We start from the raw sequence: 72,089 nt of genomic DNA on the forward strand, positions 1-72,089 counted from the left end.
CTTTGATCCCTTAAGAGTGCCAAGAAACTTTTGTCACACTCTTAGTACCAAACCCGACAACGGTCTTCTCGGAATGTCAGTATTACTATTCTACCACTAATAGTAAATCAGTTCAAATTCATGTGAGCACGGTGGTGCCGTCTACGGTCTACCCATACACCTCACACATCACTTCAAGAGTTTGAGGTCAGTTAATATTCAAAACGATTAGAGACTTCCTACAAAAACAATAGTTTCCACGATAAAAGCATGTAGAAGCAGATCAATATTAATCATGCAACAAGAACAAATGCCTTAGGTAAAGACAAAGAGTTAATCGGCCTGGATCATAAAACAGATAAAGTAATAAGAAATCCAATGTCAAAGACAGACCTGGAACATATGATGCATTTCAAACGACAACCAATTCCTTGCCCCTTGAACTTTTTCTGGTAACTGATATTTTCAACTAAAAGAACCGTGCACTTGAAAAACCATTCATCGGCATTTTGTTTAAATTTTTCAGGGTTTTCAGGCGTGTCATTCAAAGGTTTAATCTTAAGTACTGTTCAGTCTGCATCAAGATCTTGTAAACGACGATCACTATCTTTCATACTTCCTGAGTCCTTAATGGCATGCTTCTGCTGCATATTTATGTTAGGCCCAAAATTCAAGACAACAAGATCCAGTGCAGTAGATGGGTAAGCAACTGGTTTATGCACCGACTTGAGCTTCTTTTTTAATTCAGTTCCTTTAGCATTGCCATAGGTTTCTACAGAAGACGGCGTATGGATAACATGAAGAGATGTTTTAGATCTCTTAGCCTTTTTTGGCCAAGGTAGTTGGGGAGTGCATGGACGAGAAACAGGTTGAGGAAACGTAAGTTAAATGCTTTGGTATGTTTGTAGAGAGGATGAAATTGTGGGTGAAAGGACAAGAGCAAGGCTGAGAAGCAGGAAGAAAACAAAGATAAATGCTTTGGTATGTGCCTCACATAAATTACAAATGTCTATGACTAAACTTCAAGCATCTTCGTCTGTCTATGACTGCTTCCGACATCAAAAGGGCTAGTTACAGTCGCCTTCAAAACCGGGATCTAAACATCAGTAGCAAGCGCATTAGTAGAAAGCTTGAACAATAGTAAAAAGCGACTGAAAACTAAAATGAAATTCCAAAATTTGAGACAGATGAATGTATTTATGAAGTTTATTGGAACTGAAAGGGGGAATGAGAGTGGGAAATGGAAATTGGTAAAGTTAAATGAGAGGGGGAGATCACTCCTCATACACTAAGAAAATGAAAAGATCAAAGAGCTATAACAAACCTGCAATGGAACATGGAGATCGCGCGACGGAGTATGTAAATGGTAACAACTAAAACAACACCTCCCAAAAAGAGAGTTATGAGCAGCGGTAAAATCAAACAGATCTTTACTAATTAAATAAAATCAATTTAAAATGAAAAATAAGCGTATAACCTCGTAGAGAAACATACAAGCAGAACAGACATTGAAACCCTCACCAATTAAATTTTAGGCAATTTAATTCCTACCCCAAGAAATAAAAAAAATAATAAACAATAAGAACAGACTGAAAGCTGCAATATAAGAACCAAATATAAGATCCTAAGATTGGTGTAAGCACGAAAAAAAACACGCAAAATGGTAGTGATTCTAAAAACCAACATAAGGGAAGACTAAAAGAAATACACTGATATCAAATAAACCCCTATAATTCAACAGGACACCCACCTAATGTATGAGCGAAAAGAAAACGATGATCAAATTGAAAGTGCGTAACAGAAGAACCCAGGAAACAAAGCCGACAATAATGAACAACAAGAAGCAGAAAGACGATGTAACCTTGAAGCATTGTCATCGGCAATCAGCAGGAGGTTGTCCTGCCGTTGTCTACTCACCAACAGCACGCCACCGTCTTTGTTGTGTGATATTGAAGGGGAAAGAGGGAAAATTTGTTACCTGATAAAGCAACGAAATCAAAACCCATAAAATTAAATAGACAAAACTCACATCTCCACCAACATATATGAGGAACTGATGAGAGAAAAGCAGAAAACTATTTTGCACTCACGAGCGAGTATCGACCGCCAACAATTAGTACACCCTAAGATCATTAAAATATCACCATTAAACATAGAAGAGAGCAAAATTGGCAAACTAATCACGACTTATATCAAAACCAACAAGGCATAACCCAATAACATGTATATAAAAATGATAAGTAAAAAGCATCCGATAATAACACTAAAACAACAAGAAAAATAATTCACCTGTAATAGGCAAATACCTGTAGCCAGAGACGACGATATATATATGAAAATCGGAGAGCACTCTTCCAAGAGACAGCATATCCACCGAGTAGTAGTACACAACCTGATAAAGCAACTAAACTAAAACCCAGTAAATTAAATAAAATAGTTAAAACACACATCTCTACCAACATACATGAGGAATTGAAAACTGAACCGACCAATTTATGACTGAATATACCAACACAGAAAACGAGAGGGGGGCTAAAGGGCGTACCTAAGTAACAAGCTTACAAATGACCGAACATCTACATCTTTAAGGAAAGCCAGCATTAGAAAGGCCAAACCAGAAACGAGAATCTGCAAATATCAGCAACAATAATAACCATATATAACACTAATTAAAACCATAATGAACAATAAAACAATGAGATATTCAGAAATACCAAAATTACAAAATCCACATTAACAAAAGCAATACATGGCTGCTAAATCGCTAACCTTTGAGGAGAATTTAACGAATCTCCAGCTCCAAGCTTGTGCCCACAACTCCAGCCCCACAATATAACCATCTCAGAAATCGAAGAACAAATTAATAAACAATAAGAAAAGGAAATTGATAATGAAAATAACGAAAAACCCAGAAAACAAAGAGTAAAATTATCAACCTCGAAACACGAAATCCCAACCCGCGAAATCTAGGGTTGAAGTTATATCAATCAAGGCCGGGAAATCTATGGGCGTATAAAAATATATTGAGTATTCTGAACAGAAGGTATGTGTCACACAGAACCAACAACATCATCTTAATACCTTAACAATAATAACAATGAAATCAAATTGAAACAAACAACAAAAATGAGATTAAGAGTAAATACCTTTGAGAAGATGTGAGATGTTAGGTTTTGTTGAGAGATTTGTGAGGAGTGAAAATGGAGAGACTGATGAGAATGTGTGGAGTGGAATGACTGAAAGAATAGGAGCTGTGACTAAAAGAAAAATGAAGGGACAAGATCTTATGGAGGAATCCAATGGTGTAGGAGGACATTGCTTAGTTACTATTCATTGCTACAGTCATTGAAGTTTTCTCTTTTTAAGAAGTAAGGATAAGTATGCGATATTATTACGATTAATATTTTCTCAAGTAGTGCAAGTAGTGTGCAACAACAAGCAGAATACTCTTACAGATCTAACTAATTAAGGTGTGTTGTTATTTACCGTACGTAAGATATTGTTCATATTCACTTCGACATTTATACTTGTAATTTGCATAACCATTTTAGTTCATTATTAATATTTATATGGAACTGTCTTACAACAAGCTTATTATAAGACCTCTAACATAATGAATAATTTTTTTTTTTTCATTTATGTTAATCTTTTTTGTTCTTGTTAGTTTTTTTTATATATATATATATTTTTTTTGTATTATAGTTTTGTTGACTATGTCTCATATGATCTTAATATCAGATGCCTTACTTAGTTACCTTTTGTTAGTTTCCTGATTTTACCTCCTTAGTCTCTTTTCTTTTAGGAGAAAGATCAATTTATTAGTTAAAGTGATACATCTACAAATAATGGAAAAATTAGTGAAATAAAATCTTGTAAAAATAAACAATTAATCACTCTTAAAATAAAGATCACTAATTTGAATATATAATAACGCTTGTGCATGCCCTCAATTATATTGTTCTTTCTCCACGTACATAGTGAGACTTTAGCGAGGAGGTCTATGGATTCAATATAGTTATGAGAAATATAAACTTTGTTTGACATTACCTATTGCTTAAGGCAATCTAACATCAAGTGTACCACCATTATAAAGAATCTAGAAAGTATCGATCTTCCACTTATTTATAATACCCCTAAAATTATGAACTCTTGTATTTAGAAATGAAACCCACGATACAAGGGGGCAAAACTCTCATATAAAGAGAGCACTATAAATTTAGGGTATTTGTCTTTCATATACACATTATTCTTTTTTATATTTGCAGTTTTCCATTTTTTTTTGGACGGGAAGAGTACAATATATTAAAACATTAGAGTTTACGAATACATGAAAGGGGGGAGGGGTCTAGAGAAAGAAGCATGATAGCCGACATAAAGTCCAAACTACAAGAATAAATTACAAAAGATGGGGCATAATCACAATCAAAACAACTATTACAAGAATTATTGTCTTTGTTGGAGAAAGAAGCAATCGCATCCGCCACACTATTGGCCGACCTCTTCTCAGCCACGATCTTTAAGAGGGGTGAGTCCTTCAATTGTTCCATACACTCAATTATAATATTAACATAAAGACCACAAGGGGATCATTACTCAAAATAGCATTTACAGCGTTAAGACAATCCGAGGCAATCAACAATTACTATGGACAAATTAGAAAGACGCAACCCTTCTCTAATAGTGAGCACCTCTCAAATGAATGGGTTATGGGTAACCAAGCGAGTAGACCACCCCCGAACCCAAGAGCCAAACCAATTCCTAACAACACACCCATCCCCCTAAAACTAAAAGAATAAGAAAACTCAATGTTTTTCCCGCCTAAATGCATTCTCCTATCAGTGGGCCTATTTTTTTTTTTTGTCATCTTAGTTCACTGCAATTCAATACATTAGTGGGCCAACGAAAAATTCAACGTGTAAGTATAATTTTTTCTGTAAAACAAGAAATTCGGTAGGCCCCAAACATTGATATTTTATATTAATACTACCTTATTTAATAATAATAGAATTTCCATAACTATAGGCGCAATCTTTGCCACAAATAAAATATTCAGTATCCTATATTTCTATACACGGAAAAGTTCTGGCTCCAAACATTATAGTGTTTGTATGAAGTATAATATAGATTATAGAGTATAAATAAAGAGTATAATTAATACAATTAAAATCTCCAAAATCTTATAGGATACCAATGCCATTTTAATTAACGTACAAAAATTAGCTATGATGTATAAATAAATTTTGACATTGAAACTGAGTTTGATTAAAGCTAAGTAAAAAAAACTAACTGATTATATAAATGAAACGTGTCAACTTCACCTTTTTAATCTTTCCATCTTATACAACTATACAAGCTAACATGTTTTAATGTCCAATATAAAAATGTGATATTATTATTGTTATTTTGTGCTTTTTTATATATTCTCTTCATAAAAAGATCTAGGAATAAGAATCAATAATTCTAATTTTTCCTATTAAAAATAAAAGAAAAAAGAATATAGGGGTAAATAGTATTTTTAATTGTTTGTAATCGTTCTCCTAGATGTGTCGTATACTGTTTATATATGTTTTCGGGTTATAAGGTCAATATGCGCTTTATAATAACATAATACTGACCATATATTAGATTATGTTATTCCATCATAGTCACCTATCATTATTTTTAATAAAAAAAATAGGTTCATACAAAAATAACTTAATCTAAAAGTCATTTGAATAATAAATTTTTTTATAATATTACTAACATTATACTCAGTACATTACAATATACTAGAGTATTATAACTACAACACATTTATTTAAAAATTAAAGCTCAATTAATTTAACCCTCACAAATGCCGTGCTTTAGCACGGGATCTCAACTAGTTACTAGAAAAAGGAGAAGAAGAGGAGAAAGCCGCTACAACATTGACCTTAAGCCAATTATGCGGGGAAGGCCCAGCTACTCGGGTAGCGCAAGGCGAAAGGGCTGGCAGAGAACAACGGGGATGGCTGTGAGGCACAAGAATTAACAGTGACCCCAGAGGAGTCATTGGTTGAAATGACATTGAACAAAGAAGAAGGGATGGGGGAAGAAGGAGAGAACATGACATCATACCTTCTCGTCCAAAACCGCCATATGAAAAATGTAAAAAGGGTAATCCACGAAAGGTCAGAGGAGGTGCAATTTTTGTGGATCCAAGGCTCTAAGTCAAGGGAATAAAAAGATTGGTCCACTTTTAAATGATACCACACCTCGGAAGCAAGACTACAATCCCCAAGGATATGAAGGGAAGATTCATGAAGAGAGGGCTCGAGCAAAGGGTACAAGAAGAAGCATGAATAATGGTTCATTTCAAAAGGATCAGATTATGAGGATGTTTATGTCACCAAGCTAACCATTTGAATACTTTAATTTTGGGAAGGGCAGGAAGATCCCATAAACAATCATGTCGATCGAGAAAGAGGCAACGCGATAAGAGGGATCAAGGAGAGAAGCATAGGCACAACCTAACGACATTTTATTCTTTGGGGGCAAGGCAGGTAGTTAGAATGTCAGGTCTACTAGAAGAGGGGAGGGGTATTGCAAGAATAGTATTGCGAATAGGACCAGGAAGGAAGAAGTCCAGGTTGTCAAGATTCCACTTCCCATTGGAAATAATAGAACTAAGTTTTGCATCGGCGGAAGAGGAGTTTAAAGGTCCGTATATGCTCTTCGTAAGGGTACCACAACTGGATCATGGGTTGCTCCAAAGGCAAATGGAGGATTCGTAATCAATGGACCAAATAAGATGCTTTCTCAAGATGGACCAACCGGTTCCAACATTATTCCTCCACGTGAGAAGCCAAGGAATTCTTATCAAGCATTAGCTTCCAGCTCAATTTTGCTGAGAATGCGTTATTAAGAGGCCAGGGAGATTTGATTCCAAGTCATTCAATATCGAGGGGTTAGGTAACCAAATCCCAATTAGTAAGATGAAGCTTCTTAGAAGAATGGTCAGACCAGAAGAAGGAACGAGTGAGCTTATCACTATCACTCAAGATAGAGGAAGAAAGACGAGTGCATTGCACAATGTGGGAAGTGATGACATTCAAAATAGATTTGATCAAACAAAGTCTACACTGGTTTTTCCAATTGGGAAGCTTAGATTGGATGTTGTCGATAATGAAGCGAAGATCAGATTTCCTGGGCTTATTCAAATTAAAAGAAAATCCCAAGTAAGTGCAAAGGTTCTTAGTCGATTTAATACCTAACGAGGCCTAGAACATGGAAATGTCCTCAAACGGGGGAAACTTAGAGGAGACAAGCTTGCTCTTAAGGTAATTAATCTTTTGACCAGAAGAAGGGCAAAAGGAGAGGAGAGTATCCTATAAAGCGCATAATTTTTTCTCAGAAAAACGACCAAACAAAAGGATGTCATCGGCAAAGAGGAGGTGGAGAAAATAGCCCCGCCTTTCCCGAGGGTGAAAGGAGTTCAATCATTGTCAGAGCTGATGATGAATGAGGGTAGAAAGGTCAAGGCTTCCATGCATATAATGAAGAGGTATGGGGAAAGGGGGTCATCTTGCTTAATTCCCTTGAATGGGTAATAGGCGGGCAACAAGGAGTCATTAAAAAACACATTGGTGGATGTATTAGAGATACAACTCATGATAAATGAGATGGTATCATGGCCAATCCTTGCCAAGGAGAGGCAAGAGTGGATGAAGTCCCATTTAAGACGGTCAAAAGCCTTTTCAAGATCAAGTTCAAGAGCAAACCTTCTGACCTTTCAGGGATTGAACTACCTTGATTTTGGGAGATGATGTTATACATAAAATGCTTGAGATGGTTAACAATGATCTTGTTCTATTTTACTCCTCTTATATTTTTATTCATCTTCTTTACTCTCCCATTTAATCCCCAAAAGAACGCCAACACTGACTCCACCAACCGCACCACCGACACCAGGCATGTGTGCATGACCACCTCCCTCTACCACAGTCGGCCTCGACGATCCCCTTCCCTCACCCATTAATCATTATTACCCGTCCATTATGCTTCATTACAGTTGCACAAAACCACCTCGACGTCCCTGCCACCCCTCTCCCACTAATCCCCTCCTATCGCCCCTATCATGTCCTCTGTAACCACTCACCACCACTCCTTTCCAAAACCTTTTTCGAAAAAATTAAAACCCTAATTGATGAAAATAACAATGAAATCAACCTTATTGAACAAAACTAATGTTATTCCTTTATAAAACGAAGTAATTAGTTGTCAAATATGGTCATTGAGATTAATAATCGAAAAAATTATGAGTAATTTGATTAGCTTTTTGGGAGGGAGATGAGACAAAATTTATTTGGTGTTTATTTTGTTAACAAGAGTGATATAGTAACAAAAAAAACACAAATCTTATCTTTATTAATTTAGAAGACAATACTCAATCTAGGACGTGCCACCTCATTAATTCAGCTTTTTTTTTTTGAAATTCATGTTATGGTGGGACCCGTTAGTGTGCAAAGGAGTATATTTTTTCAGAATTCCGCCAATACTAATATCCTACAAATTCCGTTGTAGAACAAATACAATGAATAATACTATGAAATAATTTTATACATTCCGAATAAATGAAATTAATGGCATATAAGCGGTATAAATTACAAATCGAAATAAATGAAAATAATACTATGAAATAATTTTATACATTCCGAATAATTTGATAAAACTATTTTTATACATATACAATAAATTTATTGACAACGAGTCCAAAGCGATAATAGCTTAAGCTAACACTTTGATTTTTTATTTGTATACGGATTATTAATTTTATTTTAACAATTCGAAATTTTTTGATAAATACGGCATCTTTGAATTTGTTAGTTAAAAATAAGAAATATTTAATTATCAAAACAAAATACGAAGTATTATTTATCAATCCATGTACTTTATTGTATATGGGCTTACTAGCACACACTAATTTCACCAATAAATCATATAAGCTTTGACATTCTGATGTTACACTAAGCTGTGTTAAAGTAGATTATTAAATTATATTTCTTTATTCGGGGTGTAAAGTTTTTATGTATGCAAATTTTATTTACAATAGTATATTACGTTATTTCCTCTTAAACCATTACATTTGAACACATATTTGAAATAAGTGTAAACATTAATTATGTAGATCGCTGATTTAGACCAATTAGATAATTACAATAGAAATGCAAAAAAAAAAAAAAAATTATCCAAAATCATTAATACCTGGTCAAATACATACCAGTGCAATTTTGCACGGGTTTAAAATTAGTTCTCATTTACAACAATTGTAAATGTAAATAATTTACAACAAATGTAAATAAGAATAACTTAAACGTGAATGTAAAACCATTCAAATTCACATTTTATTTGGGAGTGATGGTACATACTACCCCTTGTTGTAACATACAATATTTATAAGTAAGACTTACTCATGAAAAAATTACGAGAAAAGTACATGAAAAAGTAAATTGCGAAAAGAATGGAAAGGGTAGAGAGAGAAAGCTCCTCCCTCTCTCTACGTATCTAGGGTTCTTCTTCATCATGGCTAAGAAATCTCGATCAAAACCTACTCTTTCAAAGAAGCAAATCAAATCTAAAGCTAAAATAAGATTGTCCTTCAATAATCTAGAGAACTTAAATCTTGACGATTCCAGTATGCCGTCTGCTGATTCTACAATTCAGGAGGTGCCTCAAACTGCAAATTTGAAGGGCTCGAAGGCTATTAATGACTTGGTTGTTATTCCTCCATTGGACATGGATGTTGTTGTTGAACCTGACGACTTATCTGACTCAGCTGATGAAGATCCAGATCCACGGGGCAATTGGACTCATGTTATTGGTCGTAAACGTTCTCGTTCTCCTGTAAGTTCACCAAATTCTCCACCTTTACTTCAGTTTACTATGGAGGATGTACAACCCGAACTAGAATATTGGTCTACAGCTGTCATATGTTATGTATTGGGTGGTAATCCTCCATGGGAACTTTTGTCTGGCTTCGTGAGTCGTCTTTGGAGAAAGTATAAGTATGATAAGATATCTTTTCTTCCCAATGGTGCGTTTCTGGTTCGTTTTCCTACTATGGAGTGTAAGGAGTTGGTCCTCAAACAGGGATTTCCTATGTTTGATAACAAACCATTAGTGGTTAAACCTTGGACTGAGAATGCTTCCCTTGCGAAAGAAAAAGTAAAAGCTGTTCCTATATGGATTCGTCTGTGTGGGTTGGGCTTGAAATTCTGGGGTGAGTCCTGCTTAACTAAGCTAGGGTCTTTAATTGGTAAATTCATGCGTGCTGATGGTCCTACTATTGATAAGACTCGCTTAGGTTATGCTCGCTTAATGACTGAGGTAGAGATTGGACAAGACCTCCCATATCGTTTGTTTTTCAAGGATGAAAAAGGTGTAGAGAATTGTGTGGTTGTGGAGTATGAGTGGAGACCTGATGTCCGCTCCCACTGCAAAGGAATTGGGCATTCTAATGATAAATGTAGGAAACCTGTTTCTGGTCCAGGTCCTTAAAGATCTGCTCCTACTACGGGCCAGGCTCCTATTCCTGCTCCACCCAAACCTGTTCAAACTAAAGTCTGGAGACCTGTTATTAGGCAGAATGTGGTTAATAAGGGCAAAGTTCCCCTCTATGATGAGGGTACTTCAGTGAGTGCTGCACATCCCTATGGTGCCCCTATTATACACAATTCAAGTGTTATGGTTCCTGTGAGTCCTATCATACAGATGGTGAGACAAGAGCATAACCCTCATGTGTCACCTACAAAATCTTATGTGGAAGCAGTCCTGTCTGATACAGAGAGTCCAAAAAAGGAAGGGGGAGTGGGATCATCTGGTATTATTAATAATGGATAACATTGGTGCTTGGAATGTAAGGGGAATGAACAATCTTAATAAACAAGCTGAAATAAAATGGTTCTTGCACCTCAATAAAATAGGGCTTTTTGGTTTAGTTGAAACTAAGGTTAAGATTCAGCACTTTGATTCTATTCTAAATAATTTAGGTCAACATTGGCATGGTGTTAATAACAATATATATCATCCTGGTGGGAGAGTTTGGGTTATTTGGGCTCCTCATATGTTTAATGTGCAAATTATTGATTGTTCCGCTCAACAAATCACTTCTGAAATTACTGAGATTGCTACTGGAGATGTGTTTTATTTCACTTGGTTTCAATGAGGAGGCTGGAAGGAGGCATCTTTGGTATGCGTTACAACATATTAAGGATCAGATTTCTCTGCCTTGGTGTTTGTGTGGTGACTTTAATGCTGTCTTGAATTATTCTGAAAGGTTGGGTAGTCCTGTTAGTGGGGATGAAATTGCTGATTTTAGACTGTGTGTGGATTATTGTGATATTATGGACATCCAAGCTCAGGGCTCTTTTTTCACTTGGAACAACAAACAAGACCCTTCCACTAGAGTGTTTTCTCGACTTGATAGATGTTTAATTACTAATGATTGGATGCAATTATACCCTGATAGCTATGCATACTTCATGAATGAGGGCATGTTTGATCACTCTCCTATAGTCTGCTTTAGAAGGAAGGATGTTCAGTTTAGGAAAGCTTCCTTCAAATATTTTAACATGTGGGGCATGGATGCTGATTTTAAGACTATAGTTAAAAGAGAGTGGGATAAATATGTGCATGGGATCACTATGTATCAAGTCATTACAAAATTGAAAAACCTGAAGAAATCTCTTAGGCTTCTGAACAAGAATAGATATGCTGATATTAAGAGAGCTGCTGAGGTGGCTAGAGCTCAACTTGATTATTTACAACCTCAAATGCATAGACAGCCTGGTGATCCACTTATCATTCAGAGAGAAAACGATGATGTAGCTAGCTTCTATTCTCTTCAGAAAGCCAGGGCTTCTTTCCTTCAGCAGAAAGCTAAAACTGCTTGGCTTAGTGAGGGTGATGAAAACTCTGCATTTTTTCACAGGCAAATTAAGTCCAGGAATTTTCACAACAAAGTTCTCCAGATTAAAGATGTTCAAGGTACTAATCATAGAGAACCTGCAGCTATTGAAACAGCTTTCTTGGATTATTATAAAGAGCTCCTGGGTAGTTCTACTTCTGTTCATAAGGTTCATGTCCCTACTGTCAGGACCGGTAAGTTGATTACTTCCCAGCAAGCCACTGAGTTACTTAGACCTATTAGTATGGAGGAGGTTAAAAACTGTCTGTTCTTTATCCCTGTCTCCAAGTCCCAGGCCCTGATGGCTATACTAGCCAATTTTTCAGAGATTCCTGGGAGATTTTGGGGAAGGAATTATTTCATGCTATCAACAAATTTTTCAATACTGGCAAACTCTTAAAAAAGCTAAACAGCACAAATATTACTCTTGTCCCAAAAGTTCCAAACCCTAGTAGTGTCACTGATTTTAGGTCTATTGCTTGTTGCAATACTATTTATAAATGTATTGCTAAGCTTCTTTGTACTAGGTTGGGGAAGGTTTTATATTACCTGAGATTGTGGATTGTAGTCAAGGTGGGTTCATTAAAGGGAGGAATATTGTTGAGAATGTTCTCATTTGTCAAGGCTTAGTGAGACTCTATAGGAGAAAATCTGCTTCTCCTAGATTCTTGTTAAAATTGACCTTAGGAAAGCCTATGACTCTGTGGAGTGGGGTTTTTTTATATCAAATGCTCCTTGCCTTGAAGTTCCCTTAGAAGTTTATTGACCTGGTTATGGTGTATGTGACCACTACTTCCTATTCTTTATCTCTGAATGGAAGCTCTTTTGGCTTTTTTCATGGTAGTAGGGGATTGAGACAAGGTGATCCTCTCTCACCCCTTCTCTTTACTTTATGTATGGGGAATCTTTCTAGGATTTTAAGAGTGGTAGGACAACAATATGATTTCCATTTTCATCCCTTGTGTGGACCTATTCAGCTTAATCATCTGTTGTTTGCTGATGATTTGCATCTCTTCTCTAAAGGATATGAGCTTTCTATCATGTGGCTCTTGAGATCTTTTGCTACCTTTTCTATGGCTTCAGGTCTTTGTTTCAACAAAGACAAATCTGAAATCTATTTTAATGGGATGTCTCAGGGTGCTATGGACTCTATTCTGCAAGTATCTGGTTTTAAGAGGGGTGTGCTTCCTTTTAAATACTTGGGAGTGCCAATATCTTCTAGGAAGTTAACTAAGAATGATGGGATGAGGCTTATTGATAAAATTACTACTAGAATCAGATCATGGGGTGCTAAACACCTGTCTTATGCAGGAAGGTTAACCCTTGTGAATTCTGTTCTCTCTGGTTTACATTCCTGTTGGTCATCCATCTTTCTTATTCCAAATGGTATCCTCAATAAAATTGATGCTATTTGTAGGAACTACCTTTGGCGGGGTAAGGACACTTATATGAATGCTCCTAATGTTAACTGGGGTGGTTGGTGTACCCCTAAAGATGAGGGAGGACTAGGTATCAAGTCTACTAAACTTTGGAACAAGGCTTTGCTGGGCAAATATGTTTGGTGGTTGGCTACTAAAAAAGACCATCTTTGGGTAAAGTGGGTTAATCATGTTTATTTGAAGGGTTGTGATTGGACTAGCTATGAGCCACCTATTTACTGTAGTTGGTCCTGGCGCAAGATTGCTCAACTCCTTAAAACTTTTGCTCCTACTTACTCTTCTGGAAAATGGCTTGGGGAGGACATTCCTTATAAGGTGATGGATGGATATAATTGGATCAGGTTTGCCCAGCCTAAAATCAGTTGGCACCGTGCTTGCTGGAACTCTCTTAATATTCCTAAGACATCTTTCATTTATTGCGCAGCAATGAAAGGCAGACTTATGACTAAGGATAGATTGATCAGAATGGGAAGTAGTGTGGATCCTGCTTGTTATCTCTATGGCAGCAGTTTATAGACACATCAACATCTATTTTTTGACTGCTATTTCAGTGGTCGTTGCATTAGTACCCTTCAGCATTATTTGCACAAGGCTTTTCCTGCTACTGAATTGTCCGACTGGTTTACTAGACATCATGGTGGGACTAAATTGCAGAAAAGAGTTATTTGTGCTGCTCATGTAGCAGTCCTTTATGCTATTTGGAGAGCTAGGAACAAGGCAAGAGTGGATCAGATGGTGATAAATCCTGGGACTCCGGTCAGGCAGGTTCTCAACGACGTGATTGCAAGATTATGGGCGAAGAATTCAGGGGTTGTTTCAAATAGAGAAGGGGCTTCGCTGGCTTCTATTTCTCCTTAATACTCTTGTTTGCTCAGTCTGTTGTTGATTGAGATGGTTATTTTCATAGTTTGCACAGTTTTGAAATTGTGTTGGACATTATTCTTTGATTTATATATACTAACCTTTCACCAAAAAAAAAAGTAAAATGCGTGGACAAATTCACTACTCCTGCTATTAATATTTTAATCTATTAATGAAACAATAGTAATAACATTTCACTACTTGCCGGTAATCATTGTTACTTTCATTACTTCCGCCGTAATTATTGTTACTGTCACTACTGTCGGCTTAGCTTTGCCGCATTAATATTGATAATTTCACTACTCCCGTTGTAATTATTGTTACTTTCACTATTGTCACATTAATATTGATTATTTCACTACTCCCGTTGTTGTTTCTACCACTCTCACTAATCTCGTTGATAACACCAAAAAAAAAACTAATCTCGTTGATAATATTGTTACTTTTACTATTCAAATGAGTGATTACTATCATATAACTATATCTAATGTTACTAGAATTCTTTTCTTTACTGACGAAATTACTTTTATTACTTAGGCATGCAATTTTAAGAGGATTATATATTTATATAAATATAATACATAAATGCATTAAATCAAATTGAAAGAATTATGCAATATTATATATTATGGATTCTAACTTGAATTATTTATAACCTACTTATTATATTTTTGTATGTTAAATAATTAACATCTCTATACATCTAATAAACTATAAAGTTTAATAAAATTGTATAGATTTTAATTTAGTATAAAATTTTATGATGATAATAATTAATACCATAAGTGTGCATGTTTATACTAATTAATTATTTTATTTTAAGAAAATTGACCATATTCAAGTCTTCTATAAATATCTAGGAAAATTACTGACATCTTCTTTCTTTTAGTTTCCTTGAAATTGATCATCTTAATTAATTATTTTATTTTAAGGAAATTGACAATCTTAATTAATTATTTAATTTTAAAGAAATTGACAATCTTAATTAATTATTTTATTTTAAGAAAATTGACCATGTTTAGGAAAATGACCAAGCTTCTATATAATTTAATTTTGACCCAAACTATGTAATATTTGCATTGAGATCCCTTAATCGGGTCATCACACGGTGTTATTGATTTAAAATTATATAGCAGAATTAATTTGTATAAATTTTTTTAATTACATTGAAATCTCTTAGGGAGTGTTTGGTTGGGGGGTGTTGGAATGAAATGGAATGAATTTGAGTGATTCTAGTGTTTGGTTGGGCATTTTGGAATGTAGTTAGAATCCTGATGGATTCTAATTCCACCCCAACCCCTTGGAATCCTATATCCACCTTCCGACTCAGGTTTCTAACTCCATGATAGAATAATAGTAATTATGTAAATAATTGCTCATTATTTGTTACCTATTTTAGTGTAATATTTGTTGTAATCCTTTCCCTTTTATTAGCTGATTAGTTCCTAGATTATAGCAAGTTACATTGTATATATACTCTGTGATTAATCAATAACAAGCATCGATTAATATCTTTTATGGTATCATTAGGGTTCAATTTTTCTTAATCGCTTCTGCTCACCCTATTCTTCTTCTTCTTCTTCTCTCTCTCAAATCTCGACCTCACGTCACACACCATGACTATCGACGCATCAGGGAAATAGACATTTCATCTTGCTCTTGCCGTCAATAGCATCCGGAACCACATCACCGTCATTCTGGGTATGTACAACGACCAATACCCATTATGGGTCGCCCTCTTCAAGAATCACGCAAAATCAAACCGCGTGCTTCATCACATCATCAAACCAAGGGGTCCACTGCCTAAGCCCCCTTCCACAGATGATGAAAAGGAGATGTGGGAGACTCTCGACGCTATGGTTCTCCAGTGGATCTACTCCACCGTCAGTAATGACCTCTTGGAAACGATCGTTGAAGCCGATACAACCGCCATGGCAACATGGGATCGTTTGGCTAACATTTTCCAAGACAATCAGAATTCTCGAGCGGTTACACTCGAACAAGAATTCTCACATGTCGCCATGGCTGATTTTCGTTCTACCTCTGCTTATTGCCAACGACTAAAGTCATTGGCAGATCAATTGAAAAATGTCGGCTCACCGGTATTTAACAGCCGATTGGTTCTTCAAATGGTCTCCGGTCTCACGGAAGCATATCACGGCATTGGGACTATCATTTGCCAGGCGAATCCCCTTCCTGCATTTTATCAAGCGTGGTCAATGCTCACATTGTAGGAGGCAAGTTTAGCAAAGCAAAATTCGACCTCTGCTATGTATGTTAAAGGTGCCTCAGATGGTGATGACGGCAGGTCCACTTTGAAATCTGGCGCTTCCTCGGCTGGTAAAGGTGGAAGACAAAACGGAGGCGGTAGCAAAAAGAAAGGTAAGGGAGGCAAGGGCAAAAATGGCGACCATAAAGCTGCTGCGTCATCTGGTTCCCCTACTCCGCAACCTACTGCTCCTGCTGTTTCACTTCCATGGCCTGCAGGGTATGGATCTTGGCAGTGGCCTTCCTCTCCTTGGGGCTATCCTCCTTGTCCATATTGTAACACCCCGATTTATGAAGGAGCCTTTAGCCAGACATTCCCTAATAAACCGGACTGTTACCATCTCGGTTTCCCGAGGTAGTGAATAACAAATTAAACTCCAAGGCAAACTATATAATTACTTTAACTTAATTATTACAAAACCTCTTTTACATCAAATTACAAAGAACTAACATAATTAAAAGCGAAAGTCTTCTAAATGATGATCTAGCTACTAAGTCTTCTGATCCAGTGTCTCACGCCCATCAAGCTCCCATCCTATCTCATAACCTGTCAAATCTGATCCCCAATATTTGGATCATCACAGGTGTTCACGAATACACAGGGTCAACCACGAGGTTGAGTAGGGAATACAATGAAACAACAAAATATGATATGCATGCTCCTCCGTCACCTCCATCTCCATCTCAACTCATATCTCATAACCCGGAACACCCAGCCATACCGATCCCCGGTAGACTATATATCGACCGTAGCCGATCTGCGAGGACACCAGGGCAAGTCCTGCAGAACCCGCCTGGGCCTTATCACAACATCATCTTCACCACACCACATCACCACAACATCCTCCATCTCCAATGCATATGAATGCTCAAAAGAAATTAATGCAACACAATATATATATCATTGAACTGATCAATCATAAAATCAGGCCAGTTACCAAATGTTGTGATAACATACTCAATACGATCAATTCAGTCAATCACCTTCCAGTATATGAATCATAACATAAATCAACAACCACGAATCAAGTCAACGTTCACAGTTTGGTCATATGAAACACAAACAAGTCAACACAATTCAACATCAACGATAAATAAGTCAAGTGTATTTCCCTACCTCAGTACTGCAGTCAAATGGACAGATGCTCAATAATATTCCACAGCAAATTCGCCCTCTGAAAGATAAATAAATGATAAGGGATTACTTAACTATTCCCGTTCCCAAAATAGAAGGTTACTAAAATAGAAACTTCCTAAAAATGGAAAGTTTCCTTAAATGGAAACTTCCCCGATATAGCAGTTTTCCATTTTAACCAACCCGACTCAAAACCCGTCTCTAATTATTTAAAAGACTCGGGAACTAAATTAAATAACTAATACGATAAATAAAAGATTAAACGAATCATACGATTAAGAAAAACGAATCAAACATTGAACAACCTAACAACCCGACTCCCACAACCCGTGCCTTCACACTCGTCCAAACCCCTCACGCGCCGCCTGAACCACCACGACAACCACCAGGCCCGTTCCCCAGTTCGACCCAATAATTAACATATGCCCAACTCAACTCACTATTCCGTCTAACTCATTACTCCGTCTCATAATATAATACTCCATAGTAACCAGATATCGTATTCTCATCGTCGACCCTAAGACCAGTGACAAGGGGTGAGTGAACTGGCGGATAAAATCACGAAACAATATTTCCATCTCAATATCGATCTCAAACTCAAATAACTCAGTAACCATGGTCACACTGGACCATTAACATAACTCAGCTCAAAGACCCCATAACTCATAACTCATAACTCAATACCAGTAACCAATTTCCATCTCAATTTCAATATCGATATTGTCAAATGTTCCTTTTAAGGAACTGCTCAACACTCGAAGTAATACTCCGAGCTACTCACCCACGAGTCAGGCCAAAGAGACAAAAATTCAAATACAAAACCAAAAGCTCATTCCTTGATATCGTGAATACGCCAAACCAGTATTAAATCTTATGATAAGAACTCGATATACACTCTACGTCCCAAAATAATCAATTTACTCAAATAAAAGTGACATACTGGCTACTCCACATGAGTTGATCATAGTCGTACAAAGCAAAATCCAAACTATACAATAAATTACTCCACCCATAAAGTAACTAATCCAAAAGTTACATAATCAAACACAATTATTTTTCTGTTCATCCCGTACCTTGCATCCTTACTCTTAATCCCTTCTTAAGAAATAAATTCAACATAAAAGTAAAAAAAATATATAACTATTATTATAGATAATAATCTCAGTAACAATCACAATTAAAATATCACCATTTAACATACAAAATCCATATAGTAGCACATATTCACACAACCTCGAATAATAATAATAATATTAGGATCGGTAGAATCGTGTTACCTTATCTATAACAAATAGAAAAGACGATGAGCGAACTAGCAGAGCACACCAACAACCGTAGAAAAAGGGCGATGAAAAGGAACAATTTATTCCGTAGTAATGTCACACTTGGCAAAGGGAAGAGAATAAATAGTTTTTTTTTACAGTTGACAGGAGTGTAATTTGATGATGTTTGTAGAAGCTTAAGTCGAATGGCAATTGAATGTTGTATAGTCAGCCGCACAATATTAGACGGCGAGACGATGAATAATATTGTAAGGCTTGTATGACTATTAGGTTTTATGTTTAGTGATAATGATAATTATAATATTGGGTAAAAGATAGGATGGGCTTAACAGTGGAACGAAATATAGGGTTCAAAGTAAAAGAGTAGTGAGAATATTTACCAAATAATACAAGGAAAATAATTAAGTATTTAAAGAAATTAAAAAAAATAGTAGAAGGACATATATTAAAAATATTTAGGGTATTACATTCTTTCCTCCTTAAAAAGAACTTCGTCCTCGAAGTTCGGATATAGAAAATAAAGACACAATAAAATTTGAGTGGTATTACACTCCATCCTCCTTAAAATAAAGTTACGTCCCGGAACTTACCTCATGTAAACAGGTGTGGATAGCTCTAAAACACATTTTAAAACGCGAAGTGTTATATTCTATCCCCCTTAAGAAACTTTGTCCCCAAAGTTGAACATACGACAGAAGTATGTGGCACTTAAAGAACCACAACATTGACCGAATAATAACAAATTAAAACAGCAGACTCCATGCATGGTCAATTCTCAGTCAGCCAATCATAACATACCACTTAGCCAGGTCGTAAACCATCAAGATTTTACAATCCTATCCTCTTTAAAACATGGTTACGTCCCCGTAACCCCATTATAAAATTCCACATCCAATGTTCAAGAAGATTACTGAAACAATAGACACAATTCATCGATAAGCTAATTACTCTATCGGCAACTAGCATCCGACTTTTCAAGCAACAAAACACACTTGTCAATTTCATGCTACGCATTACACAAAATCAAGGTAACAAATACTTGGATGCTTTGACACCAAATTAACACATTTACATCAATGTAGACAATCAACTAACTCATAGTTCATACTTGACGAATTAAAATATTTCATATCGGTAATCATATCATAGAAGTAAAATCCATTTTCGCAAATCAGGTTTAGAGAAAGACACTAGGCAAAATTCAAGCAATGTAATAGCGTTTGTATAATTGAGACTACTTTACATAAAACTCACCGAAACAAATAAGATTATATTATCATATAACAAGGTTCATACTCATATCATATGCCTACCGTTCATGCTACAGAATTCATATCAGAGTATTACATGGTTACATCACATAATTCATATTTGATTAAACTTTATATGAAACTCACATAACTTACAATTTCAACAATCAAACATCATGCAACAACTTTCAAAATTCATAATTAAATAACCGCTTAGCTACTTCGCGAGCTATTATCGTTTTTAGGAAATATAATGAATTAACTAATCATAGGAAAGAGAATCAATTGCAAAGCTTAAGGAATTTATTTATAACAAATTTTACAACTCAGTTGGTCGGAACAAAAACTTTACAGCAATTAGACAGAAAATTGGGCAACTTGCAAAAATCACTATTAAATAACGACTCGTTAAGATTTTACGTGGCTTATCATTTTGAAAACGTGAATGAATATTCTAAACAGTAGAGTTGGAATTATGCATAAACAATAAACACGTTTTAAATGGTTTCTTTTTCAAAAACATGGGTCGAAACAGAACTGTGCAGTAACAATCTGACCACTGTCAACTAAAATATTTATTTCTCTCAAAATATAATTCATATTAGCATGAAACTAAAAGCATTGAAAAGCTAAATCAGAATGTTATCACACATAAAATTTTCACCATCATATAGAGAACACATTTTAAATGGCAGCCTGTACAAACAAGGTAACATTCTGGAATTTATTAAAATTTTTGGTTCCTTTAAATTACTTCACATTATCACACAACCATTCTTCCTCCAACACATGTTACATATCATTTGAGGCATAGGAATCACGTTGCACCATATACATGTAATTGCCATCTAGAAAACGGTAAAGATTGCGAAACCGAAAATAAAATCAACTAAATAACTCAATAATCATGTATGTATAGACAATGCATTAGTTTCTCATCGTAACAATCACAACTTATATAAATACGAAAATATATCCCACAAATCACTAAGGTGTCACTTATTGAATACTAACCTTATAACTAAATTAAATGTATATAATTAGACGTAAAAATTGGCATGAAATTTTCAACACACAACTATATAACATTCATGGCTTAGGGCAACACATTCCACATACCACTAGACATGGATTGCTAAGGCAATTAGTAAAATAATAACAATCATAAATCTCAAAATTCGATCACATTTGCCTAGTAAGAAAAACAGTAAACTCTTGCAAAGAATAAGACATTCAACAAGAAGTATATACACACTTAGAATAACAGCAAAACAATTATCAACGGACACGACACCCGTTTCGGTCTACTAGCTTTACACATAGGACTTAACTTGATTCTTCATCCTGTAACAACATAGCCTGGTTGGCTCTACTAACCATTCCAGTCAATCATGGTCATATCCCTCCTACATCTAACCTCTTAGGTAGCTATAGCTTGTGGTGCCTCTATGATCAACTCATTAAACATATCATTATATTATATCTCTACCTAAGGGTTCAGGGATCAGAAAGCCGCATGCATATCATCATATAATTCATAATTCACAACTCATGTCATCCATACACTAAAATTTCACTCAATTATTCAAATAAGTCAGCATGCCAATATCAACCATATTCTTTCATTGCTCATCTTTAACCATGTATCACATCATTACTTACCTCATTCCGCTCCTGCAAAACTGTTAGTATAATATAGGCAAGGTCTAATCCTTTATTTTGTTACTACCCACTCTCTGCATCACTCAAGGGTTACCAGGTTAGCCTGAAAGGGCCAGTGGCTTGGTTTGAGGGGGCCCCTAACTCATTCCAATCCTGGGGGCTCCTAACAGTTACTAGCCTGGGTTCATTTTATTTGACTCTTCCTATGTTCATTATTTTTGTTCATTTGTTTTTAGGCCTGAGGATCGTTCGCTCTGATACCACTTTGTAACACCCCGATTTATGAAGGAGCCTTTAGCCAGACATTCCCTAATAAACCGGACTGTTACCATCTCGGTTTCCCGAGGTAGTGAATAACAAATTAAACTCCAAGGCAAACTATATAATTACTTTAACTTAATTATTACAAAACCTCTTTTACATCAAATTACAAAGAACTAACATAATTAAAAGCGAAAGTCTTCTAAATGATGATCTAGCTACTAAGTCTTCTGATCCAGTGTCTCACGCCCATCAAGCTCCCATCCTATCTCATAACCTGTCAAATCTGCTCCCCAATATTTGGATCATCACAGGTGTTCACGAATACACAGGGTCAACCACGAGGTTGAGTAGGGAATACAATGAAACAACAAAATATGATATGCATGCTCCTCCGTCACCTCCATCTCCATCTCAACTCATATCTCATAACCGGAACACCCAGACCATACCGATCCCGGTAGACTATATATCGACCGTAGCCGATCTGCCCACTCCTTGTTGAGGACACCAGGGCAAGTCTGCGAGAACCCGCTTTGGGCCTTATCACAACATCATCTTCACCACACCACATCACCACAACATCCTCCATCTCCAATGCATATGAATGCTCAAAAGAAATTAATGCAACACAATATATATATCATTGAACAGATCAATCATAAAATCGGGCCGTTACCAAATGTTGTGATAACATACTCAATACGATCAATTGATCAATCACCTTCCAAAGTATATGAATCATAACATAAATCAACAACCACGAATCAATTCAACGTTCACAGTTTGGTCATATGAAACACAAACAAGTCAACACAATTCAACATCAACGATAAATAAGTCAAGTGTATTTCCTACCTCGATCTTTTGAGTCAAATGGACGGATGCTCAATAATATTCCACAAACAAATTCGCCCTCTGAAAGATAAATAAATGATAAGGGATTACTTAACTATTCCCGTTCCCAAAATAGAAGGTTACTAAAATAGAAACTTCCTAAAAATGGAAAGTTTCCTTAAATGGAAACTTCCCCGATATAGCAGTTTTCCATTTTAACCAACCCGACTCAAAACCCGTCTCTAATTATTTAAAAGACTCGGGAACTAAATTAAATAACTAATACGATAAATAAAAGATTAAACGAATCATACGATTAAGAAAAACGAATCAAACATTGAACAACCTAACAACCCGACTCCCACAACCCGTGCCTTCACACTCGTCCAAACCCCTCACGCGCCGCCTGAACCACCACGACAACCACCAGGCCCGTTCCCCAGTTCGACCCAATAATTAACATATGCTCAACTCAACTCACTATTCCGTCTAACTCATTACTCCGTCTCATAATATAATACTCCATAGTAACCAGATATCGTATTCTCATCGTCGACCCTAAGACCAGTGACAAGGGTGAGTGGCGGCGGATAAAATCACGAAACAATATTTCCATCTCAATATCGATCTCAAACTCAAATAACTCAGTAACCATGGTCACACTGGACCATTAACATAACTCAGCTCAAAGGCCCCATAACTCATAACTCATAACTCAATACCAGTAACCAATTTCCATCTCAATTTCAATATCGATATTGTCAAATGTTCCTTTTAAGGAACTGCTCAACACTCGAAGTAATACTCCTAGCTACTCACCCACGAGTCAGGCCAAAGAGACAAAAATTCAAATACAAAACCAAAAGCTCATTCCTTGATATCGTGAATATGCCAAACCAGTATTAAATCTTATGATAAGAACTCGATATACACTCTACGTCCCAAAATAATCAATTTACTCAAATAAAAGTGACATACTGGCTACTCCACATGAGTTGATCATAGTCGTACAAAGCAAAATCCAAACTATACAATAAATTACTCCACCCATAAAGTAACTAATCCAAAAGTTACATAATCAAACACAATTATTTTTCTGTTCATCCCGTACCTTGCATCCTTACTCTTAATCCCTTCTTAAGAAATAAATTCAACATAAAAGTAAAAAAAATATATAACTATTATTATAGATAATAATCTCAGTAACAATCACAATTAAAATATCACCATTTAACATACAAAATCCATATAGTAGCACATATTCACACAACCTCGAATAATAATAATAATATTAGGATCGGTAGAATCGTGTTACCTTATCTATAACAAATAGAAAAGACGATGAGCGAACTAGCAGAGCACACCAACAACCGTAGAAAAAGGGCGATGAAAAGGAACAATTTATTCCGTAGTAATGTCACACTTGGCAAAGGGAAGAGAATAAATAGTTTTTTTTTTACAGTTGATAGGAGTGGAATTTGATGATGTTTGTAGAAGCTTAAGTCGAATGGCAATTGAATGTTGTATAGTCAACCGCACAACATTACACGGCGAGACGATGAATAATATTGTAAGGCTTAGCTTGTATGACTATTAGGTTTTATGTTTAGTGATAATGATAATTATAATATTGGGTAAAAGATAGGATGGGCTTAACAGTGGAACGAAATATAGGGTTCAAAGTAAAAGAGTAGTGCGAATATTTACCAAATAATACAAGGAAAATAATTAAGTATTTAAAGAAATTAAAAAAAATAGTAGAAGGACATATATTAAAAATATTTAGGGTATTACACATATCCTACTGGTCCGTGGGCTCGTCCTACGTTCCGTCAACCAGGGATTCTTGGGCCTTGCCCTGCTCAGGCATACACTACGGGTACTGCAGCACCAACACAGACGGATATAGAGGCGGCTATGTATACTCTTGGTCTCACCCCACCAGAACCGTGGGTTATGGATACAGGGGCCACGGCTCATATGACGTCGGATCAAGGTACTCTCTTGTCTTTTATTAATTCGAGTATTTGTAATAGTATAATAGTCGGAAATGGTCATACAATTCCCGTTAAGGGTCACGGTCACGCTACCCTTCCAAAACCACACCCACCCCTTATTATTAAAAATGTCCTTTTTGCTCCAAAATTGGTTAAAAATTTAGTGTCAGTGCGCAAATTTACTACCGATAATAAGGTCTCTGTTGAGTTTGATCCTTTTGGCTTTTGTGTGAAGGATTTGCGGACGGAAACTCGTCTAATGAGGTGTAAGAGTCGGGGAGAATTGTATCCAGTTTCGTCAAATAAAACTAGTGCTGGTCCACCGTCTACTTTTGCTGCTTTATCATCTTCGCTTTGGCATGACCGTTTGGGTCATCCCAGAGCCCCTGTTTTTAATGCAATTAGGCAAAACAATTTTATTGATTGTCATTCAATTTCTCGAAATAATGTATGCCAGTCATGCTCACTTGGAAAAAATATTCGCCTGCCATTTGCTAGTTCTACTTCATGCACCTATATGCCCTTTGATATTTTACATTGCGATCTTTGGAAATCCCCTGTCCTTAGCTCGACGGGTGATAAATATTATTTGATAATTTTGGACGACTATAGTAATTTTTTATGGACTTTTCCAATTGCCACAAAAAATCAGGTTCGTTCCATTTTATTAAATTTCCACGCCTATATTCAAACACAATTCGAGCGTAAAATAAAATCGATTCAATGTGATAACGGGACGGAATTTGTTAATAACTTATTCAAAGAATTTTGTGACACTCAAGGCTTAGAATTTCGGCTTTCATGCCCACATACCTCATCCCAAAATGGTAAAGCCGAGCGCAAAATTCGGTCCGTTAATAAAATTATTCGTACAAATTTATTACACGCATCCGTACCTACAAAATATTGGCCTCACGCATTAGAATTAGCAACATATCTTTCAAATATAATTCCAAGCAAACCCATCGACTACAACATTCCCCTTACCTTGCTATATCACCAACAACCGTTATATAGTCATCTTCGAGTTTTTGGTTGCCTATGTTTCCCTCTCATTCCCTCCACCACGATCCACAAATTGCAGCCTAGATCCACCCCGTGTGTCTTTTTGGAATACCCGAAAAATCATCGTGGCTACAAGTGTCTTGACCTCTCGTCTAATAAAATATTTATTAGTCGTCACGTCATTTTTGATGAAACCGTATTCCCGTTCACCAAAATACATACACCTAGTACCCACACATATGATTTTTTGGATAATGGTCCGTCTACCTATGTCATACAATATATGACATCGAATCAGCCAACACCCTCCCCTGCCTCACCACGGACCTCTGTTTCCACACCACTCCCACCACCTGCTGGTTCTCCTCCTCGTACCCAGCCCTCTAACAACCCTCATCCAAATGAGCAGGTCGTTAACCAAGATACAGCCCCCGTGTCGAGACCACCCATTCCCGTCTCCAAACCCACAACTCGGGCTGATCACGGTATTTACAAACCCAACCCCAAGTATTCAAAACCCAATACTCAACAAAACTTGAGTCATACTGTTGCCCTATCCCCCGTACCTCGTAACCCCGTGATAGCTATACGTGACTCAAATTGGAAATTGGCTATGGATGATGAATCCAATGCTCTTATTAATAATAAGACTTGGGCCTTAGTTCCACGTCCACCGAATGTTAATGTCATATGGTCAATGTGGATTTATCGCCATAAATTTAATTTTGACGGGTCTTTTGAAAGGTATAAAGCACGTCTTGTAGGTGATGGAAAAACGCAACAAGTGGGTGTTGATTGTGGTGAAACGTTTAGCCCGGTGGTTAAGCCTTCAACTATCCGTACTATGCTATGCCTCGCTTTATCAAATTCTTGGTCCATCAATCAACTTGATGTCAAGAATGCCTTTCTCCATGGTGCCCTCAATGAGACGGTTTACATGTACCAACCTCTCGGTTATAGAGATAAGCTTCGCCCTGATCATGTTTGCCTCCTAAAGAAATCACTTTACGGTCTTAAGTAAGCCCCTCGCGCTTGGTACAAAAGGTTTGCGGATTTTCTTGCTCTTCTCGGTTTTACCCATAGCAAGGTTGATCATTCCCTGTTTATTCTACGGCAAGGTAATAATTTCGCATATTTATTGCTCTACGTTGATGATATAATACTCACTTGTTCAACTGAGTCTCTTCGTAAAATGATTATGAGCCGACTACATGCTGAATTTGCTATGAAGGATCTCGGCAAATTAAGCTATTTCCTTGGCATCTCCGTCAAACATACAAAGCACGGTCTGTTTCTATCTTGTAACAGCAAATTTTGTATAACGATAACTGAAATACAAAACAAGGAAACAATCAAATTTTATTAATAAATATCAAAAGTACGTGTACAATCTCTAATGTATCCTCTGATTCTAATATCCCGTAAGGGGTACGTGTACGGGGTACACGTGAGGGGTGCGCGTGTAGACAAATTTAATTGCTCTACGCGCGATGTGAATTTGATTTCTTGAGAGGGTCGCGATGACTTGAATCTCTCTTGAAGGTTTGAACTTGTGATTGAATCTTCAACGCAGGCGGCACGATTTGATGTGCTTGTTGACTGCTTGCAATGATTTTGACAGAGAGGATTTGTAGGAATTTGTACCTTGTTCTCTCTAGCTCCTTTGCAATTATGAATTTCCAACCCCTTGAATGAATGAGAAGAGCTCTATTTATAGAGTTTCAATTCCCCTTATTGGACTTTGATGGTCACAGGCCCATTTGTGGGTTTATAAGCAACCTTGGCCCAAATTTAATTCCTTCTGGGTTTATTGATCCGAACAACTCCTTTTGTAATCCGAATCAGCCCATATTTCATTTAATCGGGACAAATTAATTAAATTAAGTTAAAATTTGGTATTAACTCAAAATAATTAATTCATTTTATTTATTCGGCACTTTAATAAATTTTTCGTGCCTACAAATTGCCCCCTCGGGACCTTGTCACGTGCGCCTCCCGGTGTCTTGACGTGGCGGGGTCTCGATTTTGCTTTGACTTGGAAGTCGGTGATGAGCGGCCTTACTTGTCGCAAGAATGATCCATTTTTTTTGTCACCCTGTCATTATCTAACTTGGCGGGTGAATTTGTATTTGACTTGAAAGTCAATAGGTACCCAAACTTGTCATAAGAATGACCCATATTTTTTTTACGTCACTCTATCATAATACATAATTTGACAAGTGACACATAGACCGAGTCCTTTTTAGTCAAATTGCATATGCTTTTGGTTTTGTGAACTTTCCATATTACTCGTTTTTTTTATTTTTAGTAATAATGGCACAAGTAGGATACCAAAACCCACTCCAGTATTTTAATATTTAGGAAGGCAATGTGATCCTAGAACTCTTCGATATACGCAGGACCAAAACCTATATATATACCCTACTATTCCGTATGTAACACGAATCATCAGTGCAAATTTCTTCCCTACGGTATTTCTTTCATCCCTGCAAATTCTTGCTTGCCTCTTTTTTGTCTGTGTCTTTCAAGCACACAACATATTGACCTCTTTTTCTTTTAATGTGTGTAATCAGAGCGTCACTGTTACCGAACTTGTTTCGCTTCGAATTCCCGCGTTCATCTTCATTGTGAGACGGATCCGACGGATTCGGGTAAGTTTATATTGCTTTTCTTCTTCCTTGTCAAATTACTCACTCAAAGTTTGAATTGAACTGCTGCTTGAGCTTTGACTAGCATAAACTTGAATTTCGTCTTTTCCGCTGTAAGTTTGTCTTGCACTTGACTTAGATTGACCTGAGTCTTGCCCATAAATTGTGTTTCCATGATTCAATCCTAGATCAATGTTCTCACTTGGAAATCCCCAACTTGGTCTAAAACAGGCGTCAAATATGAGTATCATCAATGCTGAATGTAGAATTTAGGAGAAGAATCACTCTTGTTGTGAGGACGAACTAGAAAAATATCTCGTAGTAGTCCGTAGTACCATGAGAATGAGAAACTTTCTTTCTATTTTGGCCATACTAAGACATCCCCCTATTATTTTAATCTTATTAATTTGTTTGGTTATCATTGTGGCCCATGCTCTACTTGCTTCATATGACAACCGATTTCCCTCTGCTTTGAATGTCTCTTTACTGCCATTATTTTTGACTCTGTAAATACTTAGCCAGTCCTCATACCAAAAGCATATAGACCGCAATGTCGTATGCTAATGTTTTCGCCTTCTTGCTTGAGTTTCTATGCTCTCATTCAACTGAATTATGGCCAAATTTCTCCATGAGTTGACCCCATGTATACTTCACCCTTTACTTGAATCAAATTGATGGTCAAGCTTTAACTAAATAAACACTTACACAAATATTTCAAACCCAAATTCCATTCCCGAGTTTAGCATAGACCAGTCCATACTCCAACTCATCTGTGCTTGGCTTAAATTTACCGAGAAACCGCGGAATATCGAGTCTAGCGACTTGATGATGTGAGCGTCGATAAACAAGGACGAACTTTGGTTAGGACAGTGAGCCTACCGACGTGTGAGAACGGTGGCTAAGTTGGATGTAGAAGAAATAAGGACTGAGAACCATATGGGAATTTTAATCGTTTAAAATAGGAGGTTTGCTTCAATTTTAATCTGTGCTGGCCACTGCTTGTTCTTGTTTTAATTATTTTTCTTTTTTTTTTTTTTAGAAAAAGATGAAGTTAATGCCAAATTAGGAGAATGTGGGAAAGTAACCGAAATAGGAGAGTAGAGTCAGAATAAGATGGAAAGTTAGCAGAATAGAAGCCTTTGTAGTCGAGTACGGCTTTTAGCAAATTATTTAAGACATCATCTTCTTTCATGTTAGCACGACGACGATCTTCTTCTTGCTTAATGTTTTCATTGCCTCGACATATTCGTTTACATTAGTAACATTACCCTCTGCTTCTAGTAACGCCTTCTCCAAGCGGACCAGTTCTTCGTCTTTCTCTATGTAATCGGGTTCCGTTGCTCCAATTACCGCTGTCCCACATACAAGAACTACCACAAACAACCACCACAAAGCCCTCATATTAACTTTTTTTTTTTTTTTTCTCTTTTTTTTTTTTCTTTTCTGCTACGTACCAATATAACTGGACTGATATCTTGTTTTATCAATATATATCGCAGGTTCAAGTTTGGGCGGAGTACGAATATAATTTTCCTTTTTTCAAGCTTTGTATTCCCTACAAAGGTAATACATTCATTTTTTTTTTCTTTTTTTTTTGAAAGTTTATTCGTAACTTAATTAATTATTTTGAGTGCACATATTTTGCCCCTCTTCTCTTGCTTGTATGTTTTCTTGATGACCCGCAGGGATTATGTTATGTCTTTCTTTTGGCCAAGCAGCTTCAATTTATCAGTATTTTCATGCACTGCAATCTTATTTAACCACCGCGGAAGATTTATTACTTCAGACAATATTTCAGCCTCCAGTCCAGTTGTCAGGGTGAACCCATTCGGGTCATCGCGACACACTTTTGAAGACTTATTGCTTGTTAGGGTGAACCCATTTTTGGGTCATCGCGACAAGTTGTGTCAGGGTGAACCCATTCGGGTCATCGCGACACAGTTTTGAAGACTTATTGCCTGTTAGGGTGAACCCATTTTTGGGTCATCGCGACAGGTTGTGTCAGGGTGAACCCATTCGGGTCATCGCGACACAGTTTTGAAGACTCATGCAATGAACCTCCTTATGAAGACTATTATTTCATTATCCTCTCCCCATGAGACCTGCCGGATGAATACACTTCTTGACTTGATATCTCTCCGACCTGTAAAAGATCTCCTCATATTCTTTATATTTACTTGTATTTGTCCTTTTTGCAGGGCTGCAATGGTGTACCTGAAGGAATTTCGCAAGGGGAGCGACATATATCTTTCTGTAGTTGACCGCAAGGATCAAGATGCTGCATCTGGAACTTACTTTCTTACAAGCAAATCGCTTCGTACGCTAGAAGGTGGAGCAGCCAGTCTAACAAGGGATTCTTTGCTAAATGAAATGTCCATGAAGCTTGACACTCGAGAACCAGACGCTTGCTCACGCTACCTTTTAAAAAATAACCTTAAAGTGAAGCCTGGTACAAATTATACTTATGAGTTACTTGGGCGCAGAATCATCTCAGGAAAAGTTAGATGGGGATCCTTCAACCTGAAAATTTACGGGGAATCGATCTACATGCCAAAATATTGGGAGTGGACTGAAGATGTACTTGCTCGCTTTAGTGACATCCTTTCGACTGCTTCTATTCGTCAAGCGGTCTATGCTTCCTTATATTCTTATGATAAGGATTTACATATCATGCGTGCCTTCTTCGAAGGATGGTGTCCTGGTACTAATACCTTTCATCTTTGTAGAAGGCGAATTTTCTATCTCCTGTGGGATCTAAAGAAACTTGGAGGTCTCCTGTTGTGGGAGAGATTTATGATGAAACGGTGCCTCAACTTAGCATCCTAAAGTCAACGACTGAAGAAAATAATTTGACTGTCCCTACTACGTGCACTTTCTTGTTTACTGCGTTTCACTACCTTGCGAAGGAATCAAAGGACAAGGGTGAAGTTTCTGCTCAGCAATGGATTGACTTTTGGTGCAAAAGACAGGTTGTACATCCGCCTCCTGTTAAAGCGCGAAGGACCACCAAAAATCCTCCAGCTTCAACCCAGAATCCAAGTGGTGAGATTGAGCCCCGAACATCTGATGAATGGACAAAGGAAGAACACTCCTTATTTGAAAAGCTTGGTTGCAATGATTCCCGACGGGCAAAGATTTATTTAGCCGCGCATTTATCATGCTGGCTTTGCGTATTTGTTTTCTTGGGAAGATAGCGACAGATTAATTAGACCAGCTACCTTCGAGATTGCAAGTATGATGGCAGAAGGTCGAGTTTTTAGTCTGGCAATTCCTGTATTAGCTAGCATTTACAAAGGTTTGAATGGGTTAACCACGTCTATGAACCCCGGATACTCCAGGTCATTCTTCCCAGCACATTATTTATATGGGTGGATTGCAAATTACTTTGACACTTATCATGCGATAAATCCATCACCGACAGGTCCCCATATGACTAAGTATTCAGGTCCTGTTGGAGCGAGGAATGGAAAACCCGAAGAAGCTCGAAAACTCATGCATGAGGGAAGAAAATTTGATGCAAAGCGTTTTATGTTAAATAAACACAAAGTAGATGTCTTGGTAGACAATGGTGACCTTGATGCCCTGGGGCTCGACTATCTTGCATCCCTCCGTTCCTCCTATTTGTGTTTACGTCTGAGTAAGGGGTTTCACCTTGAACCTTATAATCCCCATCGGTTTAGTAGACAATTTGGCTTTTGTCAAGACATTCCAGGCGTATTGAATCGTGGTTCAGACAAACCTGACGTCACATGCTTCGAGGCACCGAAATATTGGCAAGTGTTTTTGTTTACGGGTAGCATGTCTCGCGTTTACCTTCCCCGGTCCTTCGTTCGAGATGGGATGAGAATGTCACCCCTGGTTTTACTAAATGGTGGAAGGAACTCTACCCGAAGGATCTAAGAAAGAATGTTGACATTCTTGTGCATAGTACCGGGAGTGACCACAAGACTAAGAAGCGTGATCATCATGGGGATACTAGAAATCAGCCTCGAGAGCAAGCAGTGCCCCTGAAATCCAAAGTTGTTGTCCCTAAAGCGAAAGGCCATATTGAGGACAACCACCACAGCGATTCAGCTTCCGAGATTGACCCTAAACATGATCGTCGTGGCAAGAGAAAAGCGTCTGTCTTGGATGCAGATGATGTCAGACTAGATGTCCAGATTTTTGAGGGGGCGTCGAGTGCATCAAGAATGCCTTCGCAAACACTGGTTAGCTTCCTTTCTTACATGACTATCGTTGTTTATTTATTTATTTTCCTACTTGATCATTTTTTTTTTTTTTTTTTTTTTTTTTTTTTTTTTTTTTTTTTCGGGAAGGTGAATGTGCCTTGGAGACAGTCTCCTTGCTCCGGAATATCGTCTTCCGCATCGTCCACCAAAGATGAAGCCACGGAAAAGGGAAAGGGCTTATGATTCTTAATAAATCAATACCCGCAGGAGACTCTTACAGTCCAAAGATCTCGGGGAGCCGGACCGACGGATTCGTTTGCCAATGGTAGTCAAGTGCCGTGGATAGTCCACTTCAACTCATATGTCTCCTCCTTGCAAATCTGACGATCGAAGGCAGACGTTTAAACCTCTAACAATACCGTTTAAACCTACCACGCTCCCTACGTGCTCCAAAGCCTCATTTCGTCCCCCTCCTTCACTTAAGGGGATTTTTGACAGAGCACTAGACGCGATCCGCTTGCAGGTCTTGGGAGAATTAAAAAATGCAAGCTTCTCTAATGTAGGGGAAGTGGCAATGAAGGCTAACGTGTGTTATGAGAGCATCCGACAACTCAAGGGTGACTGTTCTTCATTACAGGCACGAGTGGATTCTTATGTGGGTGCGGTCCACGCTTACCTTGCACTCGAGAAGCAGGCAACAAAGTGTCATCATTCTGCATTGCTAGAGGACAAAAGACTGGAGTGGCATCAAAAGATTGAGGATACCAAATCTCTTCATGATAAGGCGCAAGAAAAGCATAAAGAGCAAGCTGTGGAACTTTCTGTCACTCTGGAAGAAATAAACGATCTTGAAGCTAAACTCAAGCAAGCACGAGAGAAGGAAAAGACATTGCGAAGCAATTTAGAAGCTGGGGATATATCTTTAATCTCATTGCAAGATGATCTTCAGAAGTTGGAGAGAGAATTAACCGAGTTTGACGATATCCCTGTTTTGAGTCCTGAAGAGGAAGCCTTACTTCAAGAGCGGAGAGTTGAATTGGAAGAGATGCGGGCTTCTCTGGATGTTGATCCATAGACACTTAGATTTTTTTTTTTTTTTTTTTTTTTTAGATTATCTAGATTTCATCCATTTTTTTTTTGTAGCCTAATGGACCAAATGCTTCTAAGATGTTTGTTTGTCTTAATCGTTTTCTGCGCAATAACACCCTTTCAGCGTGTTACATTTTATTATATTTATTTATACAAACAAATATTTACAATACTGTTTATTTAGCCGTTCACAGTTTAAACTCTTGCGGGCCAGGAGTAATTATTTTGATGTAATTTTTTTTTTGGTGTGGCTGCACTTGAACAAAGTGTTTGCTCAAACTGCCTACGTACTTGCAAAGCTACCAAGATGACAACTTGCAAGATCAAGCCAACGTAGTTCAAGAGAGGGATTTTTTTTTTTTTTTTTTTTTTTTTTTTTTTTTTTTTTTGGGGTGTGGCTGCACTTGAGCTACATGTTCACCCAAGTTGCCTACGTACTTGTGAAGCACAAAGTGTATTTCACAAGATCAAGCCGACGTAGTTCATAGAGGAAGGAGTATTTTTTTTTTTTTTTTTTTATGAGATTTTTTTTTTTGTTTTTTTTTTTTTTTTTTTTTTTTTTTTTTTTTTTTTTGTATACAGTTTAACCTCTTGCTTAGGAGCTTGGACTTGCAGTTTACGCTCTTGCTTAGGAGCCTTCACTGTTGGGATTTAAGAATAGTAACGCTTCAAAAACTTCCCATTGATTGGGCCTACTCGAACGCCGTCTTCATCCACGATTTTGTAAGCACCATTTGTATAGACCTCCTGTACCACGTATGGGCCATCCCACTTAGAGGTGAACTTGCCAACTGGCTTGTGAGAGGTGATGATTGGTCTTAAATCTTTGCAAGGACGAGGTCTCCTACTTGGAAAGAACGAGGGCGCACCTTTTTGTTGAATGCGCGTGACAACCTTGCTTGATAGCACTGGAGCTTTTGTTGAGCCTCTAATCTCTTTTCATCGAGAGCTTCCAACTCTGCTAATCGCAATTTGTCATTCTCATCATCTGTGAGTCCCTCCTGAATAGCAATGCGTAAGGAAGGGATCTGCAACTCCAAAGGCAACACGGCCTCCACTCCATACACCAACGCGTACGGGGTTGCCTGAGTAGGTGTTTTGTATGTGGTACGATATGCCCACAACGCCTCACCAATTCTTTCATGCCAATCTCGCTTTGACTTTGCTACTACTTTTCTCAACAAATTGCAAAGAGTTTTATTAAAGGCTTCAGCCAAACCATTTGCAGAGGCATTGTACATGGATGACTTGTATTGTTTGAACTTGAATTTTTCTCCCAGACTTGTCATCAGATGGTTGAAAAATTGTTTCCCATTGTCAGTTGTGATACGTTGAGGTACACCATATCTGTAGATGATTTGGGTTCTAATGAAGTCCACAACATTTTCTTTCTTCACTTCCCGTAGTGTGATGGCTTCCGCCCATTTTGAGAAGTAGTCAGTGGCAGCGAGGATATACTCGTGTCCATTTGAGGCCTTTGGAGTAAGAGGTCCCACAACATCAAGTCCCCAAGCTTCAAAGGGCCATGAAGAAACAGTAGGATGCAACGGCTCCGGCGGTTGGTGTATGAAGTTTGCGTAGAGCGACAGGGTTCACATTTTTTCGCAAATTCCATACAATCTTGCACCATGGTTGGCCAGTAATACCCCATTCTCTTTACACGATCATGAAGTTTAGGCCCAGATTGATGAGCACCACAAATGCCAGAATGAGCTTCATGCATTGCTTCGGTAGCTTCGTCCTTGCTTAGACACCTCAACCATTGGCACGAGAAAGAACGTCGTAGAGTGTCCCTTTATAGTGAATGAACTTTGGAGCACGTCGACGTATTTCTACCTTGTGTTTGGGATCATCGGGTAGTTTTTGGTGGTCCAAAAAATCAATGATAGGTTGACGCCTTGATCATCTTCATCAAGCGTGTAGACGCAAATCATGTTGGTTGTGTCTACATTTTCTTCTCCTTCAAGCGATGATACTACCCAACGATTGCAGATTGGGACTTTCATAGACTCTTCGCCCCGGTGCCAAAGTGGTGCAAGATTAGCAAGCGCGTCGCCCAACTTATTGGCACTCCTTGGCACATGACCAACATGGATGTCATCAAGTTGATTCAGCAGTTGTAATGCCTGTTGATGGTAGGGAATCAAGTCTTCCTTTTTCACTTCATACTCACCAAGGACTTGGTTGACCACAAGCTTTGAGTCGCCGTAGATGTCCATATCTCTAACACCTATTTCGATCGCCATTTGGAGGCCGAGTATAAGAGCTTGGTATTCTGCCATATTATTTGAGCACAGGCGAGTGAGCGTAAAGGAGTATGGCATGAGATGATTTTGTGGAGTTACGAATACAACTCTGGCTCCAGCTCCGTCCTTCCTTGCAGCACCGTCAAAGTACATTTGCCATGGAGGTAGGACGTCCACATAGAAAATTTCTTCTCCTGGGAGGTCATCTGAAATTTCCCACTCTGCTTTGGCACTTTGGATGATCAGCAAAGAAGTCGGCGATAGCTTGGCCTTTGATGACCTTTTGAGGCACGAACACTAAGTCATCTTTGCTTAAGTAACATTGCCCATTTCGCAAGTCTTCCGGACAAGACTGGTCCTGAGAGTATGTACTTGATTGGATCGGCTTTTGAGACCACGTGTATGGTATGCGCATGCATGTAGTGTCTCAACTTACGGATGGCGAACACCAAAGCAAGACATATCTTCTCTATGGGCAAGTAATTCAACTCGGCTCCAACCAAGGTACGACTCAAGTAATAGAGTGCTCTCTCTTTACGGTCTTCAATTTCTTGAGCACACATTGCCCCAGTGAGCGTTCTGTCTTTGCGATGTAGAGGACAAGTGGCTTTCCTGGAATTGGTGCCCCCAAAGATGGTGCATCGGCCAAGTACTTCTTGATGCTATCAAAAGCATTTTTGCATTTTTCATCCCATTGGAATGGAGCATCCTTTTTCATGAGATGGCTGAATGGTTGGCAACGTCCTGCTAGGTTAGATATGAACCTTCGAATGTATGCCAAACGTCCTTGCAATCCGCGCAACTCTTTTAACGTCTTTGGTTCCGGCATTTCGTTGATGGCTTTAATTTTTGTTTGGTCAATTTCAATGCCTCTATGCCTAACCACAAACCCCAAGAACTTCCCAGATGTGACACCGAACGCACACTTGAGTGGATTCATCTTGAGTTGACATTTTCTAAGTCTTTCAAAGACGGTTCGAAGGTCTTTGATATGGTCTTCTCTTTTCTTTGATTTGACAACCACGTCATCAACATAACACTCTATTATTTTATGCAGCATATCATCAAAGATCTTTTGCATTGCGCGTTGGTACGTAGCGCCAGCGTTCTTTAATCCAAACGGCATGACCGTGTAGCAGAAGATCCCTTTTGGGGTTCGAAAACCTGTTGCTTCTTGATCTTCAGGTGCCATATGTATTTGATTGTAACCAGCAGTACAATCCATGAATGAGAGGGCTTCATGACCAGTGGTTGCGTCAATCATTAACTCTGTAACTGGCAAAGGGAAGTCATCCTTCGGGCATGCATCATTAAGGTCTCTGAAGTCGACACATATGCGCAGTTGTCCATTCTTCTTTCTGACCGGGACAATGTTTGCTATCCAAGTAGAATATTTGACTTCTCGAATGAAACCTGCTTCAATGAGTTTATTGACTTCCTTTTCAATTTCAGGTACAAGCTCCGGCCTGAAACGACGTTGAGGTTGCTTTTTGGGACTGGTGCCTTTCTTGATTGCTAGACGATGAACTGCAATTTTTGGGCTGAGTCCAGGCATCTCTTTATAGCTCCAAGCGAAGACATCCTTGTACTCGACCAACAACTTGTAGTACTCCTCTTCTTCTTCCTTAGTCAGCAGAGCACTAACATAAATGGGGCGAGGATCCTCAGTAGTTCCCAAGTTGAGTTCCTTGAGTTCATCCACAGTCGATTGCCCCCCGTCTTCAAGTGTTTCAGGGGCCTCATCGGCCTCAACTTCTTCATTCTCGTCAGGTATCTCTTCTACTGTGATGTGATATGACGACGTTGTAATTTCTAAGTCACTTGACTTCTTTGTATCACAGGGACGTGAAGATGAGGGCACATGCTCTTCGGCATTCTTTTGATGACCTGTAAGAACTAGTACGCGCCTCCTTGCTTTGAGTGGCTCATGTTGGATGATGTCCACTACTTGCATACGCTTCATGCGAGATGGTATTGCGCTTCTCAAGTCATCGCTTACTCTCACTTCTTCTTCATTTTGTGTTGCAGAAGTTGAGAGAGGACGACCCTTGCCACTATTCTTCTTGGGAGCCCCTAGTCGACTGAAGACTGTTTTTGATGGACCGCCCCAGCGTTCATGTATTGCGCCCTTCTTGTTTATGCGCAAAGAAGGTGTTGACACTTTACTTTCTCCTTGATTGCCAAGCCTAGCAAATACAGAAATGTGTTTGGTTGAAGCACTTGGTCTCCCTAATCTTGTGAATATAGAAGGGCGACACTTCTTTGCAGGTGGACTTATTCGATCGAAGACTGACGATGGATGCATCTTTTCCTCTCCTTCATTTTCTTCGACCTCTTGTACTGTGATGTGCTGAGAAGACGCAGTAGCCCCTTTTCTACGAGCACCAATCTTCACAGGCGCAGGAGACTCATATCCGAGTCCGGCCCTAGTCACCACGAAGTTCCCATCTTGCTTGAATACTTCATGTTGCGCTTTGTTCAAACCGTACGGCTCAACTTCTACAACTTTACCGAGAGGAGTCAGATTTGTAAAGTCATATCCAGCCTTTGCTAGTAGCTTGTAAGCATTGGAATCAAATATCCCCTTGTTTCCCTTACTTGATGATTGACTGGATGAACAGACAAAACCATTCGGAGGGGGTCTCACAATCTTCGTTTGAGATGAACTTGGTAGAGGTGTAACGACTTTGGCCACCCATTCCTGCTTGAACACCAGACTTGACTTTTTATCCTTAGGCTCTATCTTTGGTGTTAGACACTCTGCAAAAGGACTCTCTCCATCTTTGCGGCGAGACTTTGGGATGTAGCGTAGTACTGGTGGTGTAGTTTTCTGCGGCGTCTCTTGCTTCTTGGGTGATGCCACAGGAGTAGCTATTTTGCTGGCCTTGTCTACATCTTTCTTAACATCATTTTCTTTAGCAGGACTTGCAGCTTCATCCTCTTTGACGATGTTCTTTTCCCGCTTACCTCCTTTTCCTGTTGAAGAGATGGTGGTTGGCATGAACTCACTAGAAGTACCGTTCTCTTCAAAGAATTTTGCGTCAGCGAAGAAAGAGTCGACCTTAGAGAAGGGTTTGGCGTCTCCGTCTATCTTCCTTTCACCACCACGATAATATTTCAAGCATTGATGGAGGGTTGAGGCGACAACTCCGTTTTCGTGCTTCCAAGGTCGTCCCAGCAATAGTTTGAACGATGTCTTGCCATCCATGACATGGAACAACGTGTCGGAAGAAAGATCACCCATGGTAAGGTTCACGCGGATCATGCCAACTGCGCGCTCCCCATTTAAGTTGAAACCATGAATCATTGTTCGACTCTTTGGAGAGTTCATCCATCGTGATCCCTAATTCGTTCATAGTGGCTTTTGGCATGAGATTGACTCCTGAGCCTCCATCTATTAAGATGCGCTTGACCTTTTGCCCCCGGATGTACCCGGACACATAAAGTGGCCTGTTGTGAGGTTTGGATCCAAGAAGTAAATCCTCATCTGAAAAACTCAAGGCTGCATTGCAGGAGACACATCCAGTTGATTGCTCAAGAGGCTCAATTTTTTCTTTCATCTTGCCTGCATACAACTCGGGCTTCTCAAGTCCTTGAATTATCAGCTGACGCTTTTCTTTGGGTAGATGAAAGATTTGCTTCCATCCCATGTTTGTAGGAAGGGCGTCAAGAGCGGCCACTATTTCGTTCTCCTTTTCAGAATGCAACTGTTGTGGCAATACCGCATCGTCTGGGCCTTCTTCCTCTATCTTCCTTTTATCATCACCACCTTCCGTAGCTGAGATGGTGTACACGGTAACCTTGTTTAAGAAGTCTTGTGGGAAGAATTCTTTTAAGGTGACGGGACTTGGTGATTCTTGCTCAAGTAGATCGATAGGCAAGACATGTGGTTTGACCACTGTTTTGGGCTTTTTCTTTCCCTTCGTCTTGCGAGGTTTAGTCCTCTTTGATTGTTTTCTTCGACGGTGAACAGGTTGCGCTGTCTGCCTTGTTTGTTTCTTTGACTTCTTGCGCATAACCAAAGTCCAACCTTCATCGTCATCTTCATGCTTCTTTTCCTCATTCTTATCCTGAGGAGGTAATCTTTCTTCTAATGACATTGGAGGTAGTGACGACAATGACCCTTGGATCCGTAATGCCACAGGCTCAAAACTCCCGAACTGCAACATATACACACATTGTCCTTGCCGTGTAATTGGCTCGTCAAGTTGTTCCAGGACTACAGTAGTTTGATTTGTGGTTACTGTGTCCTCCAAGTCAAGAATGATCTTCCCTTCCTTGGAGAGCTGCATGATCTTCTCCTTGAGTGTTATACACTTTTCAATAGGATGACTCACCAGCCTGTGATAACGACAGTAATTGGGATCGTTTGTCTTGTTTGCTTGCTCAGGCCGCTTGGACTCTGGCAATTGTATAACCTTCTTTTCTAAGAGGTCATCAAGCATTCCAGACAAGTCAGAATCTGGGAATGGGTATTTCTTAGTCTGCAACTCTTTCAATGTAGGCTTGTCTCGTTGGTAGTTGTAAGAGAATGACTCTTTCTTCTTTTCATACTTAGGCTTTGACGAGATTTTGACAGGTGCACTGCTGGTTTCGACGACCATTGTTTCCTTTGTCGACGATTTGGAGTTCTTATCAGTTTTCTTGAACTCCTTCTTTTCACTTGGCACCTTAGAAGAACTTGGTCGAGCACTACCATGTTCTTTGATTGTGATCTCCATGTCATGGGCGCGGGTAGCCAGGTCTTGGAAGCTCTTTGGCATGATCCCTTTCAGGATGTAAAGAATGTCCCATTTCATCCCGTTGACGCACATTTCAACTGCTGACGCTTCACTTAAGCGATCCTTACATTCCGGACTCGCGCGCACGCCACCCTGTTGATGTAATCGACGACAGGCTCATCTTGCCATTGAGATGTCTTTGTCAATTCGCTCATGCTGACGACACGTCTGGTGCTGTAGAATCTGTTGAGGAATTCATCTTCCATGTGACCCCAGCTGTCAATTGACTCGAGTCCGGATCGTGTACCGGTCGAACGCGATCCCTTTGAGCGAACGAACGAATCGCTTCACCAAACGATCACCTTACGTTCCAAAGCATTGTTGCATGTCTCGACGAAGTGGGCGATGTGTTGCTTTGGGTTCCCCTTCCCATCGAATCGTTGAAATTTTGGAGGCCGATAGCCGAGATGGCATGCGCTTGCAGATGTCAATCCTCTTAGTGTAAGGCTTGATGTAGCGTCCACTACTTGTCGAGCTATCATCCAACTGACACTTGATCGTCTTGGCTATTAACTCCTGCAGCTTCTCTTCAGTGAAGTTGCTGATCTCATTCTTTGGCTTTTCCCTATCCTCGCCAACTTCTCTATCGCTATCAACATCCCTATCGGTGTCACCATGCTCGCTCTCGGCCTTCCTGTCACGGAGTGCCACCACCTCTTTTTGGAGCTCATCAATTTTTTTGTTCTTTTCTTCATTCTCCTTCATCATCTTCTCAAGGAGTTCATTCATTTTCTGCATTCGATCCTCAAGAGTATCACCACTTATCACCATGACTGAAGCGACGCTAGGAGTTGATGTTTCTTTCTTCTTTGGCGACGCCTTGGATTTGCAGGGGGAAGCCTTTTTGTCAACCTTAACACTTCTAGTCTCCTCGCGTGAAGGAGAAGAGGCGGCCAGGAGCGCTGTAGCAGCAGCAGCTATGGAGGCGACAGAGAATTTGCGCGGCCTAGTTGGGACGTGTGCAGAGCGTAGACTGGCAGCAGCAGCATTGACAACAGCCTTCTTCGCCATTCTTCTTGTGGAGATGCCAACTGACTGCGTAGCAGGGGAGGTAGCAGCCATGGGGGTACCCTGCAGGATATCTGCGTAGGTCTTCTTGGATGGACTGGAGGAGGTGCTTTGCTTGGTAGACATCTTTTTGTTTTGGTAGACTTGAATAAAACAGCAGTAGAGATGAGAGGTAGAGATTTTCACGTCGGGTTCACCAAAATTTGTAACAGCAAATTTTGTATAACGATAACTGAAATACAAAACAAGGAAACAATCAAATTTTATTAATAAATATCAAAAGTACGTGTACAATCTCTAATGTATCCTCTGATTCTAATATCCCGTAAGGGGTACGTGTACGGGGTACACGTGAGGGGTGCGCGTGTAGACAAATTTAATTGCTCTACGCGCGATGTGAATTTGATTTCTTGAGAGGGTCGCGATGACTTGAATCTCTCTTGAAGGTTTGAACTTGTGATTGAATCTTCAACGCAGGCGGCACGATTTGATGTGCTTGTTGACTGCTTGCAATGATTTTGACAGAGAGGATTTGTAGGAATTTGTACCTTGTTCTCTCTAGCTCCTTTGCAATTATGAATTTCCAACCCCTTGAATGAATGAGAAGAGCTCTATTTATAGAGTTTCAATTCCCCTTATTGGACTTTGATGGTCACAGGCCCATTTGTGGGTTTATAAGCAACCTTGGCCCAAATTTAATTCCTTCTGGGTTTATTGATCCGAACAACTCCTTTTGTAATCCGAATCAGCCCATATTTCATTTAATCGGGACAAATTAATTAAATTAAGTTAAAATTTGGTATTAACTCAAAATAATTAATTCATTTTATTTATTCGGCACTTTAATAAATTTTTCGTGCCTACATATCTCAATCGAAATATGCTGCTGATATTATTGAGCGCGCTGGCATGACGTCGTGTAAACCGGTTGCAACACCCGTTGACACCAAGCCCAAACTTAGTACCTCGTCCTCTTCTGCTCCATACACGGATCCCACGCTGTATAGGAGTTTGGCAGGGGCTCTTCAATACCTCACTTTTACCCGTCCCGACATCTCCTACGCTGTCCAACAAATTTGCCTCTTTATGCATAATAATCCTATGGACGAACATATGGGAGCTCTGAAATGGATAATTCGGTATTTAAATGGTACTGCATCGCGTGGTTTATGGCTTCGTAAGTCTTCTCCAACTCATCTTACAGCATATACCGATGCGGATTGGGTGGGTGTCCGGACACGAGACGGTCGACCTCGGGTTATTGTGTTTTTCTTGGTGATAATCTCATTTCTTGGGCTTCCAAAAGACAGCCTACATTATCACGATCTAGTGCCGAAGCCGAGTATCATGGTGTAGCTAATGTGGTTGCGGAATCGTGTTGGTTACGAAATTTGCTCGTCGAACTCCATGTTCCAATGAAGAAAGCCACTCTTGTCTACTGTGACAACGTTAGTGTCATATATCTCTCCGACAATCCCGTCCAACACCAACGCACCAAACACATCGAAATGGATATACATTTCGTGCGTGAAAAAGTGGAACGCGGCGAGGTTCGAGTTTGACACATTTCTTCCCGCTATCAAATAGCGGACATATTTACTAAAGGATTTCCGTTGATTCTGTTTGACGACTTTCGGGACAGCCTAAACGTCCGATCACCTCCCGTTTCGACTGCGTGGGAGTGATAGAATAATAGTAATTATGTAAATAATTGCTCATTATTTGTTACCTATTTTAGTATAATATTTGTTGTAATCCTTTCCCTTTTATTAGCTGATTAGTTCCTAGGTTATAGCAAGTTACATTATATATATATACTCTGTGATTAATCAATAACAAGCATCGATTAATATCTTTCACTCCATTCCCCCTTCATACAATTTTAGAGTGAACCAAACAATAAATAATAGGTATGGGGTTGTAAATCCATCCTCTCATGGTATCTCATTCCATTCCAATCCATTCCAACCTTTTAAACCAAACGGCTCCTTAGTTTCTGAGTTTAATATATAGTATTTGATATGTTGATTAACACTAAATAATATCTGCAAACTGCATAGTATGTTGATTGATGGACAATTGGACATGCTCGTTGTATTATATTGAGTTATTTACCGTAAGATGATGTTTATTGAGTTAAGGCAGAAAGAAAGCATGGCCGGCCAACAATGCTCATCAATGGACACCAAAGCTGCAATGGCGAAATATATCAAAGAGATGGACAGTTCCGCCGAAAAGAAAGGCGTTGATCAGGATAAAATCTCCATAACAACCGGATTTATGTTTAACGCTCATAAGGTTGAAAATACTGAACTGCATATCATTGATCAGCATCATTGGTCTGGAAAATTGGATCCAGAATGGCCATTCCTTAAAGTCCTCCCATGGAAGCCGCTTGACGTACCGCCATTCAAGCACCAAGGACCCCTTCCGACTGGCTCTGTTGCTGGAATTGTCTATGTTGAGTCCCATGACTCAACTGCCCGCAAATGGCTCCTTGCTTTTGACACGGTCAACTTTAGGGTAATCAAACTCAACTTATATGATATGCAATCGAGTCATCTAAGTCGGTAATGAGTTTAAGCTCTGGTCGAGTGAAAGCGGGTCATTTATTTTAGCGACTTTACCAACTCAACAAATTAATGTCACTCTCTTGTATACAGGTTCATGTGGAGGCGGGTCCTGCGGGATCAGTTGACTGGGGGAAAATCAAACAGAAGTTGGATCAATCAGGACGCGAAAGTGAATACGCAGATCGAGTGTTGGGAGGCAGGGCTTTTGCTCTATATTCTACAAAGTCAGACAACTTGTTTTCGTTTTTCTTGAATTAAATAGCTACTCTTATATGGCAACACGCGTCTTCTACTTCCTGGTATTACAGTCCTGGATCACTATTATGTCTTATTCAACTATCAATAAGCTTACAACTCTTATCAAACGAAATATGGGCCCTCCTAAAGTTTGTAATTGGAATTCGTCAGTCTATTTATAGACAAAAATAAACTATGTTATACTCCGTAGTATTTTATTGTGTGACTGAATTTGGGTTGTAATGACGAGTTCTTACTGCAAAAGGCATGACGTAATGATCCACAGATTGTTAGACTATAAAACTGATCTTGGACTTCAATAATGAGCTTAAACTTTTGGTTAAGACGGTTTCTTGACATGGTATCCGAGTCGTGTGATTGAAAGGTCATGGATTCAAATTTCACCATCCCCATTTCTAAAGTGGAATAATAAGCACTAGGTATAGGAAGACTTAAAGTTGCATCTACACTTCAAGTCCAACGGACATTCGTGTAAGGGCCTGTTAGAGTATGAAACAGATTTTGGGACGCAACCCAAATGTCGCGTGCGGTCCCAATTCACTTCAACTCCGTAGATTTTACATTTTTACACTTTATTTGTAATCAACTAGAATTTGTAATGGTGATAGTCCAAGATTACTTCTTATAGTCGTATTTTGGCTTATGAGTCTTAATGTAGCTGACTTTATTTTGCATTTATATTTTATATCGCTATTCTGTATTCAGTGTTTTCTGCTACATGACTTATATTCCTACTACATGACATGTATTATCAAATAAGCCTCAATAAAAAGTGTTCATAAATAAAAACCTCTTCCTACCTTTAACCTTGATATTACTTATCTCCTACTTTCAATAATCGTATCGCTTACTTTAATTGCTTTAGCGTGTCAGATTGTTGACGATCATGACTAAGATTACCGACACACACTCCGAGCCCGAGAAGTGTGCTAGAACCTTTGTAGCTTGCATTATTGCCTTGGTGCCAGGTAAGGATGGGCGCCATAATTCGATAAAAGTACCGGACCATAACATTAAGTATCAGAGCCACTTTTCGAATGGGCGTCTGCGGTAAATCATTGGTTCATCGAGGATCAATACAATGAGTACAGAAGCTCCGACTCGTACAAATTTACTAATCCAACTTGTACAACTAACCCTAGTTGTAACTCAAGTGAGTTGATAGGCTTATCGTGTACTTATGCAAAGATAATTTCCCTAGACACAAGTTAATGTAGCAATAGGGGTCGAACAGAAGGAAACGGGAATTACGTCGTGAATTTCTATGGGTAGATTCTTACCAAGTTTGACAGGGCAGTCGTATACCTATCAAAAATAACCAACTGGCTCTAACTAATATAGCTAGGGAAGTCGGGTCGATCTCCACAGGGAGATGGGAAAATGTCAGCTTTGTCTAAGTTCGTCACGGTAAACAACTTGGGGGTTTTGATTTGGTTGTTCTAAACTAAAAGGATTGAGGAAGAGAAACAGATAGGGGAATAAAGATTAAGCAATTAAGGGAAAAACAGCTAAGACAATCGGTTCACCATGATTATTCAGTCAAGCAATCTAGGTCTCAGATCAATGCAAGTATATTCTATGGGGAAGTAAATATCTCCTTCCGGTCTCAATTCGCCCTAAAGCACAAATAGCTTAGCTTCCGCCCTCACTACGGTGCCCTAATGTTTGCTACGAGTCTCACCCTTTCCAACCTTCCGGTCCAGGTCAAGGTTTACTACGATAAAATGACTAATTGCGTCGACTCAATTAGACATAAACAATTAACTGTAGCGATTAACAACAAAGACTACACAAGCATTAACCTAATATGGCGATAACTATTCCTTCATGATCATGGATTCCCTAGTCTTAGCAAGAGGGAGTTAGCTACACATCATTATCGACTCAACAACAATAATATATAAACAATCGGAATTAAACATGATAATAATGAAAATGAAGAGATGAAATAAGCAATACTAAAAGTAATAATAGAAAGGAATAAATTCAAATAACAATTATGATTAAGAAATTAAAAAGGAGTAATAATACCGATTACAATCCGAGTAGAAAAGAGTAAAGAAGAGGGAAGCAGTGAGTAAGATCAAGCAGAGGTAAGTCAGGAAGAGTTACGCAGTCTACTCCTTTTAGTAGCACACGAAAATCTCCCCCTTAAACCTAATCCAAAGCCTAATTACAAAAGCCCATACGAAAATAGGCGGAAAAATACAAATACAAGGCAAACCACTCGATCGACTAAACTAAGCAAAATTCCCTTCGATCGAGTAGAAACATTACTCGATCGAGTAACTCCTTATTGTGGCATGCTCGATCGAGTAGATAAACAACTCGATCGAGTAGATAAACAACTCGATCGAGTGATCTTCATGGTATAAAGCATTCGATTGACTGGATAAGTGGTCGATCGAGCTATATTAGCACACGAGGCACTTCAACACCTTCCGAAATCAGCTCACGCGTCTTCAAAGTGATAGATTCCAAGCTCCGGCTCCTTGTTCTCCATAAATGCATGCAAATGGGATGAGTTTAGGCTCGATTTATCTTCTCTTCGGTCTATTCCTGCAATTTACACAAGACGAACCAAAGTAGTCTATCCGGGGGTATTTGTAGCTAGATGCTACATAAAATAGTACAAAAATGCGTGTACAAATGAGGTAAAAACCTTATATAAAACACACGCATCAAAGGTCGATTTCGATTTTGGTTTGGTTTGTTTGTTTGATGATTAATAAAAATTGTGATGTAAATTATATAATTAAAAGGAGTCTAAGGGGGTCGGGTCACACATGCAAGGGTAAATATATGATTTTGATAAACTTGGTACTAATAACATTGTCAATTGCGTAGGCTTAAAGATACCCACGTTACGGCATTAGTATCAACCATAGATCGGGTCCTAGAGAAACTCTCGTCCATGACTAGTTCGTCCTACTACACATGCTTTGTCTAATTCGATTTCCTGCCTCTCGACTTTTAGAATGAATGAACACACTTAATCTATGAATAAGGCCTTAAACAAAGATTAAACATTATGGTGCAAACATGTGATAGAAGCAATATGAACAATATGATTATTAACCTATTTTTATCATGTTATATATTTGATTTATGCATGGCTCCCCTAGCCCTTAGACTAAGAGATTTAGCTACTCATATTAAGGTGTAAATTGTAAATTATACTAAGAAGAATGATAAACATGATTATATGTCTTATATAAACTAGGTGATTTAACATGCAAGAGAAATAAAACTAAAGTAATCTAAATGGAGTGCTTAATTATAAACTAAGTATAAACTAAATAGATATGTAGAAATGTAAACTATAAATAGAAATACCTTAAAGAGATGAACTTGTATGGAAGAACAAATAATAACCAAATGCTTGAAAATGTATTAAGGACTAAAAGTTTGAAGAACTACAAGCTTAACAATATTGTAAATTAATAAGAAAAACTATTGAGAGAAATATAATGTTCAAGGCTAATGTAAAGTAAAATGAGACGTAAAATTGGATCCCCTAAGCCTTGGAATTCCTCTCCTATTTATAGGAGAGGGAGAAGAAACGTAAACATTCAAGAGGGGTGCAACCCCGATCGGGGTCGTGTGTTTCCGGGTATTTTGGCTTAAATTCTTGTTTAATGCTTGAAGGAATCCAATATTTGCTATAAATGATCCTTAATGCACCCGGTTAATGCTTCATAAATCCTTCTAAGAGCATCCAAATGAGCATCCTAAGCTTTGATATTTTCCACATAATTTTTGGACTTCTTATTAGGCTCTTTGTAGCATCATTTTGCATTTGTCACACACACTTGCTTGGGCTTGGAAATGCCTTTTAATGTCATGATTGGTCCATCTTGTTTCTACTTAGCTTAGTGAACTTGGTGTATGTTGTTTAGGTATTTTTTACCGAATTGGTTGTTATGGGTCAATGCGGTCTTACTCGTTGGTTATTTGATTGATCGTTTGTATGATGATACTTAAATAAGGAAACAATGCTTGTAATGTGAATTGACACGCAAGATTTGGTGACGCGGAAAACCCAATGTGGGAACAACCGCGGGAGGGACGGTACCCTGCCGAATACTGCACTAACTTTAAATAGGAGGATGATTACAATGATAACGTAATGTGAATCTTGCTAGCTTAGCACGAAGTATTGTATGCGTGTGATCTTGAATGAATGTATGTGTGAATGTCCTCCTTTGATTGCTTCCTTGACTATTTATAGGGTAAGAACCCTAGACGTATCCTACCTTGATTATGGAAAGGTAATATAACTTCCATAATAACTCTTTTCATGTTTGGCCGTCTCCCTCAATTCTCCCGGATCTCCCTGACTTCTCCCTAACTTCTCCCTGACTCCTAAACTCGGAAGTTTCCTTTAATGGGCTTCGGCCTTTTTATACGTATGCTAGCCCATTCCTCCTTCCCTGTGCTTGCTTCAACCGTGGGCTCCCCTTCTCCTATCCCTTCTTTTATGATCCATTATTTATTAAGCGGGCCTTTCCCTATTGTGTGATTTTTAGCCCAAACAGTTTGCCCCAAATTTCTTGTGAAGTACGCCTCGAGGTGTCGAGCAAGGAATTTATGTAGTCGACTGATAAAACCCTAAGCCGTCATTTGCACTCCTTTTCATGCACTCTCATCATTGCTGCCGCCCACCTCCTCTTTTACCGCACCCTACTCCCTCTCTCTTCCTTTATAACCTCAACCTCATTCCTTTACTTCTATTAATCCCTAAATCATTTCCCATAAAAACTCTCTTTCTCTCTTCTCAAATCCCTAACCTTTCTTCCCTCTTTCCTTGCCGGCTCCACTGTTCCATTCTCCGTCGTTCTTTCCACCAGCTATTTCTCCTTCCTTTTCTTCTTAATTCCCATTTTCTCTTTCTCCACCATGGGAAAAACCCGACACTCATCATCGACTTCCACACCCTCCGACCGTAACCCTGACCCGGTCTTTCCTTCCCGAGGACTCTTCACTTATCGCCATGTCTGTGACTCTGCCTTAACCCTTGCTGGCATTCCTATGATCAAGGGTTTGCTTGGTCTTGGTGACAGGGTGGATATTGCCATCCCTGAACCGGGTCAAAAAGTTGATGACCTTCGTCCAGGGTGGGTTTGTTTTTATTTATACCCATTTAGATATGGTCTTCCCTTCCCTTTTCCTAAACTCGTCCAAGACTTCATTTTCACAAACAACTTTGCTATGGCACAAATTTCTGCCACTATCTGGAGGGTTCTTCTTTACTCCTTGGCCACTTGTCAAAATACCGACAACTTCATCTCCCTAGGTGATCTGACCCATATGTACAATATCAGGTCCCTGGGTAGGGGCCAATTCTCACTCCGGGGCTCTGGAAAGGCTCCATTCAGGCATGTGTCCAAATCCCGTGTTGAGAAATGGTTTGAGGACTTCTTCTTTGTGAGGAAGGCTTCTATCCAGCCGCCTGCCGATTACATCTTCGAGAAATGGATCATAACTTCGAGTAAGTAGCCTTCTTGTCACCTGATTTGTTTATGTCGTTGCTTACTAGCTTACTCCATCGCCCTCGTGCAGGTCCCTGTTACCTGACTCGTATCGGTGCCCATATCCCTGCCCGCAACAAGTTGTTCTGCATCTCTGAATCTGAGAGAAAGTTTCCTGACCTGCTTCCTGGTTTTTCGCCTGCTTCCTCTTCCAACCCACTTCAATCAGCTCACAGCATGTCTTCCGGTAAGCTTCCTACAGTTGTTTCGGTTTGCATGCGACTCTGCTGATAACTCATCTTTCCTGGCGCCTGAAATGATGCCTGCCCGTTATTTCTGCTATTCTAATAATCCGTCTGCCTACAGGTTCCAAAGTTGACCCCCTGGAAGTCATCCTCCAAAGCGCAAAAAGAAAGAGATCTGCTTCCAGCCCTGATGTGGCATTTGCCTCCAAGATGAATGCTCCCGCTACCTCTTTTCAGACTCCCCCAACTCACTCCAGCTCTCTTAGGCCCGAACCCTTGGAGTTCGATCCGCTGTCTCGCCATCTCCCTACTCCTCCTACCAGTCCTCGTGCCGCAGCTAGCAGAGGCACCATTTCTCACTTCCCAGAGGGCTTTGGGAACATTGATAAGGTGCCATACTGGCCATAGATCGAGCAGCTGTTTTTTCCTTCTCTAAGAGAGGCCTTCTCAGAATTTTCTCCAGAGGAAATGGCTAAGAATGATGTGCACAACACTTTCATGGTGAGTGATCTTCGTCTTCCACCTGTTCTAAAATTTTTACCTTTAACTCCCTGCTAACTTTTAATTTTCCTTGCCCCAGACCCTCTAGTTTGCTCTTTATAACAGGAAGATGATCATCATAGTTCAGACCACCAGCCGTGCAACCAATGTCAAAAACCAAGAGCTGAAAGGGACGATTGCTGACTTAGCGTAGCAGCGATATGACCTAAAGGAACGCGTGGTGGAGCTGAAGGCCGAGCTTGCTGGTGCCAAGAAGAAGTTGAAGGAGGGGGCTGATCAGCTACCACGCACTCAAGAGGTGTGCAACACCTTTTCTGATTCCCTCAAGCGTTCTGACGAGGAAATCTGCGAGCTGATCTCCCTGGCCACCAATGTCGTTGCCTATGCTACTTGGCGGGGAAAAATCAGCGGGATGCATGCTGCTCTTGACGAGGCTCCAACCCAGCAAGCCATAGAGGAGGAGGAGAGGCAGTTGGAGATGCTCTACCCCGCTCAACCTGATATGAGTGCGCTGATGCCTGAGGTTGGCGAGGTGAACTCTCCTGCGCTAGCTGAGCAGGCTGTTGCTGGAGATGCTGGGTTGCCCCAGGATGTCGCTGACGGAGCTCAGGAAGTTGTGGCAGCTGAGGGTGTGCAAGCTGGTCCGGTACCTGAAACAGAAGGTCAGCAGGTAGAGGAGATGCCAGATGTGGAGGCCATTAATGTGACCGATATTTAAGAAGTTTTTTTTTTTATTTTTTTTTATCAATGAACTTTTTGGTAGTCTGGCACAGTGGTGGCAGACTTGTAAGTTTTGAACCTTTTCTGGTAGTTCGCCAAGGTGGCGGTTAAACTCTGGGGCCGTATTTTGGCCATGCTTTTGGAATGCCTCTTGCCTTAATTTTTGGCAAGTTTAGCTTACATCCCGTGTGCTTGTTTCTTAGGTTTCCTTAGTTTAAGAGGTTGTCGTGTCAGCCTACTGGCTGATTTAGGCGAGTCCTGTCACCTTGAGGAGGCTGACCTTTAGACTCAGCTAGCTGCCGTTTCAGTCTGCTGACTGTCTTAGGCATATGCCGCAATGTAAGGAGGGGTGGCTGTGTCAACCTGAGAGGTTGATTTAGACCAGTCGTGTCAGCCTGAAGAGGCTGATCCCGACTCAGCTAGCTGTCGTGTCAGTCTGATGACTGATTTAGGCGTATGCCGCAGTTTTGGACTACTTAACCTTGTTCATGACGCAATGTGTGTTCATCACGTTTAAAGCCAACAAGGGCGTAATTTAGACAATTTTATCGTCGTTCTAGGACCAATGGGACGCTGTAGGATTCTGGTAGCTCAGAGATCCCTACGTTCCATATATGTGTGCATGCATGTTGGGGCCCTATTTGATTGCGATTAGTACGAGCTACGTCCAAGGGGTGGTATCAGGGGTAGCTGGGTAAGCATTTTTAGCTGTCAACCAGGCTCCATTTCGTATGTTCCACAGTCCGCCTGGTGAGGGTGCTCCTGATGGAGAAAGTAGGTTAGGCATGTTGGAGTGCCATGTGCCTTGTCACCCCGCGTTGGCAGTTGAAAGTCCTGCTAGATACACTTTCAACGTACCATAGACATTAGGATTCAGGGTGATGTACTTAGAGGAGCCTGAAAGCAGAAAAGCCTATTAGAATGATGTGAAGTACTTGACACCATCTCATGGGGTACCAGAGCAATTGTGGTCCCAGGACGCTGTCCGACCACACCATTCAATAGTAGTTTAAAATCTGAAAGAGTCAGAGACACCAGAAATAAGAATGAAATTGGTAGTATGCCTACTACCGGACTTTCTTTTATTTTAAAATAATTTGGCTTTTCATAGTACATTACCCTGTAAGCTAAAATCTACTTATTATTAAAAGTAATATCTCTTCAGGTGAAGTATGTTCCATGGGCGTTGTATGATTTGACCGTCCATAGTCATCAGTCTGTATGCGCCATGGTCAACAACTCCTTCTACCTGGTATGGTCCTTCCCATTTGTAGGCGAATTTGCATGCCTTTCGATTTTTAGTGTTCTGAAACACTTTACAGAGAACCAGGTCCCCTACCTCCAGGAGCCTGACTTTTACATTCTTGTTGTAACTCCTGGCCACTGACTGTTTATAGGCAGCCAGACGTATTTTTGAACTTGCTCGCAGCTCTTCTATTATGTCCAGGCTTTTGATCATCTCTACATTGTTCAGTTCCCCTGTCATACATCCATACCTATGAGTGGGAACCAGAACCGCTGATGGAATGATTGCTTCCGCGCCAAATACCAGGCTAAAGGGTGTTTGGCCTGTTGCTACCTTTGGCGTCGTTCTATCTGACCATAACACCAGTGGCAATTCATCTGCCCACTTTCTTCCTAACTCCTGTAACCTCCTTCTCAGATTGTCCATGATAATTTTATTGCTGGACTCAGCTTGCCCGTTAGACTTTGGAGTCCTGGGTGCTGATTTTTTCAAGGTGATGTTCCATTTGGCACAGTATCCTTTAGCATCGTTGGAGATGAACTGTGAGCCATTGTCATATATGATCTCTGATGGGATGCCAAACCTGCAGATGATATTGCGTTTTATGAAAGAGATGACTTGTTCGCCCTTTATTTCTGTGAATGCTTCCGCCTCTATCCATTTGGAGAAGTAATCTGTCATTGCTAGCATCCATATTCTGTTCCCTGTAGCTTGTTTGAGAGCTTTATTTGACAGACTCCTGCCCCCTGCATGGTTTCTACATTCACCACTGTAGAGGGCATGTAACACAGTCTGCGCCTCCTCCCTGTCCAGGCATCGTAAGTAGGGACCTGCCAGTGACTTCCTGAATAGTGTATCATCAATAAGTATAAACCTGGAGGCCTTTACTCTGAAAGCCCTTACTTTCTTCTTGTCATTTGGCAGCTTATTATGATGCAGCCAGTCTAGGTAGGGTGTGCGCCAATACCAGTCGCCTGCCTATATAGCGGATTGGTCAGGTAGCTGGTTGGCTGTCTGAGAATCTTCCCCTGCCTTCGTGGCTGTCTGAACTCCCATTTTGTCCTGCTGATCCTCCAGCTCTCCTTTATCTATTTCGTCTGTCTTCTGGATAGAAGGTTCTAGCATGTGTGCGATAGGAATGCTGGATAGTTCTGTCGGCTTGAACGTTGCCCTCAGAGTTGCTAAGGCATCTGCTTCTACATTCTGGTCTCTAGGGATTTGCTTGAGCTTGCAGGTTTTGAATTTCTGTTTTAACTCTTTTGCTACTTTCAAGTATGCAATCATCTTTGAATCTCTGGCTATAAACCCATTATTCACGTGGTTGACTATTAGTAAAGAGTCACTGGATATATGTAGGTGCTTGACTCCTAGTTCCAGAGCTAGCTGCATTCCTAATATTAAGGCCTCGTATTCTGTTTCATTATTGGTTGCCTTGAATTCACATCTTACTGCTTGTGCTATCAGATCTCCCTGTGGTGACCGAAGGATCAACCCTACACCTGCCCCCCTCTGGTTGGAGGCTCCGTCGATATGCATCTGCCAGACCTCTACCTCCCTGTTCCCCTCTAGGGTGAGGATTTCCTCATCTGCCAGATTTTGGATGGTTGGGCTGAAGTCTGACACAAAGTCTGCTAGTGCTTGTGATTTGATTGCTGTTCTGGGGTCATACTGGATGTCATACCCACTAAGGTGTACAGACCACATCGACATTCTGCCTGACAGTTCAGGTTTCCTCATGATAGACTTCAACGGGTAGTTGGTCACGACATGTATGGTGTGGGATTCAAAATAGGGGCGCAGCTTGTAAGATGCTACTACCAGTGCTAGTACTAATTTTTCGAGAGATGTGTACCTGGTCTCTGCCGGCAGCAGAGACTTGCTTACGTAGTATACTGGCTTCTGTTCCTTCTCCTGCTCTCTGACTAGAATGGCACTTACAGCCACCTCTGTGACGGCTAGGTAGAGGAAAAGTGGCTCTCCTGGTTTCGGTTTTGACAGCAGTGGTGGGCTGCTGAGGTAGTGTTTCAGCTCTCTGAATGCTTGCTCGTGGTCTGCGGTCCACTCGACCTTCTGGCTCTTTCTTAGTATGTCATAGAATAGCCTGCATTTATCTGAGGACCTTGAGATGAACCTGCTTAGGGCTACTACCTTACCAGCTAGTCTTTGAACGTCTTTAGGTTTTTCAGGTGACTCCAATTGCAAAACTGCTTTGATCTGCTCGATGCTGGCTTCTATCCCTCTTTGAGTTACAATGTAGCCTAAGAATTTGCCAGAGGATACCCCGAAGGTACACTTAGAGGCATTTAACTTTATTTTGTACTCCCTCAGGGTGCTGAATGTTTCTGCCAAGTGCCGCATATGGTCTTTGGCTTTTTCTGATTTCACTACCATATCGTCAATATATACCTCCATAGTTCTTCCTATCTGCTCCTTAAACATGCGGTTGACCAGCCTCTGATACGTGGAGCCTGCATTTTTTAGGCCGAATGGCATAACATTGTAACAATATATTCCTCTTTCAAACATAAATGCCGTCTTCTCCTGATCTGTAGGGTCCATCTTGATTTGATTGTATCCACTCCATGCGTCCAGGAATGTTAACATCTCATGCCCAGCTATCGCATCCACCATTACATCGATATTAGGTAGTGGGAAGGGATCTTTAAGGGATGTTTTGTTGAGGTCGGTGAAGTCCACACATACTCTCCACTTTCCATTCTTTTTAGGCACCACTACCACGTTAGACAACCACTCTGGATACTTTACTTCCCTTATTTTCTTTGCTGCCAGAAGGCTATCTACCTCTTGATTAATTACCTTATTCCTCTCTGCTGCAAACTTCCTTCTTCTCTGCTGGATGGGTTTACATTTTGGGTCCACACTTAGCTTGTGCGTTATGATGGACGGATCTATTCCTATCATGTCGTCGTGTGACCATGCGAAACAGTCCATGTTATCCTGTAAAAACTTGATTAGTTGTTGCCTCAGGCTTCCTGTGCATCCAGCTCCAATTAGCACAGTTCTTTCTGGGTGCAGCTTGTCCAGGTTGATCTGATCTAGTTCTTCCGCTGGGGGCTCAATATATTCGTCCTGGACAGGCTGCTTCTGTAATTGCTATGCGGAAAGGCTGGCAGTGCATTTTAGCGCCTTCTTGTAGCATCCTCTAGCTTCCTCCTGACCTCCTCGTATTGTCTCTACTCCCCATGGTGTGGGGAACTTTATACACTGATGGCACGTTGAAGGGACTGCTTTCATTTGGTGTAGCCACGGCCTTCCCAGGATGACATTGTAGGTAGAAGGTCCGTCTATGACCAGGTACCTGATCTGCTTGTTGACTCCTCCCACGTAGGTTGGGATGATTATCTCGCCTAGTGAGTTGGTTGTCTCCCCGCTGAAGCCTACCAGCGCGATAGTTTTCTTCTGTAAATCCTTCTCGCTAAATCCCATGTTTTCTATGGTCTTTAGCATGAACAAATTGACAGAGCTGCCTGTATCTACCAATACCTTTCTAACTATGCAGTTACCCATTGACAGAGTGATAATGAGTGCGTCATGATGCTCCCGTTCGTCATAAGTATCTCCTTCATCAAAGGTGACAGCTAGCAAATCGCTGTGAGAAATTCTGCAAGAATTTGCTGGTCTATCTCCCTTGGTCTCGGTGGCATGCCTCTTAGCTGCTGAGTATGTCAACACACTCAGGTATGAGCCGCCTGTTATCACGTTTATGATTTTGGTGCATGTGGGTGGGGTTGCAGGCTTCGTAGAGCCTACCTTATCCTGCTGCTTGCCCTCACGTGGTAATAGGTGGCTCAGCTCCCCTTGCTCATACAGGCGCTTGATCTCCCTTCGTAGTGTGTAGCAATCTTCAGTGTTGTGTCCAATGTCTCGATGGAATTCACACTTCTTTTTGTTATCTATTCGCCATGCCTGTCCTTCTACTGGTGGCTTGGGCCACCTTACTCCATCTCCCACCTCCCTGAGTGCTTTCAGGATTCCCCCGATACCTATAGTGAATCCATATTCTGCCAAAGTAGGGATTTGTTGATTTTCTTCGATTCTGTTGACTCCCCTTCCATATGGCCTATACCTCTCATCTTTTTTACTGGTAGTTTGCTTTCTTCCTGATTTCTCCACGGCTGAGGTACTGGAAACACTAGGTGTATTAGGTAGGCTGGCTCTGGCTAGGATGTCTTCCTCTAGTCTGATTGCGGCACCTGCCTTTTCTTGCACTGTTTCGAAGCTATGGCAAGGATGCATAGTCAGCTGCTTGTACAGGTCAGAGTCATGGTGGAGGCCTCTCCTGAAGGCTTCTACTGCTGTCGAAATATCACATTCTCATACTGCCACCTTTTCATTGTTGAATCTAGTATTGTATTCTCCAATGGTCTCTCCTGCCCCCTGGACGATTCTGTACAGATCTCCCGCATGCTTATGCGGCTTCCTGCTGCTTGCAAACTGTTGGGTGAACGCGTTTACCAATTCAGCAAATGTCGATATCGACCGGTTGGGTAGACTTACAAACCATCGAAGTGCCGGCCCTGTTAAGGTGGATCCAAATCCTTTACACATGCAAGCCTCCTTGACTTGCCCTAAGGCTGTTACTGTCATCATCTTCTGCTTGTACTGGCTTATATGGTCTAAGGGATCTGTTGTGCCGTCAAAGAGAGGCATATTTGGATTTGTGAATCCCTTTGGCATAGCTGTGATGGATATGGCGTCCACGAATGGCGAGTCGGCATAACTGTCAGGTGCTGCTTTCTCGAGTGGGGGGGGCAGTCCTGGGACCCTGCTTAGCATCTCTCTTAGCTCCAAGTACTGCTGATTTGTTATGCTACCTGAGTCTGGGGCCCGCCTATCAGCTGCTTAATGATTCAATATGCTGCCTCCTGATCCGAACTCTTGAAGGTTCTGATGTGTCACAGCAGCTAGGGGGGTTGAAGTAACGATCGTCCCCTGCTGCCATTTCACTTGCTAGTTCCACTCGGATCCTGTTCCAAGTGTTTGGTCAATTGTTGCGAAATTGCTGACAGGGGTGCCACTCGTTCGTGCTTCCACACGGCTGGCTGACGGCCAGTTATCGGGTGTGAGGTATCCCAGCCCTTGTGGGGTTATTCTTCCATCTGATGGTACTGTAGCTAAATCTAACCTTGTTACCAGTTCAGCTGGTATCTGCCGAAGTGAATTCCTGTTGCCTGATGCCTCCTGTGTTAGATCTACTAACGGAGATCTTCCCTCACCTGCCCCTACTTGTTGGGGTGACAGACTGCTGTTTTAGGATATCTATCTGCGCCCAGAGCTCTCTTTCTCTCTTCCTTGCTTCAGCTTCAGCTTTCTTATGGTCTTCTCTCATGTTTTCCATGGCCTTCTGAAGGCTCTCTACGCCAGCGAGCAAGATTTGTGTGGGACTAGGTGGCGGGGTAAGGCCTGAGCTTGCTGCTCCCTTATCTGATCTAGCTTGGGTTGTGACAGCAGGAGTTTTAGGAGGCAAAGAAGTTTTTGCCGTTGGTGTGGTTCTTGAGGCATGTCCGGGAGCCTGCGTTGCCGTTGTCGATGCTGGATTTTGAGTAGAGGTCGGCGGTGGCGACGGTTGTCTGCTCCCTGACATGGCTTCCGATGGTTGTTTCTCCATTGCGTACATAGATTATTGACGACCACAATGCCCCACGGTGGCCGCCAAACTGTTTAGGTATTTTTTACCGAATTGGTTGTTATGTATCAATGCGGTCTTACTCGTTGGTTATTTGATTGATCGTTTGTATGATGATACTTAAATAAGGAAACAATTCTTGTAATGTGAATTGACACGTAAGATTTGGTGACGCGGAAAACCCAATGTGGGAACAACCGCGGGAGGGACGGTACCCTGCCGAATACTGCACTAACTTTAAATAGGAGGATGATTACAATGATAACGTAATGTGAATCTTGCTAGCACGAAGTATTGTATGCGTGTGATCTTGAATGAATGTATGTGTGAATGTCCTCCTTTGATTGCTTCCTTGGCTATTTATAGGGTAAGAACCTTAGACGCATCCTACCTTGATTATGGAAAGGGAATATAACTTCCATAATAACTCTTTCCATGTTTGGCAGTCTCCCTCAATTCTCCCTGATCTCCATGACTTCTCCCTAACTTCTCCCTGACTACTCTTTCCTAAACTCAGAAGTTTCCTTTAATGGGCTTCGGCTTTTTTATACTTGTGCCAGCCCATTCCTCCTTCCCTGTGCTTTCTTCAACCGTGGGCTCCCCTTCTCCTATCCCTTCTTTTATGATCCATTATTTATTAAGCGGGCCTTTCCCTATTGTGTGATTTTTAGCCCAAACATATGTTAACGTGATAGGAAAAAGCCTCTAAATGCTTAGATTCCTACAAAAACGTAACAAACACGACAATACACCTAGAACACAAGATTAGCTCAAAAATATACTAATTAAAGTACAATAAACAATAAAGACCGAGCTAAAATGAGGGATAAAAGTATATATAAAATGAACATATCATGAGTATCGTTAAATACTCGAGTGACAGACTTACGCTAATAAGAAAGCACTAATGATTCTTCTAAAAGTTCACGTTAATGAACGAGTAAGAAATCAATTAAGCATTATTATCTTATAATGATAACGAAAGAATGAATACACAAGTTTATAAGACACACGACCATTTCAAAATAACAAAACGGTTTTTGCTTGTAAAACACGGTTTTTGCGTTTTAAAATAAAATCAAAATTATGCTCAAAGGTCTTACATTTAAATGTAGCAAAGAGCAGAGTATTTATAACAAAAGAGGAAGCATGGCACTCGGTTTCCTCGAAACCCTAGAGGCCGAAATAACAGATATGTAAACAAATCATATCTTGTTATTTCTTTCCTTAAAATCTTAGGATATAATAGAGAATAAGCAAAATATAATTTTATCAATTATTCTCCTATTATCTTTTCCTTAAATCTTAAGATATGATAAGATTTTCCATTACAAAAATATCCTTATCATATATAACCATATAAAACTAAATATAAGAGATATGTTAAGATAATTCTAGAGAATAAAATCTTAACAATGATCAACTTATATTGCTAATTTCACACGAGAACAACACGGCTCATGGGCCTTGATTTTCGTAAAAACCCTAGTTTGATATTAGGTTAGATTTAGGGTTTAAGAGTATGCAATATTAGAAACCCTAGTTAGTAATATGACTCAACTCATAAGTTGATTCAATATAATTACTAATTATAAGTTTAGAATAAAACCATACTTAATTATGAATATATGCTTCCTTGTTAAATAAATACTTTTTGCTAAAGCACTTAAAAGAGACAAAAACATTTTCCAAAAACAATTTGAAAACATTTCACTCGTGTATTATGTAAACTTGACATCTCAATGTTATAGTAGAAGAGCTATAACATTAAGCTCTTACATAAGCAATGTTGTAGCTGTGAAGCTATAACTTTACTAATTTAAGAAGTACACTCTAAAGTTACCATTACGAGATAATCATCTACGCTATTTTAATCTTCTTAGGAGATCTTCGAGTGTAGGCTACTTCATCATTCAAGCTTGATCGATTTTTAAATGAGCTTCATCTCTCATGAATGCTTGAATAATTCTTTCACTATCTTGTAAAGTTTTGATCCGTGATTCAGGGCTTGATCACAATATGTTCTTGTATACTTACATCACAATTCTTTAAGCTTTGCAAATAATAAGTCTAATCTGAAGAGACTAAACAAACAATTACGCGCAACGAGCATATATAATATAAAGTACTCTTGACATCATCAAAACATAAACATATATATCTATATGGTTCAACCAATTCCCCCTTTTTGATGATGGCAAGTCTCCTAAAATTGTGACTAAGTATATAGTTCCCCCTCAATATAATACCGTCATCTTTATAGATAAAGATTAACGCAAGATCAAACAATTATATACAAGACCGAAACGTAAGGACTTTAAAAGACAATTGGTCTTGACAAGGAGCAAGCGTAGGCAAATGCTTACCATGGTCGTTCTTTCCCTCTCTTGACGTCATCGAAAAGATAAGAACAAACATAAAATGACTAGAATAATATACGACGAGACAAGAGATAAGAACGATTAAGAAACATAGATAAACCGCAAATAACCATAAAAACTTACGAAATATAGTAGCATACAAACCAAAGGAACATGTTTTGAACTACCGGGCCATAACCACAAGTAGTATGCCAAAATGGGCCGAATAGGAGTTAGTTTAGTAAGGCAAAACACACCACATGAGAACAAAAGAAAATAAGGCAATTTAGAGGAAATGCGAAAACAGGGGAGGGGAAAGGCAAGGCTAAGTGTGATGGGTTTTCTAAGGATTAACATAGTCGGGACGAGTACGGAATTCCAAAGCATCAAGACGATCACCGCACAAGAGTAGCTTGGTTATTGAGGCTTGTCTCGAAGTTAAGGACCTTCAAAGACAAGGCCTTTGTCGCCTCCAAAGTGATTGGTTGATCATCTTTCATAGCTTTCCCGTCTTTCACCAAGGCACCCCCTTGACTAGTAAGGAAGGAAAGACGATCACTGTGTTGAAACACTTCCTCACGGATAGTCACCAAACCCCTTTCTAAACCCTCAAGCCTTTTGTCGACGCCTTCCATCCAAGCATAAACCCGAGCCTCATCCAAACCGCCAACCGAAGACCCTGACTGCCCAACCCGAGACATATCTGTAGCCAAGGCCGTGGTTTGCTCCTCCAATTTAGCCATAATAGACCCCATAAAGACATCCAACTTGGCTTCCATAGCCATCATCCCACCCTCATTAATATTATTATCGACATCCTTTGCAAAGACCAACTCGGGTCCTTCAAAATTGAGACTCATCAATTTTATCACATGGTCACACATACCGTCCTTAGCACTTACACCGTAGCTTTCCCGACTCACAACCCGTTTAATCTCTAACAATCTTGAAATCCACATACCGTATGGGAGATCAAGAGTAGTGCAATGCTTCTCCTTAGTGACGGTAATGCTAGTTTGAACGATCCGATTAAACACGAGACTAGCCAAATTAACTTTCCGACCTTCTAACCACAAATACACAACAATAGCCTCATAGCTCGACACCTTGTACCGTTCTCCTCTTCTCGGAACAATTATGTTCGACAAAAAGTTCAAAAAGAACTTGATTTTGGCCGAGAGAGGACGAACCACAATGTTGCTATTCTCGGAAGCAACCTCATCAAAGTACCTCTTAATAACCAACTATTGATCATCATCGACATTGGACCACTCTTGACTAGGATTTATGTCGCTTCCATCATGAGGAACCTTAAAACCAGAGCAAAAGTCGGCAATGTTGACAGTGATGTTGACACCATTCACGACTGCCTGCAACAAACCGCCTTTAATTTTTACCGATGCAAAAAACTGGATAACCTCAATCGGGTAAGTAGGACCCGAAAACCGACTAACATCACTCCATCCTTGAAAATCAAGAAAATCCGCAAAGAACTTAAGAGACGGAATTTGAGACAACCAAGATTTAGGATAATACCTCTGACCATTAATTGAATATTGTAAAACCCGAGAAACCAAGATGCTTTCTCCCTTTGTCATGCGAACTCAGTTTAAACCGGCTTTGGTTGCGTTTTTCGAAGGCTCCCGAAACAGAATCCTCGAAATCCCGTCCCGAATAATAACTTCGGGTTCATTATTTTCCTCAACTTCTCCTAATACAACTTTATTTTTCCCTTTATTTAGTCCACGCCTTTTTCCCTCGGAAACCGAATCATCTCGGCCGTGAAATAGGGAGGATGTTGGTGATGGATGTTGGGTTGTTGGAGTGAAGGTGGAGGAATTAGGGTGATGGGATGATGGTTGTTGTGGTTGATTGCATGGTTGTTGGTGTTGGTTGCGGGTTGAAGACCGTGTAGTTGCATGTGGAGGTGTCATGGTTGAGAGGTGAATTGATGATGATGATGATGGAGATTGTGTACAAATTTGGTAAAGTAAAAAAGTGAATGCAAGTTGTGGGGTTTGAGCAATTTACACGATTTAGGGGATAATTATAGGTATAGATGGGAATCTAGGTTTAGGTTTAGGAAATATAGTGTTTTACATAATTTAGGTAAGTAGATTATAAAAGATTTTGTGCAGAATTTGGCAATTGTTTGGTGTAAACCGTGATTTGGCATATAGGAGATTTTAGAAAGATTGTTGATAGAATTTGGTAAATAAAATAATATGGTGCATTTCAATTTTGTTAAGAGAATAACTTTGTATGCAACATAAATTCTTAAATACAAACAGAATATATACGATAAATAAATTTCTATAAAACGTAAATATACATGCACCAGAATATACGGACACAGTCATACAATCTTATCTCATACTAATAAATTATTGAGGGATTAAACATTTATAGAAGCTTAGGTGCCACCGATTAAACAATTTTCAAACGTAAAGTCTCAAAACGTCCTCTTGCTAAAGGTTTTGTCAAAATGTCTGCCCATTTGTTTCTCAATACTATAAAATTCGAGTTTTATATTCCTTTTTTCAATCTGGTCATGTATAAAATGATGTCTAATTTCAGTGTGCTTGGTACGCGAGTGCTGCGCAGGGTTTTTGGAAATAATAATAACACTCATATTATCGCATAATATAGGAATACAACCTACGTCAACACCATAATCACATAACTGTTGCTTAAGCCATAATAATTCAGTACATACCAGTCCTGCTGCAATATATTTGGCTTCTGCTGTTAAAAGGGCAACTGAATTCTGCTTCTTTGAACCCCATGTGATAATGCAAGGTCCAACAAACATGGCAACACCTGACGTACTTTTCCTGTCTAGGGAGCATCCTACGTAATCGACATCTGAATATCCGACAAGATCGAAATTGCATTCCATAAGATACCACAGATAAAGTTTGGACGTTCCAATAAGATATCGTAAGATTCTTTTTACGACCGTCATATGCGATTCTTTGGGAGATAATTGATATCTCGCACAAACGCATACACTGAACATGATATCTGGTCTACTTGCGGTTAAATATAGCAATGACCCAATCATTCCTCGGTAAGTTGTTTCATCAACTGACTTACCATCTTCATCTAAAGTTAATTTCTTGTCTGCGACCATTGGAGTAGACATAGCATGGGAATTTTCCATTCCGAACTTTCGAATAAATTCCTTAATATATTTCTGTTGATGATTTTTGATGCCTTCCTCAGTTGTTGAATTTGTAGGCCTAGGAATAATTTCAATTCTTCCATCATACTCAATTCAAATTCGAAAGTCATCAACTCCGAAAAATACTTGCACAGATTGCGGTTGGTCGATCCAAAAATAATATCGTCGACGTAGATTTGAACAATCAGAAGGTCAGAACTCTCGGATTTTAGGAATAGGGGTTTATCCATAGATCCTCTCTTAAATCTATTGTCTGGTAGAAATTTCGATAAGCTGTCATAACAGGCCCTTGGTGCTTGCTTTATTCCATATAAGGCTTTGTCTAATTTAAAGACATGGTCTTCAAATTTGCTATCCTTAAATCCTGGAGGTTGTTCTACGAAGATTTCTTCCCGTAGATACCCATTTAGAAACGCTGTCTTGACATCCATTTGGAAGAGTTTCATCCCTTTATGAGTTGTGAATGCTATCAGAAGTGTAATAGCTTCGAGACGGGAAACGGGTGCAAAAGTTTCGTCATAATCTATTCCTTCTTGTTGCTTATAGCCTTGTACCATCAATCTTGCCTTATTTCGAACTATAACCCAAGCATCATCTAGTTTATTTATAAACACCCATCTAGTTCCAATTACAGATCGATCCTTGGGTTTAGGAACTAAGTGTCAAACTTTGTTCCGTTCGAATTGTTGAAGCTCTTCTTGCATAGCAATAATCTAATCTGATTTTGTGAGAGCTTCCTTGATATTTGTTGGTTCTATGATTGATAGAAACGAATATAAGGAGTAGAAATTATTCAAGGATCGTCGTGTTTGAACACCTTTCTTAAAATTACCAAGTATACTTACCATAGGGTGTGAACTCTTATATTTCCATTTTGTTGAAGTACTTGGTTCTTCATTATTTGAACTTGATCCAACTTCATTTGGCTCAGAATTTAAGGATGTTCCCTCTGAATCCAATCTTGGTGTTGTAGTAGAGTCGGGTATAACTTCGGACTCATCACCTTGATTTGGATTCAATGTTATAGTAACATCATCTATAACATTGGGTTGGGAATCCTTATCTTGAGACAATGTTATAGTATTATCAACTATAACTTTAGTTTTCGTTTTTTTTTGTCTTTTGAAGAATGATCAAGCTCATCATTTATTCCTTCAATCTCATTGTCCTTAGTTTCCAATTCTGGAGGATTATTTCTAGAAAGATGAAAATCAGGTTCATCCATGTCTTTTTCCTCATCCTGTAAGGGCTTATCAAACACATTATCTTCATCAAAAATAACATGAATACTTTCTTCAATACAAAGTGTTCTTTTATTGAAGACTTTATAAGCCTTGCTATGATCCGAATAACCTATAAAAATAGTCTCATCACTTCTAAGGTCAAACTTACTTAACCTATTCTTACTATTGTTATGAACAAAACACTTACTCCCAAAACAATGAATATGAGAGATGTTAGGTTTACGATCTCTTAGAAGTTCATAAGGGGTTTTCTTTAGAATAGGTCTTATCATAGCACGATTATGGACATAACATGAAGTACTAATGGTTTCAGCCCAAAAATTACGAGGTAGACCACTACACAAAAGCATTGTACAAGCCATATCTTCTAGTGTTCTATTTATACGTTCAACCATACCATTTTGTTGAGGAGTTCGTGGTGCAGAAAAGTTATGTCCTACACCATTAACTCTACAGTATTCTATAAAGGCTTGATATCAAATTCGGTGTCATGATCCGTACAAATAGAAACAAGGTTTGTCTTATATTTATTTTGAACTTGTTTCATAAGACAAACAAACTCGTCAAAAGTCTCATCTTTTGAGTGAAGAAAGATAGGCCATACATACGTAGAGTAGTCATCTACGAGAACAAAGACGTACCTGGATCCTCCTCTACTTCTTACCTTCATGGGACCACATAAGTCCATCTGTATTAATTCCAGGGCTTGATTCGTGCTTACCACTCTTTTAGGTTTGAACGATGATCTCACATGTTTGCAACGAGCACAAATGTCACACATCTTTTCTTGATCGAACCTGATTTTAGGTAGTCCTTCAACCAAGTCCCATCTCTTGAGTTTATTCAAAATAGGTGAACTAATGTGACCAAAACGCTTGTGCCACAAAAAAGGATCATCAAGTGTAACTTTCATGCACGAAAATGAGTTAGTAGGCACAACATTTAAATCTACCATATACACATTTATTTTCCTATGGCCTTCAAGAATAATATTACTCGTTACCTTCAATTATAATGTAACACCCGCGAATTTCCCATTTTGACATTTAAAATTTATTAAACCGTTTAAATACCTTATTATATATTTTTGAGTTATTCAATTTAATTAATTTTATGTCAAACACGATTGTTATGAAAGTAATATATAAAAGCTCAATTATATAAAAATGCGTATCATTATTAATTTATATTTGAGGCATAAATTATATAAGAATATATGTATACATATTTTTGGTCGGACAATAATAGTGACAGTGATAATAATAATCCCCGTCTCAACTTCCGTCTAGCAATAGACCGTCACATTTCCACTTGTGAGACTAATCTTTTCTCGACCTATCCCATACCGACAACACACCACTTACCTTTTTCACCTAACTAGTCTAATAATTGTCCACTCATACACTCACCCTACACACTACATTTATATATTATTATTATTATCTATTATTATTATTATTATTATTATTACTATTATTATATTTTATTAGTATTATTATTATTATTATTTATTGTTTGTGGACTGTGTCCCCTGCACCCACACACTCCCCTTCTTCTTCTTCTTCTTTTTTCGAATGCACAACAACAGCAACAAAACACCACCAGACCCCCTACTACTCCATTTTCGTCGACCTACAAACCAAGATCCCTCCTCCATTTCTCAACCTTTTTCTCTAATTTTCACACCATTCTCTTCCTCCCTTATTCCTCCTTCTTTTAAGGTAAGCAAGTCTCAATTTTGTTGAGGTTTCAAAAATGGAATTTTATAACAAACTCGGTTTTATGACTCAAACAACTCGTTTTTCCTCCTTTTAGTTGAAGACCTTGAAGACTAAAGAAAGGCTCATGTTTTTGGACGTTTTTATTCGGGAATTTGAGAGCTAAGGTAACGGTGATAGCTTACTCGACAATGAGTCGATATTTCGCCCTTTCTACTCTATTTCCACTTTTATTCGTCATAAAGTTTGGTCCTTTGGTCTTACTCATGTATGTGGTTAAATTTGGGGTGTTAATGGTTAAATTTCATGGTTGTTGTGTCTCACTGCGTACCTCTCATTTTTTTATACGGTTGAGTTCGAAAATAGAGAGCTGCTTGCCTACGTGCTGAGTAATTCGTGCTTTCGGACTGCTGGATTTTCCTGAGTTTATCTATGCTGTAAATGAGGGTCTTATTCATGTCTCAAGCTCGCTCATCCTCGTCCCAACCCCGTTCTTAGTTGTGTCCTAAAAACTGAATCGAAAACAGGGTGGATGTGGGTTATACCGTGACTATAGGACTATTTTTGGACGGACCAAATATGCCTTTCGAACTGTTTCCGTGATTGTCCTCCTCCTGTCAATATTGTCACTTGTATATGGACTGAATGTGATGTATCACTTTCATATACACTTTTATAGCTCCCTTTACGCCATTTTACATACCGTTTCGTGCCTATTATATCATTTATATGCCCTATTTCAATGAATTGTCGATACTGCCGCTATTTTGTGTTTTGATGCAGAAATGACTCGTTATGAGTATGATCAAGCTAAGATTAGCATGGCGGAGACGACATAGTAGAATACATGAAACATGACACGAGAAACGAGGAAGCACGAAGGATAGAAGTGAAAGAAGAGAAGAAATAGCCTGTGAAGCAAGTTCCTCGATCGAGTCACCTCTGGCTCGATCGAGCAGCTGTCCTCGATCGAGTCACCTCTGGCTCGATCGAGGAACCTCTCTGGAAGACTTATTTCCGGATTTTCCTAAAACGATTATCTTTTGTTATAAATTAGAAACTCGTGTTTTATTCTTAGACTACGCTTTATTTTACATTCATACTGCTGGATACTTCCTTAGAACCCTAATTTCTTCCCTGTACGGTACTAATCTTTCCTCATTAATTAATCGTTCACCGTTTTATGTTCATTGATTATTGTTTCATGCTTTCAATCATGTTTTCATTCTTAATCATTGTTGTTGTTGTTGTCATTATGAGTAGCTAATTCCCTCATCTAGGATGAAGGGGATCTAGGTTAATTAAAAGGGAAAATCGATTAATTGCCATTGATATCGTTTAAGTTGTTGTTTGATTATTGTACTTCTTCTAGTTAATTAACTTGAGGCCTGAGTTATTAATTAGTGTAGCAAATTGATCCTATCGCCGACCGGGTTAGAATTAATATAGGCTGCGATAATCAAATAGATTGTATCTAATTATAGCGACCGCATGTTAGAATCGATCTAAAGGGCATAATTGAGTCGACCGATCTTATGACCTTAAACAACTTGATAGATTTAGCAATTGATTGATAATTCCCGAATAATTAACCTAGTGAACCGGAAATCCTAGACTTTTAATATTATTGTTTAAACCTTCTTTTAATTACTTGCAATTAGTTTGTTAGATCAAAACAAAACAAAACCCCCAGAATTTGGTTACCTTTAGACAACTTAAATAATTACAGACTTAGCTTTTACCGCCTCCCTGTGGATTCGATACCTGTCTTACTGCTAGCTATTCTTGTTAGTCCTGAGATAGATTTACTTTGGTTTGGTGATACGACTTTAGCCACATCAAATTTGGCGTCGTTGCCGGGGAGGCAACAATTGTTTAGTCTGTTTGTGTTTATTTTGTCTTTTTGTCTCAGGGAACCCAGTTCCTTGAGACCGTTCTCACACTTTTCTTGTTAGTTCCGTTTATGCCCAGGTCTAATAGGCCCGAGATTATTCCTTTTGATCCTGAACCAGAGAAGACTTTTCGCTACAGACGGAAATTTAATCAAGAAGTGGGTCAAGTAGAAGACTTGAGTATATTTGACGTCGAAACGGCGAGCTCAACAGAGACAGCCGATCGGTCCTACGAAGAGGAAGAGGACGAAATTCCTATTCCTGAAATTCCAGTTACGACTGATATTCCCAAAACCCCCATCATGCCTACTCTAGCCAGTCACTCTGAGCCGACCTTAGCTTCTATCCCACAAGGATTTAAGCTGCCCACTTCTACCAATGGAACTTTTGAGATTCGGCCATCTTATATCAATTTGGTGGAACGAAATATGTTTGGAGGGACAGCTGCTGAGGATCCTGCGACGCATATGGAGAAATTTGTCATCTACTGCTGTTCTATTCCATTAACAGCTGGAGTGACACAAGATCAGGTTAAGCAGGTGCTCTTTCCTTTCTCCCTGAAAGATAGAGCTGCTGAGTGGTTGAGAGATATGGATATGGATACTGAAGGAGTTACAGACTGGAATTCCTTGGCTCTTGCTTTCTACAAGAGGTACTTCCCACCTCAGAAGACTAATGGTTTGAGGAATCAAATTACTAGTTTCAAGCAAGGAGCTACTGAAGATTTGAATGAAGCTTGGACTCGCTTCAAGCGTTTAGTTCGATCAGTTCCCCATCATGGTTTCCCAAAGTGGTTCCTTTGCAACCAGTTTTATAACGGGTTGTTTGACGATCATCGTGCCCTTTTGGATTCTTCCGCTAATGGGAGGTTTCAAGATAACACCAATGATGGTGACGCGTGGAAGCTAATTGATCAGATTTCTACCCATACCGCCAGGTATGGAAATCCTAGGGGAAGCACGCGAGGTACTGGAGTTGATAGTGCCCTGGCGGCACAGCTGGAGACTATTTCTGCCCAGTTTGCTGAGATAAAGACAACCCAATCATTGGGTAGTAAGGAGAGAGTTCATGCCATGAGTCAGCAAGTAGAGGAGACTTGTGCTAGATGCGGTCTAGATGGTCACAGTGCAGCTGATTGTATGAGCACATTTGAGCAGGTTAATGCCTTTCGGGCTTACAGACAAGGTGCACAAGGTACACATTTCTCCAACTTTTACAATGAAAGAACGAAGTAGCATCCGTTCCTTCAATGGTCTAGTAAGAATGTGCAAAACCCGCAGCAGTCACAACCGCAAAAGAATACTTATATCCCTCCCAACAATCGTGGTAGTCAACCACAAGGGGGATATCAAAGGCAGAATCAAGGAGGCCAGCAGTTTAACAACCAATATCAACAGCCTCCTCAGCAAACTCCTCAACAAATTCCTCAACAAGCTCCGAACAATGAGATGGCAGAGTTGCGCAATCTTTTGCAATAAACTTTGTCAATGCAGCAGAAGCAGACGACTCAAATTTCTGCGCTGATTGCCCATAACAAGATGCTAGATAATCAAGTGGCTCAGATGGCACTTCAAAATCCATCAAAACAGGCCGTAGGTCTTCCTCCTCAAGGTAAACAAGCTCATGAGCAAGCTAATGTTATTCAGCTGAGGAGCGGTACTTCCTACACGAATCCCGACCTGCAAAGTCTTGAGAATGAAGTGCCCATTACTGTTGATGAAGTCCCTTATATGCATCCCAAAGGATTGGGTAATTTGGAGCTTAGTGATGATGAGAAAGAACCTGATGAAGTTGAAACACGAGCTGACGATAAAAGTAAAAAAGACGAAGGAGCTGAACCTGCAAAGGTTCCTCGATCGAGTCACAGGCGACTCGATCGAGGATCCAGCCAGCTCGATCGAGTCACCCCTGGCTCGATCGAGGAACCAAAAACGACAGCTGACGGTGTTTCAAAAGTTGTTTCTAAGGTCGAGCAAGCTGAGCCCATAACCATTGCACTACCTTTTCCTCATCGACAACAAAAATCCAAGCTGGATAAGAAGTTCGGTAAGTTTATGGAGGTCGTGAAGAATCTACAGGTAAGTGTCCCTTTCACTGAATTAATTACTCAAGTGCCGGCTTATGCAAAATTCATGAAGGAGATTTTGACAAGGAAGAGATCCTTTGACGCGGTGGAAACTATTGCTTACACTCAGAAGTGCAGTGCCATGTTGCCAATTAATACACCACCCAAATTGAAGGATCCAGGAAGTTTTTCTATCCCTTGTCATATTGGTCATCTTTCTATTAGTAAAGCTCTTTGCGATTTAGGAGCTAGTGTCAGCGTTATGCCGTATTCTGTCTGTAAGAAATTAAATATGGGTCCGTTGACAGTTACTAATATGACACTGCAGATGGCCGATAGATCAGTTAAGCACCCACTGGGGGTGTTGGAGGATGTTCCGTTCGTATTGGGAAGTTTTACATCCCCGTTGATTTTGTTGTCATGGACATGGCTGAAGACAACCAAATCCCTATCATCTTGGGCAGACCGTTCTTACATACTGCGGGGGCGGTTATAGATGTTAGGCAAGGGAGATTGACCTTAGCTGTGGGGGATGATACGATTATATTTAACTTGGAAAAAGCATTGAAAAACCCCATGATAGAAGAGACTTGTCATAGTATAGATGTGGTTGATTTTACTATTGATGAGTGCCTTCCTATGTGTTTGGACAGGGATCCTCTGGAGATTGCCCTGGTTTCAGATACAGCTGATCAGACGGGTTCATGGAGTCCAGAAGTTCATCAGATTGAGAGGCTTCTAACTGGAGAGGAATGACCCCATCAAAGGGTATACAGTTTGGGCACTACACCTAAGGTAACTGAGGTAAAGAAACCTGAATTAAAACCTCTTCCCTCTCATCTTAAGTATGAGTTTATTGAGGACTGTGAAATGAACCCAGTGATCGTCAATGCTAGCCTAACTGAAGGTCAACTATCTGCTTTGTTGACTGTTTTGAGAAATCATAAAAAGGCAATTGGGTATAGCATTGATGATCTCAAAGGTATTAGTCCTGATTTTTGCATGCACCGAATTCCTTTGGAAGAAGGCCACAAGCCTAGTGCACAGGGTCAGAGACGACTAAACCCTCCGATGCAGGAGGTGGTAAGAAAAGAGGTACAGAAATTACTTGACGCCGATATTAT

At 39.6% G+C, this 72,089-nt stretch overlaps 2 protein-coding genes across 3 annotated transcripts; both read left to right on the plus strand.

The window, feature by feature from the left end:
* The first annotated feature begins 3,353 nt into the window (after positions 1 to 3,353).
* LOC141646272 (uncharacterized) lies at positions 3,354 to 44,857 on the plus strand. 2 transcript variants are annotated; one of them, XM_074454223.1, is made up of 3 exons: positions 3,354 to 3,449; positions 43,983 to 44,364; positions 44,505 to 44,857. In XM_074454223.1, exons 2-3 carry the CDS (start codon positions 43,996 to 43,998, stop codon positions 44,670 to 44,672), a joined length of 537 nt encoding a protein of 178 aa, XP_074310324.1. In that variant the 5' UTR covers positions 3,354 to 3,449; positions 43,983 to 43,995; the 3' UTR covers positions 44,673 to 44,857. The 2 variants fall into 2 exon arrangements, with proteins under 2 accessions (XP_074310324.1, XP_074310325.1); XM_074454224.1 differs by having other exon boundaries at positions 3,360 to 3,449; positions 43,987 to 44,364.
* On the plus strand, positions 9,520 to 14,199 carry LOC141649654 (uncharacterized). Its single transcript, XM_074458338.1, has 7 exons — positions 9,520 to 10,419; positions 10,519 to 10,816; positions 10,920 to 11,151; positions 11,273 to 12,096; positions 12,198 to 12,475; positions 12,880 to 13,682; positions 13,893 to 14,199. The coding sequence occupies exons 1-7, from the start codon at positions 9,520 to 9,522 to the stop codon at positions 14,197 to 14,199; spliced, it is 3,642 nt and encodes a 1,213-aa protein (XP_074314439.1).
* Positions 44,858 to 72,089: the final 27,232 nt, after the last annotated feature.

Source organism: Silene latifolia, chromosome 3 (assembly GCF_048544455.1).
Source record: "Silene latifolia isolate original U9 population chromosome 3, ASM4854445v1, whole genome shotgun sequence".
In the NCBI taxonomy this organism is placed as follows: domain Eukaryota; kingdom Viridiplantae; phylum Streptophyta; class Magnoliopsida; order Caryophyllales; family Caryophyllaceae; genus Silene; species Silene latifolia.

Bases quoted from the DNA above. Each gene is read 5' to 3' on its own strand.
- LOC141649654 (XM_074458338.1), top strand. From the start codon at position 9,520: ATGGCTAAGAAATCTCGATCAAAACCTACTCTTTCAAAGAAGCAAATC. The intron at 10,817-10,919 runs GTATTATTAATA...TCAATAAAATAG, and splicing joins AGGGGGAGTGGGATCATCTG to GGCTTTTTGGTTTAGTTGAA. The intron at 13,683-13,892 runs GTTTGCCCAGCC...CTGCTATTTCAG, and splicing joins GATGGATATAATTGGATCAG to TGGTCGTTGCATTAGTACCC.
- LOC141646272 (XM_074454223.1), top strand. From the start codon at position 43,996: ATGGCCGGCCAACAATGCTCATCAATGGACACCAAAGCTGCAATGGCG. The intron at 44,365-44,504 runs GTAATCAAACTC...TCTTGTATACAG, and splicing joins TTGACACGGTCAACTTTAGG to GTTCATGTGGAGGCGGGTCC.